Source organism: Xiphophorus hellerii, chromosome 16 (genome assembly GCF_003331165.1).
Source record: "Xiphophorus hellerii strain 12219 chromosome 16, Xiphophorus_hellerii-4.1, whole genome shotgun sequence".
Lineage (NCBI taxonomy): Eukaryota > Metazoa > Chordata > Actinopteri > Cyprinodontiformes > Poeciliidae > Xiphophorus > Xiphophorus hellerii.
Window position 1 is genome coordinate 8,063,699 of NC_045687.1, and position 71,269 is coordinate 8,134,967.

General features: G+C 37.0%; 4 protein-coding genes across 8 annotated transcripts in view; 3 read left to right on the forward strand and 1 right to left on the reverse strand.

Annotated features, from left to right (window-relative positions):
• Positions 1 to 19,510: 19,510 nt before the first annotated feature.
• psmg3 (proteasome (prosome, macropain) assembly chaperone 3) lies at positions 19,511 to 22,198 on the forward strand. 2 transcript variants are annotated; one of them, XM_032587347.1, is made up of 3 exons: positions 19,511 to 19,749; positions 20,888 to 21,110; positions 21,855 to 22,198. In XM_032587347.1, exons 2-3 carry the CDS (start codon positions 20,898 to 20,900, stop codon positions 22,005 to 22,007), a joined length of 366 nt encoding a protein of 121 aa, XP_032443238.1. In that variant the 5' UTR covers positions 19,511 to 19,749; positions 20,888 to 20,897; the 3' UTR covers positions 22,008 to 22,198. The 2 variants fall into 2 exon arrangements, with proteins under 2 accessions (XP_032443238.1, XP_032443237.1); XM_032587346.1 differs by having other exon boundaries at positions 19,511 to 19,654.
• Positions 22,199 to 22,318: 120 nt separating this feature from the next.
• tmem184a (transmembrane protein 184a) lies at positions 22,319 to 44,495 on the forward strand. The gene is made up of 9 exons (XM_032587344.1): positions 22,319 to 24,720; positions 24,868 to 25,071; positions 31,960 to 32,125; positions 32,917 to 33,007; positions 35,315 to 35,390; positions 38,982 to 39,073; positions 39,988 to 40,157; positions 40,275 to 40,472; positions 42,842 to 44,495. Exons 2-9 carry the CDS (start codon positions 24,868 to 24,870, stop codon positions 43,069 to 43,071), a joined length of 1,227 nt encoding a protein of 408 aa, XP_032443235.1. The 5' UTR covers positions 22,319 to 24,720; the 3' UTR covers positions 43,072 to 44,495.
• Positions 44,496 to 44,763: 268 nt separating this feature from the next.
• mafk (v-maf avian musculoaponeurotic fibrosarcoma oncogene homolog K) lies at positions 44,764 to 56,626 on the reverse strand. The gene is made up of 3 exons (XM_032587345.1): positions 56,392 to 56,626; positions 48,364 to 48,442; positions 44,764 to 48,279 (listed from the first exon to the last, which is right to left on the reverse strand). The coding sequence occupies exons 1-3, from the start codon at positions 56,553 to 56,555 to the stop codon at positions 47,845 to 47,847; spliced, it is 678 nt and encodes a 225-aa protein (XP_032443236.1). The 5' UTR covers positions 56,556 to 56,626; the 3' UTR covers positions 44,764 to 47,844.
• A 6,615-nt stretch (positions 56,627 to 63,241) lies between these two features.
• The window catches only part of ints1 (integrator complex subunit 1), an 18,924-nt gene continuing 10,896 nt past the window's right edge, over positions 63,242 to 71,269 (forward strand). For 2 of the 4 annotated variants that reach the window (XM_032587645.1, XM_032587648.1), the window contains exons 1-25: positions 63,242 to 63,328; positions 63,643 to 63,764; positions 63,850 to 64,140; positions 64,232 to 64,428; positions 64,794 to 64,931; positions 65,014 to 65,173; positions 65,261 to 65,366; positions 65,497 to 65,683; positions 66,387 to 66,532; positions 66,644 to 66,785; positions 67,168 to 67,344; positions 67,426 to 67,534; positions 67,610 to 67,730; positions 67,821 to 67,898; positions 67,997 to 68,154; positions 68,365 to 68,461; positions 68,552 to 68,643; positions 68,884 to 68,944; positions 69,024 to 69,221; positions 69,312 to 69,441; positions 69,611 to 69,790; positions 69,895 to 70,044; positions 70,133 to 70,312; positions 70,945 to 71,049; positions 71,162 to 71,269. The exon at positions 71,162 to 71,269 is cut by the window's right edge and continues 60 nt beyond it. In XM_032587645.1, coding sequence (XP_032443536.1) covers positions 63,710 to 63,764; positions 63,850 to 64,140; positions 64,232 to 64,428; positions 64,794 to 64,931; positions 65,014 to 65,173; positions 65,261 to 65,366; positions 65,497 to 65,683; positions 66,387 to 66,532; positions 66,644 to 66,785; positions 67,168 to 67,344; positions 67,426 to 67,534; positions 67,610 to 67,730; positions 67,821 to 67,898; positions 67,997 to 68,154; positions 68,365 to 68,461; positions 68,552 to 68,643; positions 68,884 to 68,944; positions 69,024 to 69,221; positions 69,312 to 69,441; positions 69,611 to 69,790; positions 69,895 to 70,044; positions 70,133 to 70,312; positions 70,945 to 71,049; positions 71,162 to 71,269 — 3,366 coding nt within the window. In that variant the 5' untranslated portion in view covers positions 63,242 to 63,328; positions 63,643 to 63,709. Of the gene's footprint in view, positions 63,329 to 63,405; positions 63,496 to 63,642; positions 63,765 to 63,849; positions 64,141 to 64,231; positions 64,429 to 64,793; positions 64,932 to 65,013; positions 65,174 to 65,260; positions 65,367 to 65,496; positions 65,684 to 66,386; positions 66,533 to 66,643; positions 66,786 to 67,167; positions 67,345 to 67,425; positions 67,535 to 67,609; positions 67,731 to 67,820; positions 67,899 to 67,996; positions 68,155 to 68,364; positions 68,462 to 68,551; positions 68,644 to 68,883; positions 68,945 to 69,023; positions 69,222 to 69,311; positions 69,442 to 69,610; positions 69,791 to 69,894; positions 70,045 to 70,132; positions 70,313 to 70,944; positions 71,050 to 71,161 lie in introns of those variants that run through there. The other 2 variants (XM_032587646.1, XM_032587647.1) reach the window with 2 other exon arrangements.

Sequence of the window (71,269 nt, forward strand, 5' to 3'; positions counted from 1 at the left end):
TTGTTAAACCACATTGCTGGCTAGATTGCAGCAAAGAAAAGTAATCTCCTTTCTCTGCAGTAAGACATTGATTATAAATATTCATTTGTCACATTCAAATAAATTAATGCAATACACTGTGACATTGTATCTTAAAAGAGAATCACTGATTTTGACTCATTTTTGCTCCATCACTGAGGCTCGCTTTTTGCGCTTTATCTCTAGACATTTTATGGAAGATCAAATAAAACAGAGGGAAAAAAGCAGCTTGAGCTGGGAGGTCGGAAGGATGACAACTGCACAGACTTTGCCCACGCAAGTCTGATATCTTGAAACATAAAGAGTACTTTCAAAACCAACACCATAGCAACACTCCTGCTTCTGCTTACCTGTTCTTCCCACACATGCCTCAGTCTCTCTAATCCAAAACATTAATCTTTCATGCAATGTTAATATATAAATGCATTTAAGGAAAACATGGGGACACAACAGAGGAGAGTGTCGAATGGGTTTTTATTTGTGACACGGGTTGTTGATTGATATTTGAACCTAATGCCTTCAATCAGTCCTGACATCACTGTGGCAAACTGATTTTATAAATAAATAAATAAAAAAAATTGTAAACAATACTAACGTAATGATCCTGCTTTCTAACCTCCATTACAGCTATGCACATCTCCTGTGGCTTGAGATATGATTATTCATAGATATTGCCATCACTGGAAAACTCTCATTAATTACTGAGCAGTTCAGGAGCCTGAAGCCACTTTCAGCAGGAGCAACTTAAGCATATTTTCCCGCAGCTCTGTTTGAATGCGAAGTGTTTATATCTGTTGCATAAATATTGCCATTTACCTGCTGGAAATTACATATAGTTGATCTTAAACTTTAACAGTGGTATAAATACTTTTAAATGATAAAACATCAGCAATAACATTGCCAGAACACATTTAAACCCATGGTTTTATTGTAGCAATGGTCATTAGCTCTCTGGGTAAACAAATTAAACAATGACTCATTCAACGCCTTCATTTACATGCTGTTTTTATGTTTTAACCTATCAATCCAAAAGTTTTTGTTTCTCTAAAATCCGAGCTCCATTTATGTACGGTATGAAAAACTAAACTTTTATATTTACATAAAAATTCTCTCAAGAATAAAACAATCATTTTATATCAATATACCACACTTCTTTAAAATGTGGATGTAACTGGTTTTATGATAATGAACAGGTTGGGTCAAAGTAATCTTTTGAAGAGCAGAATAGACTTACAATCATCAGTCGGATCTGCTAACATCCCCATTTTCCCCCCCTTGTCCTTTGATGTCCCAGATGTTGCAATAACCTGTCAAAAGGTCTGCTTTGTTGCTGTGCTTTTATGTTTTTTGAACCTGCAACATCGCATCGCAGAACTTCACAGATCCAAATGACAGCAGGCTCCAATTTATAAAGCTCAACTGTACCTCCACATGATGAGCTGGCCGCTCCTGTCATTTTCCACAAAGGAAATTAAGTTCTCTCGGCTTGTCCTTCCCTTCAGCTTGTATTTGGCAAGCTATGAACTCTGTATATTTGTCTCACTCCAAAATTTGTGATGAAAATGTAGGAACCTAAAACATAATATTAGGTTTGACATTTTATGCTTTTTATGAGACTGTGTCCGAATGTACTCTGGAAAAAGGAAAAAGTGGCTACGGTTGAACAGTTCTTTTCTTGGATTTCCAGCTGTTAATGTGAAAGGTATTAAATACTTAGAAATACTCTAAGCTCTACATCAAATACATCATATACAGTATATACTGTATGTGGATTGTGAATCTGTCCTGCTTGTACCTTGCTTCTCACAAATTGACCACTGGAGATAGATTCCAGCCCCCCTAGTAACTCTGCAAGGATAAAACTGGCACAGAAACAGAACATACATACTCAAAAGCAAGCTTTTTTTTCAAATAAAGCTTTAAATATCTACACAAAACAAGCATTGAAGTGCTTGTCACGTCTATTGTCTCACCCAGATCTACAAAAACCCTTAAAATCCTAAATGTAGTACCTTAATATTTCACAATATATGTTGGAAAAATTCAAGCATTATTCAGGCAGAAGATATTTTCCACTGTAGAAATAATTGCTTTATCCTCAGCAATTTCAATAAATAAATGCTAATCCAGTAATTTTGTTATCTTCGCTTATTATTATTTGATCATTAAGCAAAAACATTATCTAAAAATGATGTATAAATAAAAGAAATAGTTCAACAGACAGAGTATTAACCATCTGTGATGGTCATCTTAGTTTCTGGACTTAAATTTCAAAGACAACTAGTGAGGGGGATCCAATATTGGGAAAGTATATCACAGTGTTAGCAATGTATGTTAGCAAGAAAAGAATTGCACAAAGTACTGAAAGCTTATCTGACTATAGTTTTCAATTTTCCTAAACTGTATCTTTTATAAAGCTGAATGACTGTAAATTTTATACAAATGCTGGTACTGCAATAAAAGTTCACTTCCTTTTTTTTCTAACCAGGGGTGCCAATAACTGTAGATATTCCCAGGAAGTTTTTCTATGTTCTTGGTTAAGTAATTTTTTTCTTATTTGGAAACACACAAGATTGCCATTATAGCCTAATTGGAATATTAAACATAAACCTTTAAGTCTATTCCATATACTGTCACAGCCTATATTGGAATAATGTATTAGTAAAAGTCCCTTTCAGTATGAAGTAAATTAGGATGTGAGAAGGCTACCACCCAGGGGCAGATAAGAACAGCCACAGCCAAACACAATGTTCCTGCTCAGTGAGCACATTAAACTGGCAGATTTTTGCAGTCTGCCTGATGAGCCCTGGACACCGCAAACACTCAAAGAAGCACAGCCTTGAACCTCTGAGCTTTCACTGCAAGTCTCTTCAAAGCAGATTGTAAATGGAAGCAGACACCACAGAGACCCACAGAGGTACACATGAACCTCTTTAACCTCATCAGCCATTATACTCACATTCCTTACACAGACACTGACACAGACACACATTTTCCCACTGATTATCTGTTTAGCAGCGTAACGAGAATCCAGTATTTGTGTTTGCAGTTGGATTTGTGTTTGGATTTATTTTGGCAAAAAGAAAAAGTCTGCAGCATTCAATTCAGCTCTATCTGGTGTGAGAGAAATGACCGAATGGAAGAAAAGGGAAGTTTTAAATAGTTTTAGGATAAGTTATACATAATCAGTTTTGCTTTCTTCATCTCTGATTCAGGGAATTATGTCTGTGTGTTGTCTTACATAAAACCCGTTACAGTTTGCACATAGCTAAATAAAACAATTTGTCTCAGGTGTAGCATTAGTCAACCATTAGATGTGATATTTGTAGTTTCCCTTGTTTGCTGACTGTCAGTTTACAATTACAGCTTGTTATTGCTTTGTTATACTCACACACAGCCTAGCTGTTGAACTGGAAAAAGAGCTGCTAGTCTTTGTTTTCTAAACAGAGAAAATGCTGTGCTCCCTTTCCACCTCTTTGTAACTGAAATATAAATTGTGTTTTCATTAAATGATTAAAGATTAAATGTTTAATAGTGATATTGTTATACTCTCAGTTCTCGTTTCTTCTCAATGTGTTTCTGAGAAGCTTTCCTAAGATTCTTTTGTAAGGAGATGACGTCTTATTCTAAGACTGAATACTGGCTGGGATACATCCAAACATCCAAATATGTCAGGCCAGGCACAACCCAGGCCAGTTGTGCTTCACACACAAGGGTTCGACAAATCAACATTTGGAGTGTCTCCTAACATTCACGACATGAACTATAGATGTAAGTTGTCAGAGAAGGAGAAAGACAATGCATAACTATGAACCAGAAAAAGTGAGTTGTGTGAACTCTGCTCTCTCAGATCAAAACCGGCAGTTTGCCAGCCTGATCAACTGTGCAAGACTGACAGGGAGAGTTCTTTCGCTGTGTTTGTCGTCAACATCACTTGCTGCTTGTCTGCATAATTTCTGAAACTTTATCTGTGCTGCAATCTGGAAAGCCATTGTTTTCCCTCACGCCTTCTGAGAAGATTATTCTGTGCGACTCCTAAAGACTGCGTCCTTTCATGAACTGTGGAGCCTCCTGTCACCACTTCTGGGAAAGTAACATTTTACTTATTAACTCTTATTCTAAGACTGAATACCGGCTGGGATTTGCAATACATGTAAATATCCAAATATGTCAGGCAGACACCTGTCGTCTGCTCTACTCCCTCAGACACAATCCAGGCCAGTTGTGAAGATGACATCTAAAACTCATTTGTCAGAGAGAGAGAAAGTTGGACAGCTATCCTTGCGACTCTGAGACCTGCATAGACAGAGATGATGGTTCTATAGATGTGAGGTGGAAATGTTCTTTGTTACTCTACTTTTTGAGAACTGGACAAAATATATCTGTGAGAGAAAGACTTTCAAACCCTGTCCTTTTCCTTGCTCTAAGAGACGATAGAAATCAGAAAAACTGAGGTACTTTTATGCTAGATGAAAATCAAACAAAATATCATGATAGACAGACAGACAGACAGATAGATAGATACATAGATTTATGTATTTATTTATTTATTTGGATTTGCATAATGGATTTACAGTCAACAAATCTAATGTGACTCTTTGATGCTCTCATGTCCAGTTGGTCCAAAATCTTGTAGGAATGTTTCACAACACCTTGATGAACCTATAGCATATAGAATGAAGGCCCAACCCAGCAAGCTGCGCCCGGTGGTCGGTGGGTGTGCTTAACTCAAATTCAGAAGTACTTAGTTTTTGTTCAGAAGTATTATTGAGAATCACAACACTTGTTAATAAATGAAAGAGAACAAAAGGAAACATAGCCTGTGCAAACACATCAAATAACAGCCTCAAGGCATCTGGAACAAAATGCAGGTCTCTAGACTTCATTTACATTCCTAAATATCCCCCTGAACATTTTAGACCTTGAATCAATGTTCAAGGTCTAAACATTGACCTTGAACAACCTATTGTTTTGGTGACAGCATTATCAAAAATTAAACATCTGGTATAAATGATTTCACCAGCCTCCCACTGTTACTCACAGACTCACGATATGATTTGAAGAGGAGAGCAAATTAAAAATGTCTACAAACTTCAGATCAAACCGGATTCAAACTGCCAAAGTTCGCTTCCAAAGAAAGAGCTCATAGTTCACATGTTGCGACAAAGACCAGTAATGGGGTGCAGAGGTAATGCGCTACTGTTATCCATCTTTCTGCTTGACCTTTTCTCAGGTGTGTGCAATGTATGTATCTGTGAGCCTCATGCTGCTGTAAATAATGCCAATGAGGAATCACAGCCTCTCCACTAAATGCCAGCCAATCACTAAACACAGGGACCCAGGTTGATGAATGAATTTAGGCTGTCCCAACTACAAAGATGATGCCATGTCACTGTAAAATATTGTCCTCGTTATAAAAAAAAAATACCCCGTAGTTTCATGGATCCATCACAAAACAAACTGTAAATGCCAGCCAAACTCGACACTTATCCTGCCAATGAAATAAGAGATGGTAGGTAAAATGTAAAAAAAAAAAAATTATATTAATATTAAATTAGAATAAATGTCATGCTGAAAATGCCCATTTTGTTATTTTTTTGGGGTTTTTTTCTTTCCATCCAAGACACAGCTTACGATACGTTTGAACAGCTAATGGTGATAAATTATACAAAAACATCCCACAGCTCAGCACAGCAGCATAATAGATCTCAAAAGAGGGTGTGTGCTATAATAAATAATGCTTGCTCTGACTCTTAAAAGATAACAGATTTTATTTCCCTGGCTCAGCCCAAAATCTGTCTACTAGGTTTTCCACCTTTACGAATATTAGATGAGGATCTAAGCATTCCCAATGGTACGAACCTGCTTCCATGGCTGCTCTCTGAGAACGGGTTGGTGATTAAAAGGCTTTCTTGTCTGCTAATAAAGCCTCTCTCAGCTGCTCTGCGTACTAACACAAGGACAGGGGACAGACAACAGAGGACCCTGTGATAAGATTCCTTTCAGACAGCAATACAGAGGACTGAAAATTTGAGTGCTGTGCACAGGCTGAAAATTATTAGCACCAAAAGGGCATAGGAGCCACTTGTGTTGCTTTATTCAACAACCGTTTAGAGATTTTGCTCATGCAAGCTGAATGTGATGATGTGCCAGTTCATGCCAGTCACTTTACATGTGAAACATGGATGGAAAATCTCATTTCTTTATTCACAAAACCTTTGTTCTGAAGGAGTTCTACAAGAAACTCCATTATAAAAAATGTACATCATTAACCAGCATAATTTTGCTTGTGTTTATTTGTGTGCTATTAGGCAAATTAATCACAGTAAATTATACATGCAAAGGAAGTTTCACTCCTCTACATTTTAAAGTTCCCTCTTACCTCTCAGGGGATTTGAAAATACTTTAACACAATCAATTCAATAATAAGTCACTAAATACATTGTTACAGACGTTCTGCTTTGCTAAAAGTGGCTAATTTTTTGATGAGTCTAGGCTTTCAATCTAGAAAACAATTTAATAATCTAATAGCATAACACATAAGTATTGTATTTACAGATCTTATATATTTAATAAAAATCATGTGTTAAAATTTATAGCATTACGTAACAAGGCTGATGTATCCATCACAGAACAAGTGTTGATGTACGTATGTTTGGAATCACTGCCTGGTTAGAACAACCAAATGAGTTTCAGCCATCTAGCTGTTGATCTGAACTGAAGTTCAATTGTTTTAGGTAGTCCTCCTTCTTTGTTACTCTATATTCTTTGTGCAATGCACCAGTACCACTGGTAACAGAACAGCTGTCACCATGCATTTTTCTTTAGCTTGAAAGCTTCGCTTCACCTTAACTCTTCCAAATTAACCTCTCCCCATGGCAACCAAGTAGCCCAATCGTTGTCTTGTTATCTTGTGTCTTGTCTTAACAGTTTCTTAGCCAGCACTTAAGCTGTATGTTGTATAATCATTACAACATTTTCAAATTCAAATTCGTCATTAAAAGCCTAAAATTGATGTGACATTTATGCCCATGTTGAACGGATGTAAACTCCTGACCAGAACTGCATAAATCAGCCCCACAAAGACCGAGTGAATTAAATACAATCCAAGAAAGGAGACTGGAATAGCTGCTGCTCAAAGGTTATGTTCTGTGCTGGCAGGTTATGTTTTTATAATTTGATGAATAAAAAAACAGCTATGTAAACTTTAACTATTATTAACTATTTTTAGCTTTCAGAAAAGCTAAAAAAAAACATCAGTGCTACACTTCTAGCAGACGCTAGACATTGTTTTTTAGTTAGTTGTACAGTGTGTGTGTGGGGGGGTGGGCGTGGGTGTGTGGATATTGGAGATTTCTTTCATTAACCTCTCAAAAAAAGAATTGTTTGCAATTTTGTAAAGTTTTCTTTCTTGTTTCTTTTTCTTTGTATTACTTTTTGTAACTTTTTTCAGAAGTATTTCAAATCTATAGGAAATAAATTTTGTCTTTCATAAGGAAAGTGGTTTTCTGCAACATTCAATTCAGCACAATCTGGGGCTTTCTTAGAAAACATATTCACTGTATTGCTTTTTGCTGCTGAAAAGTGGACAGCAGAGAAAAACTCTTGTTGATGTTTTTGTCTGCCGTTTGCTTTTTCCCCCAAAGGTTTTTATAGTTGTATTATTTTAGTTTTGAGGCACAAGCACTAATGTGTCTGTTTTTTATGACAAAATTTTATTTCATGTCTCTGAAGTTGAAATTTCCAATTAATTTTTTACCATTCTGTCTTTAAAAATCAAACTTTGGATGCAGACTTTCAGATTTTTTTTCACCCTCCCTAAAAGTAACCTAGGGGGAACCATAAACTTTGTATTCATTCTTGGAAGCAAATATGTTTTCCCCTCAAACTACACTATCTGTCAGTAATGATAAACTCCTTGTGTATCTACCTACTGTTTTTCCAGGAGGTGGACGGTTTGAAGGTGTGAGGTGATCACTCCATGGGACAGCTGAGCAATAGCATAGAAAACTAATGGATATCATTTGAGATCTGCTCCTGAGGCTCTGAGGAAAAAAATATCTCTTTTCTTTTACCATGTGAAAAAATAGGAATATGTGTTTTTAAACTTTCTCCTCTGTAATAATTTTTATTCCCACCTTAGTAAAAAAAAAAAAAAAAAAAGTCTTATATTATTACTTCAGGTGGGTTGACAGGGTTGCATCAATGTCAGATGTGAAATAACTTTAGAAATGCATAGCAAATTTATAATTGCATATCATGCCTTTGAAAATGATCATTAATTGTTCGGAATATTCTGTTTCTTAGTGAAGCTGTTATGAACGCCTTCTGGCTATTCAAATCTAATGAGGTGCTGCATCAAAGCCTGGGCAGATAATCAGTAGCACAAATTAACACAGTTATTTGAATTAATCAGTTGATGCATTTGAGTGAGAATTTAAACAACACTATAGGGCACTGTACTTATGTTTCATTCTCATACACGTGTCAAAAGCCAATGGAAACTGATTACCAATAATGAACTCATCAACCAAGCGTGCTCAGCTATTTATAAGGCCTTAGTGCGACCCATCAATATCTCTTGACTTCAAGGACGTTAATTCCATCTTCTATTAAGCATTGTGTTTTCTTAATTAGCCACGGCTCGCTCTCATCTGGTACAATCAACATGCATAGACAAAGATAAACTCCATTAAGACCTAATGAAGGTCATTAGCAATAATTAATGATCACAAACAAATGAAATACTGTGAGAATAAAGAAAACATGAAGAGTCTAATATGTCAAGTACCTCAGAGATGAGAGCAATTAGTTGCAGGTAGAGTATCTAAGCAACCAAAAATACTCATAAGTGAGATAGGGTCTTCCTGTTTAAATGTAACGAGACACCTGATAAAACTGAGCATAGATGGTGAAGTGTCCCTAGTTGTGTAACCTTATAGATTTTACAAAAGAATTAGGTTTCATTTTCAAGAAGGGAAACTATATTAGAGGCCTCAGACTTTGCAGCTCCACTTCAATTAATAACCTTCTTTCTTTTTTATATGGATAACATTTGAAGTACAGTGTTGAAAATTAAATTATTTATCGCTTTGCTTCTTTTTCACACTAACATTTCAGATCATCAAACTATTTTTTAAAAGCAGCTATTCAAACCAAAAATATGTCCCCCTAACCCTCCCTGAATCTCTATCAGATTTATAACCAGACTTTGACTTTGTACAATTTTTTGAAACATTCAGAGGTGGATGAGTAACTTGAATCATTGTCCCGCTGTATAACCACATTATACTTGACATTAAGATCCTGAATTCTCCTTTGAGATTTATTTGCCAGACTCAAAATTCATGTTTCCATCAATTACAGCAAGTCATTCAGGTACAGAAAAAGTAGTCTCAGAATGTCACACTATCACCACTATACTTGACATCAGGACAGATGCAACAAAATGCACAACTTCTAAAAGTTGTGCGATGTTTCATTAGTCCAACAGAATATTAGTCTTAGGGATCATCAAGATGTTGTTTGGCAAATGGGAGACAGATGTTTCAAACCTTTTTGTCACCAGTGATTAAAAGTGGCTATCTGAGGTTCATGCAGTCTGTAAGTGCTTTTGATGTTGCTGTGGTTCTTGTGTGACTTCCTGGATGAGCTGCTGATGGCCTCTTGAGAGTAACTTTAGCAAAACGAACACTCCTGGAATGATTCACCACTGTTCCTTGTTTTTTTTTTTCTATTTCCAGATATGTCTCTGAAATTTTTTAGGCCCGAGCAGCAACAGCGCTGTGAAGGCCCATTGTTTTCATACTGTTTATTATTACAATTCTGCCACCCCTAAAGAGGGGGCTTTATCATATTCAAAAACTCACCAAACTTGGTGGACGCATACACCCTATGTAAAATTTACGTATTTTAAGGTCGTCGCAAAAGAATATGTGTAACCTTTGTTCACCACTAAAGACCCAAATAGCGTTAAATTATACTTTGACTCCACTGCGCCCCCTAGGTTAAATCATCAGCTATATCTCCTCGCTACATCAGCCAATCTGCACCAGATTTTTGGTGCGTCATCAGGGAGCACTGCCGAACTCATCGATGTGTACGGCGTGGCGGACGGGTCGGAAACTGCGCGAGAGTATCTGCGGTGACTGGTGGGCGGCGGTGCCGGAACCCCCGCGGTGGCAATTAGGCCGGAGCGTCGCTGAACTGCGAGGGCCGCCCGACGCCGCTTGCGGCTTTAATGGGCGCATGCGGTTGCGCTAAGTCCCAACCGCATGCGCAAATGCGGCTCTCTTTTTTCCGCTTTGAGTTACCATGACAGCTAGAAAAGACAACGTCGTATTTCAGACGCAAATAAAGCAATACTATGCACTTTGTTGTCTTCCTAATATAATGGGCTTTTAAGTTTTCATGGATTTCCAAGCGGTCCTGAATTGCCAGTTAAAGCTAACGCCGCACAGCAAAGTTTACAGCCTTCACTTCACTCCGGATCAACTTCTTCAGCCTAAAGAAGAAGGTAAAGGAGCCTCCTGTGTTATTTCCATGGAATCACTTCTGTATTCAGCCTGAAAGAGCGAGTGTATGGGAACGAGAGAGCAGACCAGAGCCACACAGCCGAGCTACTGATCCGCCTGTACACCTTCTGTAAACACTGTGCTGCTTCACAAGAAGCATGCAAAACTAATAAAGCGAAATAACACAGAGACCTTAAGGAACACGGCCATATTTTTGTAAAAGCAACAACTTGGAACCTGAACCGTCAGTTGAACTAGAACTCTGACACCAGAGCTGCTCTACTGTTAAGCTATGGGCTTGTTGTTCCTCATGCTTCAGAAGCAAAAAGCCTGAACCGTAAAATCCCCCGTTACTTGCTCTCTGACACTAACGACAATAATATACTTGAAAATAAGGTAAAAACACTGTCCGTTAGAATGGATGAAAAATGTTTAGACACTTAAATAGCACATTTTTACAAGAAAAATGTCCTAGAATATTGCCTACTAGCATAAGCTAAAGCTAATGTTAGCTACAAAGTTTAAAGAAAGTAAAACTCACCTTCGTATCTGTGAACGTATAACGAGGCGTACATCTTAAAACCTTTCTCCAGCTTACTTGTTGGGGCTTCGGATCGATATACATCATTAATTGTTACCATGGACAAGCACTGCCCAGTGTAAAGTGCCATTTTCAATAGATCGGAAACGATCAAGCCTCTTTCCCCGCTGATGTGCAAAGAGCCCATTCACTTTCTAATCTTGAATGTCTTAAGCTCAGGGATGTGTTGCTTTTTGAGGCATTTTGACCTATTTCGTTTTGGCCAGTGAAACTGAACCTTAATATTTGGTAAGTTAAAGCTAATTCATCATTCAGTAAGGGAGATAATTATTTATTCAAATATGACCAGGTTGATTGTAACAGCTTTTTTCCATAATGAATTGAATCACTATTTCAAAAGCATGTTTTGTATTTACTCATATTTCTCTCTGTCTTCTTTGAAAATGTGTTGATCTGAAACAATAAGGTATAAAAATCTGAACAAGAAATTAGGCAATTTCTTAATTTTACAGCACTCTACCAATTCTTCTCCAACATATCCTAATTAGTCTCTTGTTTATCTTTGCTAAGACATTGACAGAAGACACTACCGGTATATTATTTTCTGAAGTTTAAACATTGAGGCTATCAGAGATTTTATGCAAACTCCACCTTGAAACTGCTTTTCTTGCAGACATTTCTGCTGTGAAGCAGCTGTGATGACAAACAGTGTCTCGCTTTCTTATAGGTGAGTTGAATACACAAACAAAAAGCCTAAGGACAACATAAGGTTGGAAAGAGATCAAGGTTGTGACAGCTAACAGAAAAGATGAGCTTGGCAAACAAAGTGAAAGAGATAGTCCAGATTAACATCAAAGCAGTAAACATCCAGTAGAAAGACATTGAAAAGTAACCCTAACACTAGGAGGTAGCTTCTTCACAACAATCTCTCAACACGGGGCACCAGCAAAAGTGCAAGTAATAAAATGTGTGCAAAGTAAATTGAAAAACACAAACTAATGATTCTTCTGTCACCACTGAGCTTTCTTTATTCTTCACCTTTCTTGCAAATTACTGAGATTGAAAAAATGTATGTAAATTTTAAATAAATATAAGGCACCATTACCAGTCTAATGAGGAGTAATTTGACAAATACAAACTTTGTTACTCCGAAGAATCGTTACTTCAATGCATTTTACATTTCTTCTAACATCTTTTCCTTTCTGCCAGCATCACTCTAGGAGTTTCCCAGCTCTTTTGAGACTAAACCTGCACAATTACTACTATTTCTTTACTTAGATATTTGCTCCTAAAAATTGTTCTAAGCAGCATTATCAAGTCTGGTTAGTATGGCATCTAAATTTCTAAAACAAATGAAATATGTTTTACAATTTCACTCAGTTTAATTTTATTGCATTCAGTCCCAAATAAATGGTGCTCAAACTTTATCTCAGAAGTAAGTCACAGAAGTTCTGCAAGCTTTTGTGTTTTCTTTCCGATTATGACTCTTGGCTCAAAAATGACATCCAGTTGCAATTCAGTCATTCTGTAATTGTTTACCTCATCCCTTGTGTGCACAGAGTTTTGAGAATTAAATGATTAAATTATTGAAATATTTACTCATGCAGTCTCTCATTCTGAAGTTTTCCATCAATTATATATATTTTTTAATCTAAATCACACTGATGTTTCCCAAGATTTGAATTGTCACAAAATATTTAAAAGTAGAATTTTGAAATTCTGTCTTGTGATCTAAACCAGGAGCTTCTGTGTTGTTGATGAAGGCTTACATTAACCGTCAAATTGTCTGCGGTGCTGTTTTGGGAGATGTGTGTTTCTGTGTCACCTCTGCTGCTGCGCGATATGATTTGATATGCATGTAGTCATTTAAGAGCATTCCAAGTCTGAGCTGAAAACGTTTACTGACTGAAGGATGTTCCAGTCAGAATTTGATGTGTGCATTTCTGGAGCACAGTCAGAAGAAGAGACGGAAATCGAGGTGTGCTCAAAGCCTCTTTGATTTCTGTTCTCCTCTATAAAATATTTGAATCCTCCTTCTGTCGGTGACAAATAGAATCATGGTTGCGCTGACAAGGATTTGCCAAACATGAAATATCAAAACCACTTTTACGCTCTAGTATACTATAATAACTTTTCATATTTTTTTTTTTTTTTGCGTTGCATTGCTGAGCAATTGGTTGTGTTATTGCAGTCTCTAGTCCCATCTAAAAATAGAATGTGGAGAGGAAAGTGGCCAAGCATGGGATTGCTGCTGCAGATTTTTTTTTTTTTAAAAGTGGGGCTTCTGAAAAAAGTGAAAATATCCAGAAACTGTAGCAAATTGATTGGGGACCAATAATTAATCATTAATAAACAGTTTCCACTGTTTTAAAAGGGGCTGTTCCCTGCTACTCTTTCATTTTCATCCCCAGTCAGTTTCACAGTGCTTTCACACAGCGGTTCTTTTTTAAATAAATTCAGAACACAAAAGAGAACTATGACAACATTGACTCTGCAGACAGAACTACCACACTGGCTTTTCACGTCTTGCTAAATCACACTTTTTGTTGTTTCTAACAACTTTTTGTTGTTAGAAACAACAATAGTTGTTACAGTATTCCCAATAGTTTGTCTAATGTGGCATAAGATCAGCCTAAACATCAGGGTAAAGTTGTCTTTGAGCTGTATGTGTAATGCAGCACAGCACTCTAGTGGCCACAAGGGTAATGTCTGTGTCTATTGCATGGCTAGCTTAAGAGGGTGATCCTTCCTTCAAAGTTATAAAACTTTGGAGAAAGGATGTCTTGGGAGATTAATCCCAGAGCTGCTTGATAGTTACAGTTTGTCTTTAGGACGTGCGCTATAAAATACGGGTTAGGGTGAGACTTTATGATAACAGGATCAGCAAAGCAGACAGGTTCCTCTGCAATATATTCCCTGACTTTATTAAGGAGCTGTGAAGAAAATGCTCTCCAGACATTACTGTTAAGTAAAAATATAGCTACCAAGCAAAAAAGTCCACAGATAAAAAAAGAGTCTCTGCTAAAGAGAAACGGGCATATACAAATTGAATGTAACAATATCTAGTGGGGGTGGTAGTGACCAGCAACTTCTTCATCCTGCAAATAAGATATTTATGTGGGAAGATATCTTGACACACAGAATCTTTCTTTGAGACAGGCAGACACAAAGACTCAGCTTTAACGTGGGAAGTGTTTATACTACTCAAAACCCTTAAGAGGCATCAGCTCTGTTTCTTTTCTTTGTGTCACACCAAAGCTAAATGTCTGGGCTTAAGGTTTGTCACGTTTTTATTGCCCCCCTCCACTCTCCACCCTCCACCCCCAAAAAAATCAAAAGTGCATCTTATCTCTGTTCTCTCTATTTATTTTTTTCTGCATTATTTTTTAGGTTATGATGTTGGAACTTAAAGGGCTACATTTATATGTATTTCCTCCAGATAAAAGCAAACTATCAATCTTATGTGAATGTAAAATACTTCAAGGAACAACATGAAGGCAAAATAAGAGCACAAACTTGTGATTTGAAAAAACAGATGAAGTCCATGCCCAGTGCTATCTTCCCTTAAATCACCTCATAATAAATTAAAGTACTCTTCATTTTCTCTGGAAACAGCAAGCAGCCCTTAAGCCCTGCAGCCGCTGCAACCATTAGCAGGAGTCGACAGCAATTCATTATGCAAAGCAAAGCCTAAGTAATTCACAGTGTAACATTACATGGACTAAGTGATTTGAGACAAGAATTATTTTCAAACTCTCTGTGGTATTTTAAGCTAGAGAAACATAAAAAAGATCAAACATCATATGAGCAGCTATAACCGGTGTCAGATGTCGTTGTTAGTTCCCTAAGCAACAGCTAACATTAAAAATTCCATCCATTTTCCTTAGCTGCTACCTGTGCAGGGAGGCAGGTAGATTATCCACTGGATCATCTCCAGCGGTCAATCAATCAATCAATCAAATTTTATTTGTATAGCACATTTCAGCAACAAGGCATTTCAAAGTGCTTTACATCATTACAAACACAGAAACACAATGCAATATAGAATCAATCATTAAGTCAAGTTCCATCAATAAATTTGTAATTGATTACATTTCAAATACAATTCTAAACAGGTGGGTTTTTAGTTGAGATTTAAAAGAAGTCAGGGTTTCAGCTGTTTTACAGTTTTCTGGAAGTTTGTTCCAAATTTGTGGTGCATAGATGCTGAAAGCTGCTTCTCCTCGTTTGGTTCTGGTTCTGGGGATGCAGAGCAGACCAGAACCGGAAGACCTGAGAGGTCTGGAAGGTTCATACAACAACAGCAGATCTTTAATGTATTGTGGTGCTAAGCCATTCAGTGATTTGTAAACTAACAACAGTATTTTAAAGTCTATTCTTTGAGCTACAGGGAGCCAGTGTAGGGACTTTAAAACTGGTGTTATGTGCTCTATCTTCCTGGTTTTAGTGAGAACGCGAGCAGCAGCGTTCTGGTCACTGGATGAGAGGCATAATACACCCTGGACAGGTCACCAGTCCATTACAGGATAACAAAGAGACACACAGGATAAATGACAACACACACACACACACACCCACACACACACACACACCCCAGCCCCCCACCCCCCACCCCACACACATACACACACACACTCAAATATAGTTATAATATAGGGACTTATTTACCTAATAGTGATGTTGTGGACAATCAGAGGAAGCTGGAGTACCTGGAGAGAAACCAGACATGTAAGTAGAGAACATGCGAATTCTAGACACAAGGGGGGAGGCTGGGGTTTACACCTAAGATGTTCTTGCTACAGGTAACAGTAGCAACAGTGGTTATCACTACAAAACTTCATAACCCAAAATCAGTGACATGTTCACCTAAAATATATAAATTAGAAACATTTAATGTAAAAGTTGGAAATTCTTGTCTGTCTTTGGTGAGTAAAGAAGTTAATGGAGCTATACACTTACTATTATTTGAGGATTAGCCAATCAGAATTGAGTAATATATATTAAAGTTTTAGGGCTTTTGAGGAAATTAAAATCTCTGGAAATGGAAATTCTTTTGTTGTGTTTTTTGAATTGTCATTACAGGCAAGGCAAGGGATGGTGAGTTTGTAAAAAAATAAATGTTTCAACTTTAATCAAATCAGATTTTTGAGCCTTTAACAGCAATTTGGACAATTTCTTGGACAACATAAATATACAAACATATCATTTTCATAGTTCTGTTTTATATGAGTACATATATTATTTTAATGGTGAATACATCAGAAAATTAGCTCTTTATGTTTTAGTAAAAGGATGTGATGCTCAAAACATTAACTTCAAGCTTCATCATGTTACAGGAGGCCAAAGCAATCGAGGATACATACTGTAAATAAGTGTATCTACTGTGCTTAGGTTCAATGACAACATGTTTTTTTTCTTAAAAATTAAAAGTAGAAGTCTAAAGTTTTCCTTTACAAACACAGTACCTTGCAAAACTCCAAAACAAACACTTTGAATGTAATCAACGTAAAATGAGAAATATGTGTGGTGCTGCCTAATGTCCCTTATACAAGGGAAAACATTTTGGCTTTGGCACAGGATATAGTGGAACTCCATGATAACCTGTGTAATCAATGTTTTTAAAACATTTGTTTTAAAAATTAAGAAGATTCTTATAGTTAGGGTAATTTTTGTCCATTTCAGTGACAGATTTAAAGCTCTTAATGTGTGTTTTGGTGTCATTGTTAAGATGAGTACAATTCCACGTGCCAAATAGAAAAATTGTGCCTTTTAAGCCACTCTGCAAATTTGCTGATGTTTAATTAATGTTTGTCAGCTCTTCTCAATCTTGAGATTTAACTATAGAATGCATAATACTTAAAAAAGAAGACTAAATAATTTTTTTCATTTATAAATCACATATTTTACATGGAAGTGCTATTCTATGTGAATTAATCATGAATAAAATGACTGGTTATGAGCTTGAACAAACGTATTCCTGAGATTTATCTAAAGTATTATAAAAACAAGTTATTAAAATTAAGACCAAGTCTCTGTTTTATTCCTTTGGATAAAATTTTTCAAGTTAAGATGTAGGTACAGAACCAACAGGCTCTTCAAATATGCTGCACATCATTACTGACTGTTGCTAAAACTAATTCTAAAACACAATTTGAACAAGATGATTTATTCACATCTATTCTGAAATCATAGGAATATTTGGATTACAATTTAAGCTTAAGATGATCATTCAAGGACACATATTGGGTTGTGAGGATGCAAAAGAATTGGTCCAACCAATTTCAAAGCTGCTGCCTGCTCAGAATGAGTAACAACTCAGCAGACCTGGTACTTTGACATTGTGAATGCATCATGTTCACAAGAATGCTTTCCCCCATCCTGTCGAGGAAGTCTGATGCAGCACTCACAGATTTCTGAGGAGCCTTACATCCACCTGAAAAAAATGTAATGCAAGCACTTTTCTATCAGTGAAAAGTCCTCAGCTGTCCATCTCTGCAGTTGCAGGAAAAGTAATTGATCTAGAGTAGTTTCTCAATTCATGTGTGTACTAATTCCTAAGCTATTTGTGTTTCACTTAATTACCTCATTATTGTCTTCTTAAAATATTGAACTGATTTCATGTCTCCTGGGTTTAAAGCACAGAAGCTTTTATTTTGTCTGATCTTCTTAAAATCGGAGGTCTGGTTAATCTGGAATGTACTGAAATTTGTTTTTAATAAAATGAAGACACAAAGATGAAAATCAACAGCCACACATCATCTGCTACTTTGAAAGCTTCATTGACAGCTATAATTAAAACACACCCTGACTGTATAGCTGCTTGCCTTAGAACAGCTGGTTCAGTTGACTTTATTTAAACCCAAATAAATTAAGTTTGCAAGATACTTTATGAAAGCCTTGTTTAATCTCTCCTGCGTTGTCAGTTATTTGTAGGGAAATTACTGCAAAAATTGTTTAATAACAGCCAACTGTGGAGGAGCCTTAAATTCAGTTTATTATGAAACTCAAGGGAAACTTAAAGTGCTTTTTATTTAAAGCATCATTATGTGAGCAGCTTTTGACTAAACAACAAGGGCATTTTCCTCTCTGTGATTACAGTAAATAATTAAGTATCAATTTATGACAAAAAAACAACACAATTTTATAAATACAAACTTGGGAAACTCATGAAACTACTCAGGAATGATGTGTCCTTGTGACAAAATGAAAGGAATAGAGCACTTTATTTAAAATGTATGTATGTATGTATAGTTGATTGAAATGTCAGAACTGGGGTATAAGAAAGAAATCAGCAACCATTTTGCTGGTCAAACTGCTAACAGACCCACACTAAGCCAAAGGAAATATTCTGGAAGACCACTTAAATCACAGAACAGCACAGAAGGGACAAAAAACCCATACATGTACACACTTATATCAAGGGTGATTTTAGACAGACCAATTTACATAAAATGTACATTTTTGGTACCTAAACATATATAGGCTGAGGACATGCATACTACACACTAATGTGCGCACACATTCATACATAAGGGCAACATAAGATTAATTAAAGCAAATCAACGTAAGATTAATTAAAGCAAATCAATTAAGCTAACAGTAATGTTTTTGAACCGTGGGTGGGAGTAAGGCTACCCCACTTTCATGGGAAAACAAAAAAGACCCCAGGACCTTCTTGCTACAAGAAGGTCCTGGTTAGTATGACCAAGAAGGTCATACTAACTGTTATCATACAGTTAGTATGATAACAGTACTAACTGTGACACCATCGAGCTCCATCCAAATAATTTTATCCTAACTAAGTCATTTAAAGGAACAAAAACCGATTAAATTGGAATCACAGCTATTGAAAATAATGAAAATCACACACTACTAAAGTTGAGCTCAAGCGAATGAATGAGAAAAAAATATTTAGTTTACATGATTTCTTCTTTTTTTATGGTTTTTGGCGGCTGGCAAAAAATTATCGTATGCAATTATCGTAAATTATCGTGTGACAGTATCAGAATATGTTAATAGTTCCATCTTCCACAATAATCACATCTACCTATATTTCCCTACGACTAAGGTACTACGACTAAGGTACTATTTAATCCTGTATGTCAGAAACTCAGATGTGATACGACTTTCTTCTCTCCTCATCTCTCACGTCTTCCACTGAATAATATATACTCCTACATTTTCTTTTTCTTCATATTGCTTTTGCTATCGCGCCTTCATTTTCTTCTTTAAGATCTTTTTTACTTCTGTTCGACTGAGTTTTAGATATATTTCAACTAAAATGTGTCTAGTAGCCTTCTTTGCAAGTTATTTACATTTAAAAGAGAAACTTAAACAGTTTCTGTCACTTCTGCCATACGTCTCCAACTTAAAAAAAGAAATTGGACCCACTTTGTCCACGAACCACACGATAGGTGGAGATTTGGTGTGACGTTATCACGCAAAGTACGTACTCTCAACACAGCGGAACACGTTTGTTTCAGTTTGTTGTCATAGTGGTGGAAGATTTAGCAGAGCTGAGCTAAAACTAACAAAAGTCTTCCTATTCCGTACAGATAAACTGGATAGACAGAAATTTATGGTGAGAGTTTTATGCGTTTGTACTTCTTTTTAATAGCGATATTCGTTTTTCTACCGGAGCTCGTCGTAGCTGTGAAGCTAACGTTAGCTTCCAAGGTGAAACATCAGTCATTCTGATGAAGCTTGTCTTGACTCAAAATACCTTAAATGATCCGTTTGGCTTGCTTGTTTGTGGATTTGAGTATGCAGTGCATACTCTCTTCTGCCGTAGTTGTAGTCTATTTAGCCATTTCAGTTGCGCAATCTCCGTAAAGAAAAATACTAATTAATGTGGATGGGTAATCGCCGTTTTGGTCTGTTTCATGCCCCGTTATCTGAAAATATCCAAAGATATCATCTGGTATGATTATACTAGACACATTGGGAAAATGTCTAAAAAAAATGGGTAATAAGCTTTTTTTCTTTACTTACTATGCAGCATGTAGTTTATCCATCCTTGATTAATGATCTGTTCTTTTAGTGGTTAGAATAACATGTCGGTTATTTCACTTGTAATAGTGTTTTTATTCCACCAAAATAAAAATATGGTAATAAATATATTTTCCCCATTAAATACTAGAACAGAGAATAATCTGATTTGAAAAGAAAGTAATTAAAGGTTGTTATTCAAAATAAACATACAATTCTGAATTTAAGCTATACATTGTTGTCATGTGGACTAGATAAAGTCATATACAAGTACAGACAATTTCCCACTTTCATACTAAAGGAAAAGTTAAAGGAGTATTTAATACATGTATTAAATATGCAAGTATACCAAAAAAAAAAAGTCACTCTCTGGCTCAAACTGTTGGCCATCTGAAAGTAAAACTGCTTATCTTCAAAATTATTTTTAGATATTGTGCAGTGTTCAACAACACTTCTGCTTCTGCTCTGCTTTTTTAAGTATTTAAAATTATATATTTGACTGGTGTTTATCCAGCATTTATGTATGAAACATTATAGTTTAGTTCTAAAGCTGAAATAAATTATTTAAATTTCTGTACAAAAACAGAACCTTTAACTGGCCATTCAAATCACTAGGTTTTTGCAATCAAAATACTTTTGGAATCTAGATGCCTGATAACATTAACTAGCAGACTGTTTAATTAGTTTAAAATAAAATAACTCATCGTCAGTAAACTTAAATCTGTTTAAGTTGTTCAATAATGTTCAATAATAAGACAGAGCTACTTTTCAGAAATATATATATATATTAATTTAGCATCTTTTTTTTATTTGCTTCTCTCTCCAGGATTAACAAAATGGCTGAGCCCATCATCAAATCGAGACAAGCACAAAAAGAAGTGAATGGAATCTCAACAGAAGTTGTCTGCACACAGTTCAGTAATTACATATTTGTGGTCCTTACCCAGTACGGCAAAATCGGGACATTGATTTCGGTCACACCTGACTCCCGATCTAATGATATCAGCACCCCCACCTTCTCCACTAAAGTGCTGCTGGGCAAAGATGAGGTACGCTGGGTGAAATTGGTCAGATTAATATTGCATCAGTGTGATTATAGACTTCTTGTCACATGGGGTAACTCATTTTACGTGGCGAAAGGCCAGATGAGATCAGTTCTGAACTACTCTGGCAGATTGTAGAGAAATGAGATGCACGGAGTTCAGTGGTCTTTTAAAATTTACTCAAGAAAACTAATTTCATCTCTGCTTGAGCTTGTCATTTTAATAGGCACACAGTGCATAAGGTGTGTCATCCGTGGAAATATAAATTGTTACAAAGTTTGCGCAAGATGTTGATTAGACTTTTCATTTATTTTAAAAGAATTATTCTGTCTTGAAAAGACAGAAGAAGATAAGGACATTTCACCTTTGTAATATACTAGTTATATGCATTACACAGCATCTTGGAGACACATGAACAATTTAATTAAAACAGAATAAAGATAAATGATTGTTCTATTTGGAGATGTATGAGTTCTAGCTGCATTAAAACAGCTTCAAAAAGCAATTTTCCTTTGACTTGGTTTTTATTGAATGAATTATGCTATATTGTTGAAGACAGAATAATGTAACAAATTTTTAACAGCAGTGACCGGTTATTTGATTAGGCTTTTTCTCAAGTTACAATTGGGAAGTGGTTTTAAGTTAAGTTCTTATTTACCAGGTGTATGGATTTAGAGCTCTTGCATGCTATATTAAGAGTTTTATATCTAATTTGTGTTTTTGTTTTTTTCTTTTCATTTTTTCCAACAGCCTTTGACTCATGTCTGTGCTAAAAACCTGGCCACGTTTGTATCCCTCGAAGCTGGAAACAGGCCTGTCTTACTGGGATTGGCCCTGAAGGATTCCTCCATAGACACAATACAAGAAATCAAAGAGATCATCAAAAGTTGTAAAGTGTGGTAGAAAGTCAGAGCCCCAAAAATAATGTCGGTAACTAAAAAGACCTGGTGAAATAACGGTAGATGCTCCTACCAGTGTCATATTTTGTAAAATGATATAAAATATTACTTTTTTGTATTTTGAAATTCATTAGCAAGGTTTTGTATTACTTGGAATGTTCAGAAATAAAATTCTTTAATGACAAGTTCAAGATACTATTTTAAGTCTAATGACTTTTTTTGTTGCTTCATTTGCCTGTTATAAATGACTAGTTCCTTCCATACACATTGGACTGCTCAATGTGTGGTGACGTCTTTTTATTGCAGCACTCTTATCACAGAAACATGAAGTAAAGGTCAACAGTCATTTCTCATTTTCTCAGAGCTGGATATTGCTTTATTACTGGAAGTGGAGGAGGATTGTTTATTTCTCTAATAATAATGATAGTCTGTGAGAATTGAAGGATTTTAGTGAGCTTGGAAATGACTGACTGGAACCTTTTTGGTGCGAGACAGATGTTGATCCAACATGTGGTCGTCTTGGTTTATGTTTATGTTTCATCATTTCATGAGGATTGAGTTGATTTTTAAAAAATTATGAGATAGTGCAGAAAACTCAGAAATATACAATGCCGAACACATTTATTGATAGTGATATATCTTTAATGGCCGTAGCATAATCTTGCACTGATAAATTTAGAAAGTTCCAACATTGGTAGCCCTGCTGTCCATATTTTTGCACAGCTAACAGAACAGTAGAACAAAACAGAAGTTGAAAAGACCAGTTGATGAACTATCTTCAGTTTATTGGCACTCAGAATTTTATTTAAAATGGTCCTGGCAGTAGTAATATAATATCATGAACCCTAACAAGGTTCCAAAGGTCTTTGGAAGAAAACCACATCACATTTTCTCCACTGTTGGTATACCTTTCTACATATTTACTCTTTGTTTCTTGCCAAGGATACCTAGAGCTTAGGCCAAAAAACTTTGCCACAACTGACCAGAGCACATTGTTCTATTCAAAGTCTTAGCTGGGTTCAGCAAACTCCACAATCTGTGATGATAAGACAGAAAATGTTTTTTTGAGTGGGTGGAGTGGGGTCACTTAAACAAATGGCTGACTCCAACATGTCAGTCTTTGTTATGTTTTTTTTTTTTTTTCTTGCAGTGAGCTTTGAAGATTTTAATTTTACCCCTCCAGACATCCTGACTGTTTGATTACAAGATAACCAGGGGTTGTCATCCAGCCTACTGGCCATTTGGATAAAAAAAATGGGCCTTTTATTTCTGTCATATTTATACCCCATGGAAAAAAAGATGTGTAGATTATTTATTAGACATTCCTAAAAATGGCTGAACTTGAAAAGTAAAACAAAGCACAATTGAATGAAATGCTTCATTTCTTTCAAGAGGACTTTTAGGTACTCAAATTAAAGCTCAGATTTTTCCTAGCTTTTTTAGTGTGAGACTTTGCTACTACAATAAAATCTGAATGTGTTTCAAAGCTGTCAAGTAGTTCCAATAAATTCAATTCAAAATTGAATTGAAATAAAGCTGACCATGCAAACAGTCACAATATAATTTTTTCCCAGTAAATGATACAGCAAAGATGAATGTTGCAAGTTTATACATAAAGTTAATGGTATCCAAGTTATTGATCAAATTAAGGCTGTGTATTTTTGGCAGCTCCAGGTAAGCCACAGATTATTAATAGATCTGGCAGTAATTTTTACACTTTACTTTTGACTGGAACCAATTATTTTTGAGTGGCAGAACAGTCCTGACTTGGAGCTGTGGAAGGAATACTTATATTCTTATATAAGGTGGTGTATATATGCTAGGATAAGGTAAAGTTATTCCTTTTCTATTGTTTTAACCATATATTCACTTAACCTGCACATACAACTATATATACAGAAAATAACAATAGAAGAGTTTGTGTACAAACAAGCCACTTTAACATAATAAACTTTAAGTGTCAGTGATATTTTGCTTAAACCATCCTTGTTCTTCGTTTAATGAGATGTTTAGAGAAGGCAGAAATACTCAAGAGATTACCACTAATAATATTAATTATATATGGCGCAGTGAAGCTACCACATATAAGTATGTTCCTTATAAAGTGTATATATAGTGAATAACTGAGTAAAGCTAAGCAGTTACTATCCACCTCAGCTCAAATGTCACGTTCTGATTCATGTTAACCGGAAATGCTGGCAATGTATAAAATGTAAGGATAAAAACGGTCTCGCACCTGACACGCCAGTAAGGCTACTTGTTGAATAAAACTGATTGCACGTTGTTAGTCAACGTGATGACGACATCCGTTTAGTCGAGACCACGTGATTCCTTTACCTGTGCCCAGCCTATTTACTTCTGCTGAGACGAGCCGCTGCGCACACATAGGTTTCAGTTAAGTGTTTCTTAGAAAACTTTTAGATGTTTATCTTGGTGTTCTGAACAGCATTCTGCTGTAGTTCCCTTTATTGTTGTAGCCTTTGTTTAAGTTTTTCATCTCCTACTGTGTGGACTTCGACCTCCGCTACTGAGGCACCTGTTAAAAACAAGGAAGTCTATTTCTGCTCAACCCGTCTCGTAAATGAAATTAAAACGGGGTTTGTAGATGATCACGGTCGACAAACGGGTGTTTTGTGCTCTATGCTGATCCTTTAACCCTGACCCAGGACGATCACTGTCATCTAAACAGGATAAAGCTGCTTTCCACTCGGAACAAGGTGAGCCGCTTGTTGACAGTGGAGAGAGATCAAATGAGTGACATTTACCGAACACCGTCTGAGATGTTTTTCAAATGTTATCTGTAAAATCTATCGCTGCTAGAATAAATTCACTTCACGGTGACTTTCTTTCCTCTCGTCTTTTAGATGAACGGCTCCTTGGACATGGATTCATTGTCCAAAAATAACTCGATTGTTCACCTGGATGAACCAATCCTTCCGGAAAACATAACTATCATTCGGACAAGGAACGGGTCACTCACGGAGGGTCAGATGTTTCTGAACACGATGACTGCTCAGGCCCTGTCTGGGATATTTGTCTGGTCCGCCTTGCTCATAACATGCCACCAGGTGAGTTTGTGGTGCTCTACTAAATACTTTTTCACACACCCCATAGCCAGAAAAACAAAAATCTCATAATCAAATAACAGCAGAGAGAAATACACCCTTAAAGCTCTGCAGCCACAGTTATGTAAAAATGTAATCAGAGATGCCTGGGGACCCCTCCTTTGCCTTAAGTAAGAAATGTATACTTTGAATTCTGCAATAAAGGGTTGAAGCATTGTTTTTTTATAAGTTTGCACCATGAATCTGAGGTTTAAGGTCACTTCTGCTTTCATACTGCTATTTATTTTACTGGTGGGTGTTTTTGTTATTGCCTTCAAGGGTGTTGCTATACTGAAGGCTGCACCAAGGCACTAACCCCGATGATGAAATGTGATTGAAATGAAATGGAATTGTTTTAGGTGCAAAATTTTAAGAAGAGCACAAGAGTTGTTGTTTGCCAAAACAACCAACTTTATCTGATAGAGCATTACTGAAATCTGTAAGACAATAAGTGAGACTTGGTGTATTTCCATTAGATCATCAATATAATAGTTTCCAAAAACTGCAAATATTTTATTTATTGATTTTTTTGAGGGAATCACATAACTAATAGCATCATTACCAATATAGCGATTGAAGCACAAATTGGAGCTGCAGACTCCCATTTGAATCTCTGATATTAACAGGCCTAATTACAGTTTTCATTGCTTTGCACTTTGCCACTGTATCCATGCTAAAAAAGCACTGGTAAAGGTAAAAAGGCAAAGATAAATCTCACAAATGATCAACAGCTACATTAAAAAAATGGCACTTTGACTTACAATGGTGTACTTGATAAGGACTTGATGGAAATGTTTATTTTATTTTTTTTTTGCATATATTCAAACCTTAACTTTAGCAAGTCTGGCTTTGTTGTCAGTGTGTTCCAAACACATTAACTTGAAGGGAACATCCATTTACTACACCTGCTTAAACCTTGCATTGTTTAAAAATTGCCATGCATGCATACACTTAATTGTACCTAAGGGCAACTTAGAGTGGCCATTTAATCTAAAATGCATGTTTTTTTTTTTGAGTGTGGGAGGAATCCAGAGTATTCTGAGAGATCTCGTGCATGCACAGGAAAACCTGCAACCTGCCACCATCTAGCCCTTGAAGATTATTCTTATTGCAAAATATACTCTTTTATTTTACTAATATACGATATAAAATCATATGCTTTAAGTTTTTTGTACATTATATATTTTTAAAGAAATATTTCCAGTTTTAAGATGGAACACCTTTGATCCCTCTCAGGAACTTGGTTAATTCAAGCGTGTACCTTGACAGGATGCCATCTGTCTACACCATAAAATGTCCTTGCTACTGAATGTTCAACAGTGAACTGTTGGTAATATAATAACAAAGTGGAAATGATTAGAAACGACAGGAAGTCTGCTACAAAGCGGTAGGCCATGTAAAATCCCTGAGTGACTACCCTGGATGCTGAGGCACATAAAGAAAAGAGGTTGCCATATTTCTGCTGAATCAATAGCAACACACTCTATGCTTCTTGTGGCCTTTAGATTAGCTCAGGAACAGTGGAAAGAGAGTGTAATGAATGGAATAGGTTTCCATGGCCGAACAGCTAGATCAAAGCACTTACATCAAAAAGTGCAATGCAAAGCATTGGATTCAGTGGGCTCTTGAGTGACAAATTGTGTTTCTCTTAGTCTGGGGTTATCACTTGCCAGGAGAACAAAACTCTCCTCAATGCATTGTGTAAAGTGCAACATTTATTGAAGAGGCAATTCTAGCATGGGGCTGTTTTTCAGGAGTTTGACATAGACCTTTAGTTCCAATAAAATGGAATTTCTAATTCTTCACCATGGGCTTGTGCTTATATTTTTTTGGAAAAATTATTGCTCGTAATGTTGTGGAAATGGTTTGAGGAAGGCCTCTTCCTGTTTCAGCATGACTTTACACCAGTGCACAAAGTGTTGTCCTAAAACGACACGGATGAGTTGGTTTATAACAAAAGAACTTGATTCTGACCTCAACCACCATTTGGAATGAATTAGACTGAGTCATATCTTCTCGTGCAACTTCAGTGTATGACCTCACAAATGGGCTTTTGAAGGAATGATTAGGAATCCCCCTAAACCTTCTGAAAAATCATGGCAAAACATTGGGATGTCACTCGGACAGCGACTTGGTTTCTGTATTATATTGTGTTGCGTTTTCTAAATATGCTTTACAGTACATTATACATATTAACTTGATCTACACAAACCGTACAGCGCATAATTAGTTAGCTTCTTTTTACTCTCATATGTCTTCAAAGTTTGCTTGTTCTAAACACAAAAGTGACCTTAAGTTAAAAAAATAAAAAAATCCTAACTGATTACAAATAAACGGAAACACAGCAAGCCCTCTCTGCATGGCAGAAGTTGATGGCCAGGAGAAATAAATGGTTTACTGTGGACCACCTTTACCCGCTGCTATCTCATCATTGTTGTAAAATTAGTGTTTCCTCATGTGAGCGAACGTTGCCCACTGTGCAGAGATGATAGCTTATCATTACAATTTTATCATTTGCTGTGAATATAAAGGAGTGCTGTGTTTTGTCAGCAGGGAAATCAGTAGATACTGGGATAATGTTCACAGCTGTTTGAAGCTGTCTGAGCTTGTTGTTTTTCAGGTCACTTTTTTTTTTCGTATTCAGCCAGAATATCCATCTTTTTTAAAAAAAAAACAAAAACATGAAAACATTTAGTAAGCAGCCACACAGAATTTCTTTAATGCTTGTTAACATGTATTTGTATGCTGTGTTGTGGAAATAATTAATGAGTAATCTGCGCATCAGGGAGACTCAACAACGGCAGCAGCAACACCCTCGTTTAGGGATTTGTAACTCAATATCCTGCAAATTGATTTCTATGTTTTTAATATAGTACGTGTTTGGCCAAACACTTGCTAGCAAGACATTTTAATTGAACAAATAAATAGCAAGTTTTCTGCTGGGGGAATAGAGTTTGCAACAGGCATCTCTTGTGTCACACTGGGGGAATAAAACGGTCTGTTGGACCAGCGTTATAATGCTGGCAGTGTTTCATCTGACTTGGCTTCAGAGAATGGCTATAAACTGCTAAATGCTCTTTCTGAATATTAAACACTCTTTGACCTTAAATCTTTTTTCGGTGATGTTGACAATTCAGTTCATACTGATATTTAAGTGTTTGTCCAGGGGGTCTTATTAGCCCCTTTGGAACTTAAAGTGTTGGAAATGAAAAAGAGTAGATATGTTTCAACTGCTCCCTGTTTCCTGTGCGTTGTCTCTCCATTGTCAGGTGGGAAATTGCAGAAATAAGAACTAGCTGGAAACAATTGCGCTGCTGTCGTCAGTGGTCAGTGTTTTCCAGTCAGAAGGAACTCTGGTTCTGTTCTGGATTGTTTGCCAAGTGGAGTCAGTCCACAGGAAAAGATTGATCACATTCCCAGTCTCGCAGTGATCGGGATTTAATGAGCAGCTTTTAATGGAAATTTAATCAAGCAGCTTTTGTTCATGAAAGAAATTTTTTTCATGCATTTAGAGAAAACAATCTGATTAATACAAAGGTTTGCATTAAACTAATACAAAAAAGAAATAACTTGTTTCCTAACTATGTAGTACTCTTCCCAAAAACCCTTTTTTTTCATTAAGTCATTAAGTCAAATACTTAATGACTGCTAATTATTGTAAACAATTACTATCAGTAAATGAATATATACTTTAACTATATACTTTGACTAGGCTGGAATTTGATACAGGACTATTGAACAATATTAATGAAGTTCATTGAGTTTAGAGTCCAATGTGTTCTAAAACAGCTTAAATATGATCATTTTCAGGACTAACAACTGTTGTTTTTTGTAAATGACTTAATGTCAATAGCTTTTAATTGTATGTCTTAAGAGATAAAATCTAAATAAAATTAAGCTTGCATTCAATTTTACCATGACAATTAGTCAACTACATAACCAGACATTTATATGTTGTTTTACTCCAAAGCTTTTTTGTTATTTCTTTCCAATGGTTTTAACCAAACTTCTTTGGTAGTAAGAAAAATGTTCAATAAGAACAGGGACCACAGCAGTTTGTGAGCACATGGACTTTTATTTACAACTTCATTAATCTTCAGATGAAGAAATATTAGTATATTAGTCAGATATGTTGTTTTTTTTTGCTGTTAAATTTAATTAGGCATAATCCGGGTATTTGTAATCTGTTAACATTGTGGCTGTCTTATTCCCATTTGTGATCGTAACTCTTATACAGAGAAGTTTGAACAGCTGTAGTGTCAAAGTGGAATAATTTAGGTAAATCCCTGCGTGTCTGAATAATTTTATAAATTTTCTTTCATACATCCTACTTTATGTTTGCTAGTTGAATACCAGTATTACCATTTTATTAGAATATAACAAACATTTTTTGTTTGTATTTAATTTCTAAAATTCATTTCTTGAGTGTTAGTTATTTTAGATATTTTGTACAACCCAGAGGTTACTGTTAAGATCAATTTCAGCATTGCCGGACATTTGCGGTGTGTATTTCCCAAACTAGTCATATGAGCCCTGTTACATACAGTATATGGAGGCCATAGGGGGCCACATGGGAGACTCGTGTGTTAAAACCTTAATCAGCCCATGGAAACAGCATTGGTATGCTGTATTGGTCTCTACTCCTGTGTGAAAATTCAATTGGAATTACTCTTGGTGTAAACAAGGTGTGCCCTGCAAGTTTAAAGCACGAGTGTCGGGCAGGTTGTTAAAATGCGAGTTGGGTAATCTGTTTAATCAAGACAATGTTAAAGCTTCATTTCATAATAGCAGACAAACAGTGGGTGGAAGTTAATCTGTGGCTATAAATTATACCTTCCTGATAAAATCCAGAGCTTTATAAATCTAAACGTTGGCTATGTCACAATCATGTTTTTAGGGTTAGATCAAGCAAGCTTTTGCCCTTCTGCATTATTATCAGTCTTGATAATGATGTAGCATCATGTTCTTTGTATACAATACTCAAAAAAAACATGACATCTGGCTTCTGAGCGCAGTGAGAAGTTGACATGGAAATGCGGCATATAACTCGCCAGTAGCTGCAGGTATTTATTTGACTCAATTCAACAGAAGAGGCATTGATGTGAACACAACAGAAAGATGTGCAGAGATTTTCAATGAGGGTGCTGCTCACTTTTTTTTCTTTACAGAAATATTGACAGTGAGGACTCGTACAATGGCTTTGAAACTGAGAGCTATAAATCATTTAAAGAATCCCAATAACTGGAATTAACCATTTATGAATGCCGCATATAAACGAGAGGAGTCCATCCTTTAATCTCATGCAAAGTCAGACAAGAACAAAGGAACACATAATTTTTGTGTGCATATAAATGCAATTAGAATTTTAAAATGTGTTCATTTCTTATTTGCAATTGACATAATTTACTGAATAAAAATTACAAGTGATGCAAGATCTAAATTGGGCCTGCAGGCTTTTGAATATTGATGCTTAACTTTGCTGATGTTTAATGATGGCAAATTACACCCATGTCTGATATCCTATAAAGTTACTGCTTTCTGTTCATGTTTTGAATTAGTATAATAAAATGTCTTTTTTTTCTTCAAATTTTGCCATTAGCTATTTTTAAAAGGCCAATTTCCCTTGTCACAAAGTTGTACCCCTATTTGCCATATCATCTCAATCTTATTTCACTTCATACTTGTAAACAAGCTGTTTAGTACCCATGTGCTTAACCATTACTTAACTGTCTCATTTGATAAGATTAACAGATGAATAATTACACAACTAACTATTACTCTATATGGGTTTATGAAGATTTTATATTTCCTTTCATTTTGGTTCAGATTCTTCTTTGGGGCAGTCAATTCTTATTTGGTCCATGATCAGTTCTAATTGTCCAAGCAACTTCCTATTGATCGACCTCATTAGTTTCATAACTACGGTACATCTCCTTATTGTACTATAAAAACTAGCTGAAAAATGTTTTCTCGTTATTTTTTTTGTACACGTCAGGGATGTTTAAGCCTTCTTTGTACAGACTTAGTTGTTTGTAGTGGTGTATTTTTGACACTGGCTTTCAAAAATAGTCTGTAAGGGTTGTTAGTGGTAAGAGTACTTTTCAGCACAGCTTTTATTTAGATCGACGTCTCTTTTTTTTTCTCTCCATGTGACAGAATTTGCTAAATACTTTTTCAATGCAGTGTTTTCTCAAACTGTCTCTTTATTTTTTTCTTAAATCTCCCATTTGTATGCTGTTTGAAAGCAGAAGTTCAATAAAGTAGATAAAGCTTTAACTAATTGGTTGACAAAGCAGGTAGGAAATGCCTCTAAGGTTGGTAGAAATTACAGCTCAGTTGGTATGAAATGTCATTTTGAAGAACCATGGATGTGTAATACCTTATCAGGATGCAAAGAGCTTCACAGCAACTTTTGTTGCTAGTTAAGCAACAAAAGATCTAAATTAAACGTCATTTTATGAATAATCATCAACACTTTTTTGGCACCTAAAACACACCACTTTTTCTTTTTTTTTATTGTCACAGAAAGGATACTGGAGACAAAAGTTTTCAAGCTTGCCTGAAAAGGCAGCTTTGTCAGGTTGTTGGTTGATTTCATTGCAGTATCAGTTAATAATGCCGTGATTACCAAACCCCAACTAAGACAGTCTGACTAAGGCAGCACATTTTCTTATCTGTTGTTTTATCTGTTGTTCTGATTTCAGAAATGCAGTGGTCCGATTTTACTGCGGTGCTTTATTCCATGTTCAGAAGCAAAGTTCACACATTGTAAAATTCCTAAGCAAATTCGATGGTTTTCTAACTATATTCTTGTTTCTAACTGATGCCTTATGTTTTGTGTTTTTATTCTAGATCTACACACACCTTCGGTCCTATACTGTCCCCAATGAGCAGCGCTACATCATCCGCATACTGTTCATTGTGCCAGTTTATGCCTTTGACTCCTGGCTCAGCCTCCTATTCATCAGCAACGACCAGTACTATGTTTATTTCGATTCCGTTCGAGACTGTTATGAAGGTATATATACCACCAAAAGTATGATCTGGTATCTGGTAGATGTCTCCCTTTTTTTTTCTCTTTTTTTTGTGGAGAAGGTGTTTTCCTGCCCTCATTGTCATTGCAGATGTCACAGAGTGACCAAACTAGTTTTTCTTCCTCCAGCCTTTGTTCTCGTAACTAAAGACCTCAGTATAAGACGTGTTGCATTTCTTGGAGGAGTAATTTTAGTAGCATCCCTTTTTTTTGACTGTGAAAGACTTTGCTTTTGTTAGTTTTGATAAAGTGTGACATGTAGCACTGGAGTCTACGATTGTACATCTTAATTATTATTTGTAGACTAAAATATAAAAGTACATTCTAAGTTGCAAAGGTGATTGTCATTCTAATTTAAATAAAAGCTATTTGTAAGATTAGATTGTGAAGATTACAAAAAGCCCCGTATTGTGACTGCACCAGATAGCACTGAAACTATTTGCAGCTAAAGCATAATGAACCTTCTCTACACCAGACCCATCTGCATTTGCTTCATTTAATCCTCCCTTAAATAGCAACAAAGGATTAAGAAGGGATTTTCGAGACGCAGAACCTTTGGAAAAGCCTTAATGTCAGTACTGAAGCATTCATTGTTCTATAAAGTCGAACTAATGATGATTATTATTTTTTTTGTTATGTGGGAGTTTATTTCCATCTCATGTTCTTTGACCTTCACAGAAAAGTAAGACTTGAAGGGGATGGGAAACTGTTCGCCAACTGCAGTGGTGCAAAATATAGTTATTTTATTAAAGGAAAAACATTTCTTTGTGTTTCAGCTTTTGTTATTTACAATTTCCTGAGCCTGTCCTTCGAGTATCTTGGAGGAGAGAGTGCAATCATGTCTGAGATTAGAGGGAAACCTATACAGTAAGTACAGACGGAATCACTTTACCTATTACATGTATTTCCTTTTCATTTTATATTTAAAATGCCAATTCAGGACAAATAAATGCATCAGCTGGGTTAGTGCAAATAATTCTATGGCCATATAAGCTGCAGAATTGTCTTTCTGGCCTTTATATTAACATTTAGTTTGAAGTTCACTCTGAAAGTATTAGTAGTAAACAACTCTCATAGGTGGCAGTTGCTTCATCTTTCAGGGTCTGAAATGCCCTTTATAGTCTGTGTTTGGGGCACAGGCTCTTTGCCAGGTTCTAAAGACAGAGCTATAATGTTGAGATCTTTAGTTTAAGACTTTCTTTGTCAGAAACATTTGTTGTTTCACCTGGTTCATATGAAATGTGTAAAAAAAATGTCAATGTGTCTGAAGTCAACCCTGTCAGGAATTTCCTGCAAATAAATTAATTCATTTATCCCACAGATTTGGAATATGGTGGAATATCCCTGGCTAAGGATAGAAGTGATGATAAACTTTAAGTTTATTAGGATTTTAAAAGCTGTGCTTCAAGTGGAACAACTTTCGTAATGGACTGAAAACCTTTGGAGGCGGGTGGTTGTGACTCAGCGGGAAGAATAGTTGTGTTGCAATTTGGGAGTGTGGATGGGTGAATGTGACTCATAGCACTCAGTGGTCAGCTTGACTAAATCAATACAATAGACAGAGGCTCTACAAACCACTGTTAAAATGCCAGGTTTTTGAAATTTAAACTATTTTAAATCTTTTTGAAAGTTTTTTTTACTCTGGGAAATGTGACAAAATCTTGTATATGTACGGAACATTTCGTACAAGATAATGTTGATCCTTATAACCACTTTGCAAACGATGACTTTACCTAAAATATGCAAGTGGGCTAGTGTCAACCTTCAAGACAATTGAAGGTTTAGTTTAGTTATTATAATTGATTGTAGGTGTGAATTCTTGACACCGAATGCTGTAAATGAATCTGAACATGGTGGACACCTTTATAACGAAGTTATGACAACTTTTTTATCTTGTACGTTGTTTATTGAATTGTTAAAAGATAAATAAATGTCGCACATGTGGAAAAGGTTTAGAAATTATTAATCAGTCTATTTTTTGACATCACAGAAATTAGGCATTTTACCAGCAGTGTCTATATTTTGAGTCCTAAAACATTTACAGTATACTATTAATAATTATATATCATGACAACACCTTTGTCATGATAAAGTTCCATTTAGTACATTAACCTTAGTAAATTTTAGTTTGGCAGTAGCACTGCTAAAGACTTAGCACTTTAAGTGGAAATTTCTTATTTTTTTTATTTTTTATTTTTGTATTATTCTTCACATATAGTTACACAGAGCTGACCTCTGCATGCTATATGCTACCGGTAACACACATTAATACATTCGATTTAATTTAAGCATCAAAACAGAATCAAAATATTATTTTACGATTGTTTATGCAACCCCATTTTTGTTTAAACACAAATAACCTGCATTCCATCTCTAAATAATCCTGCAAGGTGGATGGTATGGTGATTTTAAAAATATATTGACTTGCATTTTTATTTCTGGTAATGCAAAGGACTTTTTCTTACCTTTTTTGCTACTTTTATCATTTTTATGTGCTCAGGCCTACGCGTCAGGCTGATTTGCTGCCTAGATAAAGAAAACCCACAATAAGAGGTTTATTTGCACTTCAGCAGACTAATTTTCTTAATCTTTCCCAGACTTGAGGCCACAATAAAAGCTTAAACAGCTCATCAAGAAATGAAAATAAAAAGACTACATCTGTAAATGAATGAGTAACACTGCCATTTTGGTAGAGACAGGTGTTGTAGCTCAACAGATATTCTGTTGATTTTCTGTAGATTGTTAAATTAGTTTTTGCTACTCAAACTTTTGTTATTCTCTTATATAAATTGTGTTGCAATAAAATGTTTGAAGTTTAATGTGCGCTAGTGAAGGGAAAATTGTCAAATGTGTGGGCGATAAATGATTATTGAAATAATTAGATGACTTGGGGTCATTGTTGACAGTAAATAAGCAAGTAAGCAATACAGTAATCAAAATGAGTGCATGAAACGCAGAACTGCACTTAAAAGTGAATTAAGTGACAATTTTTGCTCCTTGGTACATTGTCAATATATCACGTAGCCTAACGGTATATATTAAAATGCTGATTTAGTCTTTGTTTTCTTACACATGTGCTCTCGTTTATGTGATAATTTACACTTAGAATTTGCATGCTGGTTTGTTTCCTGTTTGGCAATGCAAAATCAGTCCATCTCTGTGCTGTCTACACAGGTCAAGTTGTTTATATGGGACGTGTTGTCTGGTTGGAATGAGCTACTCCATCGGCTTCTTAAGATTCTGCAAACAGGTGAGCCTCAGTCCTCTCCTCTACTCTAGAGATGGTCCGTCTGATCTCTGGAATAAACTTGCTCATGCTGAAAATAAAAATACATTAAATTGTCATTATTAAATAAATAAACAAAAACCCTGAGCTGTTATTTAAAGCCTCCAAACTGCTTACAATTGACAGTTGTGGTAATTGGATGCTCTGTGGGTTTAAAAACATTGGAAAAGGAAAGCAAACGCAGGTGAGGGTGGGTGAAGGCAGCATGATGATGTACACAGAGAGATGATGTGATCTGTCAGCAAAGAGCTCCTTCTGTGTCTTGGGATGCTGCACAGGCTTCCTCTCTAACACTGATGGATATTGAAACTGAGAGATGTCTTCAGAACAAAACGCATGGTGAAAAGGACTATTTTTTTCCCCACAGGCAGATGATAAACTGTGTACTTTGACAGTGTTGTGTACACAGGTTTTAAATTGAAAACCTTTCAAATTCTCTCTAGAGGCATAACTGAGAGAGTGGTAAAGGATATTTCTCTAATAGAGTGGAACGTAGTACTTAATATTTAGGTTTATCACAAATAAATTAATCCATTTATTTCTTGTAATTTGAGAATGAATACGTTGCAGTTTGAAACGTATTATTCTGCATAATTGTCACCGCTGTCGAAGTACTTTAGTGACATTAATAAATGCTGATTTGCCCAGCAGGACCAATGTGAAAGGAGTGCTGAAGAGATTCAGAATAATATAATAATTCTGCCTTGCATATTACAGGTTTGCCTGAATGAAATTAAATAGCATCCAAGTTAACTTATTTCAGTAACTCGGGTCAAAAAGTGAACCTTGTACTGTATAGTTTCATTATACACTGAGCTATGTATTTGAAGCATTTATTTCTTGTCATTTTGATGTCTTTGTTTTATAGGTAATAGAAAACTTGAAATTGTCTGAAACTTGTGACAGTCCATTTGTTTTTTAGCACAAAAAAGTTATGGCCTGCACAGTCATGGCCAAACTGTTGACTTGACAGTTGTCCAGCAGGCAGTCTATTGCTCCTTTCAAAATTAAGGAATACTGCAAAAGGTCATTGCTAAAGAAGCTGGTTGTTCTGAGGACTGTATCAAATTATAATAAGGGGGAGATGGGTGGAAGGAAAAAATGAGATGGAAAAAAATTGCTGAAGGAACAGAAGTAACTGCAGTAAAACCCATTCAAAAGTTTGGAAGCGATTTATAAGGGCTGAACTGCGACCTAAGTCGGTGCTTTATGAGCAACCACACAGACGTATGCAGTAAATCAGTGGTCCCCAACCCCCGGGCTGCGGACCGGTATCGGTCCGTGGACCAATTGGTACCGGGCCGCGCAAGAAATAATTAAATACTTCCGTTTTATGTATTGAGTCTGGAGGATCCTTTAACCGGATTCTGTCGGTTACATCTTGAGCGGCAACATTGAGCCCACAAGCAGCAGAATGATTTAGAAACAGCAGCAACAGCATCGGTGTTGGTGCGCGGGGCAACCCCCCCCCCTCGGTTCGCAGCAAATTTGCGAAGTCTTGACCGGTCCACTGTACTAAAAAAGTTGGGGACCACTGCAGTAAATGGTATACATCCATTGAACTCCTTGTGTTAATCACAAACCAGCGTTCTCAGAAGTGTCTGTCTTTATTCTGAGCTTTTTATGCCCTTATTTTAGAAGTAGTCCTGGAGTTCTGGAGTTTACAGGAACAAAATGGCACAGATGAGAACAAATCTTTTTAAAAGTGCCTTTAAGCTAAACTTTTTAAATCAAACCAATGCAGCAGATCTGATAGACCTTCCCTCCTATTTAAATACGGAGTGGGGAGGTTATTAACATGAGCAGTCTGCACATTTGGAAAACGTTTTAGTGTCATTAGAAGGCAGTTTACCAGTTCAATCACTGATATGGGAAAGCAGCTTGAAGTTACTGTGGGTTTTGATGATAAGGGTGAGGGCAGGCTGCTCTTACATGCTAAACTGCTTTTTGACATTTCAGTGTGTCATTGTTATATGCTTGAGGAAGGTTTTATTTTATTGGGCAGAAAAAAGAACCCTGCAGACCCCTGCAAGGGTCTGCAGGGTTGTTGTACAAGATCCAAATAAATTAGGAATTAAGTGTGAAGTTTTACTGTTTAATAGTTTATATTACACCAGAAAGAGTATTAACTAATGACTGTCTAACCAACACAAAGTAGCAATTTCATGGGATGACAACCATGACAAAATGTAACCTAAATTTTACAGCTCTGAATGTAGAGTAATAAAAATCAACGTTTTGCATCGACTCGGAGATGATCCTAATTAGGCATGCATAAGTGACATTTTATCATTTTTCATGAAGTGTACCAACATGTAAATTTACTATGAAGTTCTGATACATCTCCAAAGAGTGCAAGTTGCAGGATTAAGTTTTGGGAGAAACCAAGAACATACTTTGTATTTTTGAACTCCAGACATGTCAGCGTTTCATGTTGAAATCTTTGCTTTGAGAATTTTCAGAGTGACAGACTGGCACTGCAACAAGTTAAAGGCAAATAATGACTGTCAGCACTGGAAACTTCAAAGAAAATCAGTTTTTCTGCAGTTTGAATACTTGTTCATGGCAATTTGCAAAGCACAGGAAGCTTCCCTCTGACTAATCAGACTGAAAACTGCTGGCCAGTTACTTTCATGTGAGAAGTTCTGTTAGATTTGCTTATTCAGACTACTGTAGATGACACAAAGTACTACTTTCCTGCCATTGGGAATGCTTTGGATCCTATGGCTTGCATTTTTCTCTCTCCAGGAGTCATTGTTCTTCTAAATCAACATCAGACTAAGAAAAAATCATTATTTTAAAGAAAAGACCACCTTAACAATTAATTTACTCACTAATATACTATATGTACAAAGAGGGAGCTTTGCCAACCATAAGTTCATACAAAACTGCAATTGGATGGTTTTGGACAAAAACAATTTCATTCTGTCAGAATGGCTTAGTCAAAGTACAGATCCAAATTAAATTCAGAAACAGGCAAGAGATGAAGGTTGATGTTCAAATGGTTTGTAGCTAATCTGACTGAGCTTGAGCTGTTGTACAAGTAACAATCAGGTTTTAAGTCCTCAAAGCTGGTATAGACTAATTAAAAATGACTTGCTGTTGTAAATAATTCAAAAGAAGATTTTATAAGTATTTACTCAAGTAGACACAGCAAAACCAGCTTCAAATTGTTTAGATGCTTAGTAAGAAAACAGTTACAAAAACAATAGTTTTCTTCCAAGAAGCATGAAATTCTTTGTAATTCCATGCTTCCTTTTGTTAGTCTATAACATAAAACTTGAATACAGGGACATTTTTAATGATATGACAAAATTGGGATCTTTGGTATGAGGCATTACTAACAAATGTATGTCTATTAGTAACCAGCTATATTTGTGTATTTCAGTAAAGTAAAATCAACATGTTTTTGTTTGTGATGATGAGAAAAAACTGCTTGTCATTGAGCAATCCTAAACATTTTCCCAACCTCATTCTGATGCCCCCGTCCTTGTTGGTTTTGCCCTTGCTTGCTGTCTCTTGGTATGCCATTCTGAATTGTCATGTATCCTCCAGGCGACTCTCCAGTTCTGTGCTGTCAAACCCATCATGGCGGTCATCACCATCATCCTACAAGCCTTTGGCAAATATCACGACGGAGATTTTAAGTGAGCAGCACCTCCATTTTTGTTTATTTTTTTTATTGCATTTCATTCTCTTGTGTATCCCACTGATGCATGTAGTTTCCTGAGGGTTTGTTTTGCTGCTTCTGTGAACATGTAAACAATTTGGAAATGGAGATAGGCATATCACCTCTTTGCAGGGAGAATGATAAAAATGGTTGACTTGAGCTCAAAGTTATGGGATCAAACTTTGCAGCTCAAGTCTGTTATATTTGGTCAAATGTGATATTGCAACTTTTGCTCTGGAACGAAGGGTTGTAATTACCTGGTGTACTTTAATTTGAAAAGATGATTCCATTTTACACTTGTATATAATTCATGTAAAATATGGGCATAAATTGCACTCAGAAAGTTTAGTAAAATTTCAAGTCTTCAGATAAAAGCAAAGCTCTTAACATAATAAGAAGGGTATATTAGTATAAATAAATTCTTCATTAGATATCTTCTGATCCTTCTCAGCTCAGTGTCTCTATCTGAAGAGTCAGCTGTATCAACACCTGTTTCAAAATTACATAATGGAAGCAGACCTTAATGAGTGCTTGATACATGAGTTTCCAGTTAGCATTCTTCTTCACCCTCATATCAAACCTAAAGATATTCTTAATTCATTCCTTCTCTTATTCATCCACATACGCCACATCTTCCTCCAAGCTTTTTTGCAAAACCACAATGAATCACTCATTGTTTTCTTATGCTTTCATCCAACCATGCACTCTATTCTGCATTGGTTTATTAAGCGCCGTCACAGCTGAATCATCAGAGCGGCTCTGTTGCAGTGCAACAAGAAACAATCAAATGTGGAAGTCTGCCTGCTTCTCTCATGCACTCATGGAATTACACCTATGCTTAGGTGAATATTTAAATGCTGTTTGACGCTGTTCCGCTTCTTCTCAATGCAGTGTTAATGGAGGCTACCTGTACATCACAATCATCTACAACTTCTCTGTGAGCCTGGCCCTCTATGCACTCTTCCTTTTCTACTTTGCCACAAGTGACCTGCTCAGACCGTATGAACCAGTGCTCAAATTCCTCACAATAAAGTCTGTCATATTTTTATCCTTCTGGCAAGGTAAGTCCATCCCTGGTTTTTTTTGTGTGTGTGTTTTTGTTTTTTATTTAATAGAAATCTGGTCATCACGGTGCATGAAACCACAAATGAACAGGTAAAATGTTGCTTTTTTCATAGGAATGGTCCTTGCTATCCTGGAGCGGTGCAGCGTCATTCCCAACGCACTTTTCATTGAAGGACATGAAGTGGGTGCTGGAACCGTTGCAGCCGGCTGGCAGAACTTCATCATCTGCATCGAAATGTTCTTTGCTGCCATTGCGCTCCGATATGCCTTCCCCTGCACCGTCTACCAAGAGAAGAAAAACGACGTGCCAGGTGAGCTGCGTTAGTTGAAAATAGGCACTGCTGTCGCAACAAATAAACTACATTGAAGTGTTTTCAGGCTAATTGCCCTTCTCGCATTTCCAATGACATTCTTGAAAGTGTTTCTAGCAGCATTTCTTTGGTGATCTCGTTCTGCTGGCCCAGTCACACTGACCTTTAACTCATAGCTTGGCCTTTTAAACAGTGTTGTAAAGCCGACACGTTCTTCAAAGCCTGACAGAATAGTTGACATTAACTGAAGCTTTTATTTCTCCAGCTCTGATGTTGATGAAGGCAAAAGCATTTGAAAGATTATACCTTAGGGTTTTATTGCTTTTTGTTTATTTTTCTCTTTACGGCTGTAAGAAAATACTTCTGATTGCATGCCCTGAGAACACGAAAAGACATCAAAGAATTTGAGATTCTCGCAAACATCCCATCTGTTCCTAAATTATGTCAAGTCTATTTCTACAAAAGTTGAGATGTTATGTTTTTTTTTTTTAAACAAACAGCACTGTTTGGATCCATGTCACATGAATGGTGTGGGTGTCTAGGTTGGATCTTAAAGGAGCTTCAACTACATGAGTTGCATTTATTGAACAGTGAAAGAGAGAAGAACAGAGTCTATGTGAAGTCACAAAGATGGTTCGTTCCTTTAACATCTGGGAGGCACAACAATGAAAAGATTTAAGGATTCTTCAGAAAACTGACTGCAAAGGTTATGACTGTTGGGTGCAAAGGGCTGCAAAGTCTTCAGGCGCTATGAAATGTGTAATGGTAATTCTTTTGCCTGGTCTAGGTTTGTGATTATTTCTGCAGACCTCATTCTGTACAGCTTACAACAATGTGGCTTTATTGATGCTGTGTACCTTGATTTGCTCAATGCAAATTTTTTTTTGTGCAGCCGAGCTGAGGCCGTTGAAGCCGTAGTACATATAATTTATTCTACGCTGTCTTGCAAAAGTATTCTCTCACCATCAAAGATCTGTTATGTTTTTCTGAGACCCCTTCCTTGCACCATAACTCCTCCATAAAATAAAAAGCTTTATGCTAGGATTTTTTTTGTTAACAATCCAAAAACCAAAATAAGTATCTGATTTGTAAACTAGAAGAAAATTAGTTTGTACTAAAAGAAATATGTGCAAAGTGTGATGTTAAGGTCAATGCGTTGTAGAACTGCATTTCGCAGCAATTACAGTTGCAAGTCATTTGGAAAATATCTACACCAGCTGTACACACAAACTGAAAACTAAATTAATTTGCCTTGGAAAATTGCTAAAGTTTGATCAGATTGAATGGATTGTCCTTGATGAGCAATTTTAAGTCTTGCCACACAGTTTGGGCCATTCTAATACAAAAACATTCTTTGCTTAAAACATTCATGTCGTTGCTTTTTTTTCATTGTTGTGTAGTGACAAAATGTAGAAAATCTAAATGGAGTTATGAATATTTCACTTTTGCAATGTGCTGTAACAGAATCATTTAGTGGTAAAAAGAACATAAAGCAATGAAACCCATAAGCGAGCAACATTGGTTTAGATATGCTCTATAGACATTCGTAAGGAAAAGCACCGTTTTTAAATATATTTAACCAGAGTAAACCTTCAGAAGAAACTGGCTCACATACTAGGAGCCTGAGGGGAGCTGGGAGGTGGAAAAGAAAAGAGAGATAAAGCAAATTACCGTCCAAGCCGGGTACAACAAAACGATGCATGGTACGTAGGAGACTGACGGAGGATAAAATAAAGGGAAAAATATCTAGCATTCAAGGTAGTAATTATGGAAACGCTTTTGAAGGTGCACATTGTTCTCATAAGGATTACTGTTTTAATCCTATGAACAAGTCGTTATTACTGTCACTGCTAATTGTCAGTTATATTACAGCTGAGTGGGCTGGCATGATAATGAATATAGGATGTCTCAAAGCAGAGATGAACATTGGGCATGGCAGTTTGGAAAGAATGGGCCGCAGCAAATGCTCTGAAGGCTGGATGGACCATCAGTCACAGATCAGGAACAAGCAGCCCTGGGGCCTGAGATGGCCAGTGACCGCACATTAGGACATCAAGCTTCAGTTTTCAGAGCATTCTTGGTAAAGGACACAGAAGAAATGTGGCGACAGAGAAAAGCACAGATTAAAAGAATAAGGAGGAACAACCCAGATAATAAAACAAAAAAAGGCAAAAAAACAAAAGATTGTAACGAACACATTAAATGTGACATAATGATATAATTACCATAATATTTCTGATTCCAGATAAGTGACAAGCTTCTTGCTTTTTTTCACCTACTTTACCTTCACTGTTATTTATGCCATGCAAAAGTAACAGCACAGTTTTGTACATTAAAAAAATACTTTATTTATTGTTTTGTTTCTGCAGAGAATCTTCCCCCAATGCAGAGCATCTCGAGCGGCTTAAAGGAAACCATAAACCCAGGCGACATGGTTCAGGACGCCATCCACAACTTCTCGCCAGCGTATCAGCAGTACACTCAGCAATCCACACAGGAGGTCAGCCAGCCCAGCACTAATGGAAAAGTGGCCACGGGCAACAAGAGCTCTCGCAAGTCCGACAAAATCATGCTGATTACATCAGATGATGAGTTCTAGGCATTTTTCCAGCAAGAGACCCAGGTGTTGGTGCCCTTTCCACCTTTACCTCTGACCCCCTGGGGAAAAAGCTGTGTTGATTTACTCGCAGAACTGGGTTGAACACAAGCGGTTTATTTTCGCAAGTACTTAGACAGGACTTCCTGCTTTTATAATGATGATTTTAATCAGAGGATGTGCATGAAATTTTAAGTTTTAAATTTCGTCACTGAATGTGTCGAGAACTGATCCGTCTCCATCTTGCTGCGATAATCTAGAAAATGACATGTCATCTTCACTTCATCACACGAGTCAGGAGCCACGCGCTTCCCTTAAATCAAGCTGCCGGATTTTCAGCTGCGTCCCCCGATGCCGACTCCGTCTGCGCCATCTCGCCATTGCAGCCTCTCTGGCTGTCTGAAGTGTGTTCCATCTGAATCATGTCAGTTTCAAAGAGCAGATGATTAATATGTGACTCCAGGTGGGAGGCAGGGGAAGCCGGCAATGACTGAGAATGGCACTTCATGGACCGTTACTCACATCTGCTTGTTTGAAGTATTTGCTGAGCATTCCTCAGCATGGTTTCCTGACGAATGAAAGGCTTTTTTTCAACGACGTATTAGTTTTGGAGCAGGCAATTCGAACTGCACTTCACTATCCTTTGTATCCACCATAGCAGGCACAAATTACATAAACCTGTTGTCTACAAAGAGGGAAGTTGGATCATCTCATTAATTTTCTCAGCATGCTAAAGAGTAGCCCAAATAGATAGCCAGATTAAGTAATTTTTTTTTCTTAAGGAATATTCTCTATTGTGACTATTTTTTGTGTAGCTTTTATGATTTCATTTCGATGCTCATGTTATCCCATCTTGCAAGGGTCATGAAATGTGTTCACAAGCTGATTAGTGTTAATTTTACTGCTCAGTATGGTCTGTGTACAAATATGTAATTGTAAACATTTTATTCTATTTATTGTGAAAAGTTCAGGCCATTTCAGTTATTGAACATTTATACATTTTACTTTTTATTCTCAATTTTTATGGTTAAACCTCTATATGTAAGTATAGCTTTTCAGGGACTTTTTTTGTTAAGTTATTTTTTTAACTTGTGCCAATGTGTAAGTGTTTTTTTTTTTTCTGGGAAGGCATTTATTATTATAAATGTACAAAGTAGTTCTAAATTAGCTTTAAATTAGACTTTTTAAAAACTTTAATGCAACAAAAACTGAACATTTTGATGAGGAAAATTTTATTTTGAGGTATAAAAACACAACAATACTATTAAAATGAATAATTGACCATATTTTCTTTTCTATCAGGGCAGAAAAATTTTTTTTATTTGTACACAAGGGTAGTTCATTGAGAAAACATGTAAATAAATGCAAAATAAAAATAATTTAGCTGTTCTTCTTTTATACAATTACACAAATCAATGAAATAAATACAAAACATATGAGCAGACTGACAAGTTTAAAGGGTAAATAACTGTTATGCTACCATTTACTGTCCTCGTTCAAGGTTAGCATTGATGGCAACTAGTTGGCCTGAAATCTTTGCTGTGAGACTACAAAAAACTCTTATTTTTCAATCTAATTTGGCTAAAAAACAAACTGCAGTTACTAAAACCATATTTGATTTTTGTCATCCTTTCTGTATTCTAGCATATTCTCTACATGGCTGAATTTAAACAGTAGCTTGTAGACTGGCAAAGCTGGTGTTAAAAGCTTATTTAATCAGACATGTTAAAAAAAAATCTATAAAAGTTCTTACATTTTCATCAAAATCCAAGTTTTATTTACATTTCTATATATATGTACAATTCATATAAAAGTACTGGGCGGAAGGTAACTTAACTTCTGGATGTTGCCAAATATATTCACAATCTGTAAGAGGAAAGAAAAATGTCTGGACTAAGTTCAGTAAACATCTATGGCAGGAAGATAGCTGTGCCTCGTCTCACAAATAAATCCTTCTAGATTTTTGTCTTACATCCGTTCAATTTAAATGGAAAAACTTTTTCTACTGATTTGCATAAAAGAAAAGACCATCATGTATCTTGGCCTGGATATAGTGATTGTGTATTTAATTCACAATCACTGTGATTCAGAGAAAGGTTTGTCTGTTATTTGACTAAGGCATTTTTGATGTTACGTGGGAAAATAGGACACAAGACGTATAATATTAAGGTGTGCTCAAAATCAATCACCCCAGTCTCAGATTCAGTGTTCAAGTGTGTATAAATAGTTTTGAAGATTTACCACTAGAGGTCAGCATAATGCTTTGCAATTTACTGTATTTGTCATGAATATGTAAAAATTGACTTATGCAAACAGAACAATATTGGTTTTGGCTTTAGGACTGAAACACACCATCACATTAACAGGTCTGGGTTAACAGTGCTGAATACATAAAGCACTAAAAGCATTACCATCATGGAGTACACTTTAAAACCTGTGGGGTCTGCACCAGGTTTACACATAAAACTTATAAACTCTTAAGAAATGTTAAACCTGAAAGTTTAAAGACTCTGACGATGCAGTTTCATTTTCCAAGTTTTCACAACACTTGTCTCTGGGAACGTAAATGTGTGCTTTAAAATTTGCACTGAAGGATTCTATAATTTGGTTTATTGTTTGATGACATTCTAGTGAGGTCCATTTCACATCTCTCTAACAATAGTACATTACTAATAGTTTTAAATGAGCTTTTATTTGACTTATCTGCAATTTCCACTGTTTGCAAGGCTGCAGAATATGACCCATCTAAATGTAACCTTAAGCAGTTAATTGTCGAGCATAAATACATAAAAGTTTTAAGTTATAAACACAGTTGTCTCGTAAATGTGAGTACAATTTGAAAACGGTCAGCATCAATGTCACTAACTGCAGTGAGTGATTACACAGACACACCACTCCCAGTATAGTGAAAGACAGAAAAATAAGTAATATACATATATATATTTACGTATTTTGTATGTGTATTGTATAAAACTGATATCAGAAAAAGAACAAAGGACATAAAAGAACTGGGTGAAAATTCAAGGAGTAAGAACACAGCAATGCCCCTGCTTAAACAAAATAAAATCACAGCAGGTTGTACAGCAGCATAGTTCCCCATTCTGTTCTTTGCAGCTTTTGAACAGGGGAAGAACAGTCATGTCTTCTTACACAAGAAAAAATCCTGACATGAGCAGTCTCTATTCCATTGACTCCAATTTAGGAATGGATCCTCTGTAGGAACAGCTTGTTTTCAAGTCATCTTTATATTTAAATAATGCAAGATGTTCATAGAGAGAAAGGCATTTACTGCATTTAATATATGTGTTTTATGAAGACAGGCGTCAGGAGTTTCTCTTGTAGAAGAGTGTGTCAAATGCAAAGTAAATAGCTACTGATTGTAAAAAATTTAAAAATACCAACACCGGCGGCAGCAGCACTTCTTGTGACCCAGCGGTAGGAATGATTTTTTTTTTTTTTATATGTCTGGACGGAGTTTATCAACGTAAGTGACAACATAACTAGCAGAGGATTTGTCACCTTTAATCTGTAATATACAGGAAGAAAGTTGATTTTTGTAAGGACTACTTTCATTATCACTATATCCAATATGGATTACCCACCAAACATTGCAAGTGCAGCAAAGTTTACCATCCTTGCTAACTTTAGACTTTCACTAAATATTCCCATCACATCATCATCACACATTAAAGCCCCAGTACATACAAGAATAATTTCTGGTACATTGTTGCATCTTGTAATTTACTTTATACTGTATCGTTACAGTCATAAGTGCTATAATAAAGTAAATTCTATTATTACATGCAAATTTAGCTCAATCTGCTTTCTAAGCACATTCAAATGTAAAAAGTTAGTTGTAAGTTGAGTTGCGAAAAGGCTTAAAACCTGTTAATACTACCAAAAAAAGTCAGGGGGCCATAAAATAGCCATCAGAATTACACCCAACACTTCCCAAACAAACTTTACAATGTCTTTAATACCTTTTAACCTTTTTAACAAAATAATCTAAAATGGCGAACAAATCAGAACCTTTAGGTATGTTTCATAATTGAAGCAAACATGGAGGAGACATCCTCTAGATTTGGCAATGCTTTCCAATTACTGTTACCGACACTAAGGTTTTCGAAACATGAAACACAAATATATGGTTGTCAGTTTTCCCCTTAACAGCTTCTTTTATGGATTAGCATAAGCTAAACAAGCTCAAGAACAAATTAAAATCTGAGAAAACTTCAGTTTCATCCATCTCTTATATCACTGGAAACTCTTGAGAAACTTCTAGACTTTAATCCTGGGAAATTTAACACCTTATTGTGCTGAGCTGCATGTTAGTTGTAGATTACTTATAGATCTTTAAGGCAACAGCTTCAAAATTTACAGTTTTTATGTAAATTTACACAAATAGCAAATAACTATACTCCCATAAAGTCAAATCATTTGTATTTTATGTTCTGCAGCATCAAGTATTACACCAGTAAGACAGACTGTAATAAATCTCTACCATCAGTCACAGAGGTAGGGTCACAGAGGCCCAATACCCTGCCGGTGCTGGGGGTCGGATGGGGTTGTGAACAGTGTGCAGACAGTATAGACTGTGTAAGAGGCAGGCGAATGGAGACAGAACTGTGAATGCAGCATTACGTGACAGAGCTTGGCACCCAATCCTTGAGTCTAACAAACTACTGAGGATCCTCTCAGTACAGGATGACTGGGTACAGGATGCGTCAGAGCCAGCAAAGATCAGGCAAAAGAATGGAAAGTCCAGTCCTGTCAGCACTAAGAGGGAGCTGAGAATGGGGTGGGGCTGGTGTTGTGGTGAGCGGACTTGACAATGGTGATGACGCTGGTGGTGGCCACTTTGCCGGGTGAAATTGGCCCCCGGGTTACAGTCCTGGCGAAACACTGCAAGGCCTCGTACTTAGCTCGCAGTGCATCCAGCTCCAACCTCATGCTGGCATTCTCTCTGGCCAGCTTGTCCACCTCCTGCTGCAACTCTGTCTTTTGTCTCTCCAGCTCTTCCTTCTGGGTGACACGCTTGATGCGACAGCTGGCTGCATAGCCTCGGTTCTTCAGGGTCCGTCGCCGCTGCTTCAGCCGGACGACATCTTCCTTCGTCAGTCCACGCAGATGCTGGTTTAGCTCCCGCACTGACATGGCCACCAACTCATCGTCGCTAAGCGCCGGGGCATTCTCGCCCGTCTCCTTCTTGACCTGTTGGAGGGAGGACGTGAGTAAAGAACAACTCCACATGCAAAAGCAATTTCATAAAAAATTTCTTAAATTCATGAGGCTTACCCTTAAAGCTTTGCTTGTCTTGAAATGAGTCGTCATTCCCTGCATGCAGAAAACTGACCAGAACCTCACAGTAGTTGCACTGAAAATGAAACGGATAAAAACAGACTATTTAACTTCAACTACCTGGAGAGCAACATGTCAAAGGTGATTGGCAACACATTTAGTTAACCCTATCAGTACCAGCTACCCGTTCCACTTTTGTCAAAGAAGGACAATTTTCAGAGTTGTCAAATCTGATTCATTTGGACTGAGAATCTAGATTTTCTTTTCATTTCTCACTCTTCCCAGACACATCTCACTCCCAATAATGAAAGTTGTCAATGAATGGTCATAATCACCATTTTTTGATGCCATTTGTTTTAGAATACTGAGCAAGACTATTGCTAAATATCTGAACAACATACAATTATTTGGATAGATGAGGAAATACTTTTGTAAATAAAGCTTATTCATTTATATATCTGATTTTATATAACTATAAAATTCTAATATAACACCTATACAAGTCTAAAGAGCTTTGATTGTTCATCAGCAAAATCCACCACATTGGCTAAAAGCAACACTTGTTCATGTAAAATCTTGTATGTTTATAAACTGGTTGCCATGTATGCATAGGCTAGGTTAATTAAAGTTTGGTAATTTCACTTTATTGAATAAAGACTGACAAATGCCCCAATCTCACTATAAGCTTTACTGAAGACCAGGTCTCCTTAGTGTATTATATATATTTTTCACGTAATAATTTTGACAGTAGCTTGGCTACACATGCCAGCAGATGGCAGCAAGCCTCCACGTTAAACCTCAGTTTTTGACAGCGTTTTGTCTTTTCTGTTAAGAGTGATGTGAGCCAAACTTGTTCATTAGTACAAGCAGAAATAAAACAGCAGGTTTTTCTTTCACAGAACTCTTTAAAGATTTAAACTTTCAGTGTGTCTGCCAGAGCTGTTTTTTTAAGGCCCCTTGGCACTTATTATACAGCGGAATAGGTTTCTCAGGCTGCTCTTATGACCAAAGAACAAGAAAGAGAAAAGGGGAGAAAAAACTGAGCAAGTGTGGCACACATCCCCCCAAGGCTCCATTTCAGAACCTGCAGACCAGCCTGACTGGGAGTTCACTGTTCCATGCTCCACAGCTACCATGGAAACGCCCTGTGAATGGGCGTGGGAGCATGAGTCACATGGTCAGCAAAAGGGTAAACAACTCTCATTCATAACCACAGTATGGCCCATAGATAGTGTTAACAAAAAATTCAAACTTGCTTAAATTTGGTCATAATACTCTCTCTTAAACTTAGCTTCTGTGATATTTCTCTTAATTTTACCAGTTAGCTTGTATCTCATCTTTTGCAGAGTGTTTAATCTTTTAATATGATGTCTGTGGGTCTACAGTCAAGCTGCAGTGCTCCACTCTTTCATCCCACATCAGTTTAACATTTGCAGGTATGCTGAACTTTACAGAGGAGTACAGCGGTGGAAAATTCCAGGAGGGAGAATGTCACAGGGAAATAGTTTCCTTTACAGTCAGTGATGTATTTTTGTTGCGAGACAATGTAGTCTATCGATTTAAGGCCGTCTCTCTCCAGTTGGATCCTCTTACATTGGGCTTTCCTGAACTGCTCCATGCCCTTATTTAACTCTAGTGGATATTTTTAGCTCACACTGCTGACATAAAATTATGCCAACTAAACAAATCTAGGAGAGTATGTGATAAGTGATACTTCAGAGAGAGAGAACAAATATCGTCTGCAGCACTTTGAAAGGTAGCTTTCACTGGAAAAAGCGCTCCGGGTGCTGGGGGGCTCACTTCATGACATTTATCATGTTTTCACATTTTAGGCCATAAATAGGTCTATGCTAATTCAGGAGTTTATAGAATGCAGTTGAAAACTGCAGAGAAGTGAAACTGAAAAACAACCGCGTTACTCTGAAACATCAAGAACTTCCCTTAGAATAGTTAAAAGGAAAATAAACAGAAGCAAAATACATGAAAAGTGCTAAACTATGTGTGTGTGTACATCTGTTTAGAGTTTTGAGAACTATCTGGTCTAATGTCTCATTTACACAGCATTGCATTATTGATATTTCAGAAGCTTTAAATATTGACGGAGAAATAAAATAAAGTATTTCCTGAAACAAGTTAGTCTATAACAAGACAATTTTGAGTAGTATTGTGTCAAAAGGGATCCCTTGTTACATTTGTTGTCTTGAAAGTCTTGAAAAAGTGGTGTAGGGCCTCCTCTTCTTCAAAAGGGACCTCCAGCCAGAATCCAGAAGCCGAGTTGTTGCCCTGAAATTCTTCAGCCATGTGCTTATTCTTTGTGCAACTTGCACTACGGTATGGTTTTCATAATCAAGTTTCCACAGAGGGAAAGTGGCAATTATGTCACACAACCAAATCCACTCGTAAAGACGAGACACAAACAAAACATGGCTTCTTAGATCAGGTTTTCCATAAGACAGTCTGAGTAAATTCCTCAAAGCAAAGCCGCAGATGGCGGGTAAAAAAAAAATTAAACAACTAAAAACTAAATTGCATTCCTGAGCGAGCACACATGTGCAAACCCTCACATGCATAGGGGTAAATCTTCTCAGAAGAGAGAAAGCATGTATTCTGAAATGTGTTGTACTCGTGTATGGGGTAGGAGTCACAATATCCCCACTCTTAGCATAATGGTTGCAAAAATTCCAAAATGTCTGGAATTCAAAAGGGTCTCACATTCACTGCTTGCCCAAACAAATCATCTGCAGCCTTTGCACATGTGTAAGCACTTCACCATCACTCTTTGAGGAAGGAAACATAAACAATACAGACCACTTTTAACTCTCAGATTCCTTATGTTTCATCTCTGCAGAAGCATGTCTAGTGACTAATAGCTAAGGATAACTTTTACTCAGCAGTACTAGAGAGAGCTGTGCACATTCTTAGTGGATGTCTTTAAACTTTTAAATGTATAACTAAAACTTTGTCCCACAGATGTCTGACAAATAATCAGCCTAACATTTGCTGTCATTGGAATTCTAGCATTTCTGTTTGCTAAAGGCCACAATAAAGGGCACGATTTTCTTAGCAGATTAATTCTTTCTTTTATTTAATTTTGGAAGTTTAGACATATTCAATTTTAATTTCAACAGAGAATCAAAAGGCCATACTTCCTGTATTTGCAACTGAAATCTGTCTTATTTTTTTGTGCCACTTTTGGAGTTATGGCTTCTTCCTCTGAGTGCTCTTTCAGATCATTCAGCACAGGACTTGTTACTCTGTGGATAATGAACTGATCTTGCCAATTTCAGCCAGAATCTTCATTTGCTTTTAATATGAGGTTGACAGAGCTGCATAACATATTGTTTCACAGTCATCGCAATATCAGTTAGTGCAACAGATTGCAGTATTTTAAAGAATGTTACATTCCATGCAAATAATGCTCCCAATAACATGTTTAGCATGTAGGATCAACTTTAACATCCTTTCATGCCGACACTATGTGTTTTTTTGTGACTGAGATGTTAAAGTTCACAAGGGGGTTAGAGATATTGAGATGAAGGATAAGAAAGAAATGTGTCAGGAAAATACAGGGTAAATTCTAACCTGTATCTACTGTCACTGCAGTATTCCATAATAGCACAGCAATATACTGTGCAGGATTAGTTAATATTCAAATTTTTCACATTCATCTCTGAGGTGCAAAACAGAGTTCCTTATAATTTCATATAATTGTTGGAATAGAAAAACGTGGGCCCTTCAAACATCTGGAAATTGTACCAAGGAATGGTCCAGACTTATTAAGGTTCATAATTCTCTTCCTGATATCTTAGTTGACATCTTTTGCCAATTCAATGAACATACAAGGAAACAGTGCATTTGATGGTTTCCATGTAAATACATATACAGACATGTAATCATTTTACATAATTTAAAAAGAAGTTTATAAATCAATAAAATAATCAGCTGGGCTTTTCCAGACTATTTACAGGTATACTAGCAAATCTCAATTCCAAATTTGAAGTAAATAACATAATAATAAAAAAAATCTAAAATAATTCTCATCATTCTGACATTTTTTGAGAAATAAAAACGACCCCATCTAATGTCAGTGAAGACAAAAGGTTATGTGAATTAAAATAACTTGTTTCAAGTATTCAGTTTATTAGAAGGAAGAGACACTAACAGACTTGTGACACCAAAAAGCCTGCACTTAACATTAGCACAAGAAGGCAAATAGAAACAAAACAAATGAATCCAAAACAACTTGATTCAAAAAGAGGTTCTGTAAACTTTTCCACATGATCAGTGACACCAACTATTACCAAATCTTGGTTACAGCATGATACTGTGGGGCCCAGTCACCTCCTAAAATAAACAGCTTATCAAAAGAGTTATGAGCTCATACTCCGGAGCTAAAAAAGAGCTGACTTGTCTTTGTTCTTTTTTAAGTCTGAAGTAAACAGAAAACAGATTTGTCTAGACTCTTCTAAGAAAGCTTTTCCCACACTTAATCAAGAATGCAAGGAGATTTTTACTCCCGACTGACGTGAATGGCACTCTGCTCTTTCTCCAGCACAGCACATTTGGTGGGATGTTATGCAAAGGAAACGGAGAGCATAACTGCATGGTGAGTCATGCTGTTTACGGGTAAAAGCGACGACCAGCGGCAGGGAATCACACCCTCCTGATCTGACATTTCCTGGAAAATCCCGTTGTTTCACAGAGAGGAAGGAAAAGTACAGAGAACTTTGGAAATAGTTGCTACGATCAGCCGGAACCTTTGTGCGGAAAGGGAGGAGGACTCACGGAAAAGATATTCTCCCAGACACTGGGATAGAAATGTCAGGAATGCAGGGAGGAAACACGCACTTCTATTCACTTTTTTTTTTACACTGACATTAAATATGAGTGAGCAAGAAAATGATCATCAGCAGGATTCCATACATTAATTGTAGTGAATAGTTGAGAGGTTTTCCTGCAACTTTTAAAGCAATAAAAAGACCACCACTTTGAATGCTTTGGATTATTTGTTTGCCCTGCTGATCACCTTTTATTCTCCACACAGCGGTAAGAAGCCACTATTTGATGCATTCAAAAAAGAATGCCTCAAAATAGATAAAACCCAGGACCAGCCCGCAGCATAAGCATCACATGCGACTTCTGAGGGTCACCCAGTAGCTGGGGGAAATAATTTAAAATAGCAGTGAATATTTCGCAGGTCAAGTTGGGAAAAAATGCTATTGCCATAAAGAAACAGTGAAACAAGACAGCTGTTTAATGATTGATAAAATAATAGAAATTCTCTGAAACTGCTATGCCATTTTTGAGGTTGCCGTTTTTTTTTTTAAGATGGTGAAAGTTTATTTTACTTTTGGCCCAGCATTGCTAAATAAAATAATTTCCCTGCTGGGATGAATAAAGTAATTCTTCTTCTTCTGCTTAGCTAGACCTTTAAAGAAAATCTGATCAGTTAAGCAAAATAAAAGAGAGTTATGTACTGCTGGTACATAACTCTCTGCTCATGTCTGTTCAATAAAACTCTGTTTAAATATATCTGTACTCTCCTTTTAAGGTATTAGTTCAGGCTCATTAGTTACCTTCAAAGCAAGCTGTGGCAAACTCTGAAAGCAAAACAAAAACAAGCTTGCCATAAATGAGAAATTAGGAAGGTGCAATAAAATCTCTGGCCTGGACATGAAGATGACTGCTTTGAGCGTGACCTAACTGTTTGAAACTGTTTGAAAGTTTTATTTTCAAGTCCACTTGGAGAAAGTGCTTAAATTATTCCTCATTTTTTTGTCTATTAACATGAGTATAAATACTAATGAGGCCTACTTAAACTTTAGATAATTTAAATGGCAATTTTTTGATGCTCTTTGGAAAAAATGAAACCGTAGGAGTGACAACATAGTAACATAGGAACAATTTATAAGTAGTGCAAGAATACTGAGCTGGCCAATAGTTTAGCTATCAGCACTGAAGTTTCCTATCAACACATTGATCACCTCTAGATCAAACCTAAAATAGTCTCATTAAACATAGACTGGAAAATCCAACACCAAACAGATATTCCTTAAAGAAAGGAATCGCAAAATACAAACCAGAGACTCTTTAAATCTATTCTTTTTTTACTCTAATTGAATATTTGTTTGTTAAGGCCCATGATTTTTTTAAACTTTTGTTTATGAAAGCAAAAGAATAATAAAAATAAATAGGATTCATTGATTCTATTCTTGTTCTCACAATAACAATGCTGTGTTTGGTCTTGTGAGCTGGATGTATTACCATACCCTTTGACATTAATGGGGCAGTGGTGGAAATTAGCCCCTGGGCCCCTGAATAACCTGAGACCGGCTTTGTTGAAACATTATGAGCTTGTGAGTTGAAAGGAACCTTTTAAGACTTTAAGAGGAAAAGCAGAGAAAAAAAAAAATCCTATTTTTTTAGGTGGCAGAGAGAACTGTTTCAGGAAGAAAAACACATCTTCATTCAATTATGTCTTATTTTTCCTGTTTATACCCCACTTTGCACATCCAACAGTATTAAAAATATATGATGTGTAAAGGTAATTATCAACAAAACTTCTTTTATTCCAGTAAGAGGAGCAAAACACATTACAGTGAACGTGTTCCATGTGAATCATACCATAAGTGACCACAAATATTTCACTTTCACAACATTTCACCACAATGGCCTGAGCAATTGGCGACACTGATTTCATCAATCACCAGACAAAATGGGGGGACTTCTCCGCGAGTGCTTTGGTGGCACAATGAGTCAGCTGTTGCAAGTTCTCCCTCCAAAAAAACACATCATCACTTTGGTGACTGAGCCACATGTTAACCTTATGACAGCGCAATACACACGCTACGCCCTCCCTCCTCCAGGCTGAAAGGCGCCCACCAGAAACAAGAATGAATCAGAACATCCTCCTGGCTTCGAATCTGTGGCAGATCTCAGTGGAATAAACCATTGAGAGACAAATATTTTCCATTTATTAATCACTGGACCTGGACCACAAGTCCAAAATGTTATGCAGAAGACAATGCAAAAGTAATGAGAATCATGTGCCATTATGTCATTGGCCCATACAGGATGTCTCCCTTATCTTGGCCCAAGAAATGACGATTTCTATCCCCCAGAAATCGTAATAAAACAAGTGATAAGATAACGGCACTTGTTCCATTTAGTGATTTATTGTTTGTGGAAATATGCCTCTTCCTTCCTCTCCTCCCTCCTGCAATGGACTAGTCAGCCCTGGTGGTCTCTGGTGCCCTTTCTCCCACATGTCTACAATGCAGACCACGTGTTGATTCCGATGTTAAAAACCGTAGGCTGGCATTTTGCATCGTAGGCACCTATTATAGAGGGCTGAGTGTTAGAAACAAACTTTAAGGTTGTGAAAAATGTGCGTGGAAATAGTTTCAGCAGAGACGGGTGGAAATTCTAGGATTATTTCACTTCCTTTTTTCTTAAAAACTTGATCCCACTGGCGATCAAGTGCTTTTCAAGTTTTATTGAAAAGCACGACTATTATAAAAAATTAAAAAGTGTGTTTTTAATTTGTAATGATATACGAAGGTCTTGTCATTTTTAAGTGAGTGTTCCGCTTTGACGCAATGCTTTTATAAGCTATTTTAATATTTTCAGAGGTCTCAGACATGCAAATTATTTTACTATAAAAAACTTAAGGATAATAAATTTAAGTATTTTTTATGGCTTTAATTTAGAGGGAAAAGAGGGAAAACATATTCAGCAGTTCTGATAATTTTCTCACTTCAAATGCAATCACTTTCTGTGTACTATTTTTTTTTTTCTTTTTTCTCCAGCACCAACACGTGTCCTCTCGGCTCAAATAATCCACAAAGTCAACATAAACTTCCAGAACCACTTCCAATAAGCTTCCTAACCGCCCAGTGAATCCAACACCAGCGTGTCTGCGCCTATACATCAGCGTGACAAATTTTAGCAATTTTCTGAAGAATGTCAAAACATATTTCAGAAGAGCAAAAAAAAGAAAAAGGAAAAAAAAAACAACAACCATACCTCTGTGAACGCGGATATGTGTAGACTGGGATGCGTAAAGGTGGCGAAGTAAGTTTCCTATCCAAGCGGCGAAGTGAGTTGACCCAGTCGGCGAGACGCGGCAGGAGGGTAGTGGTGTATCCTCGTACTGAATTAACTACAAAACAACAACAATGTACCAACATTCCACGCTCTGCTTCCGCAAGCGCTCACGTCACCTATTCCTCGTGACCGCCCCCTCCATTCATGAAAATAACTTTCTGCTGACGTCAGTCTAGAGAGGGGGGCCCGGGGCGGGGGGAGGCCAGAAATAGAAGACAGATACTGCTGGCAACCGCTTTTGCTTACTTTACAAAACAAATCAAAGTCGGTTTGCCCGGAGACATTCTGGCTGTTTACCTGCTGTACTTGTTGCTCTCTCCGCCAGACGAGCCGCCTGTTCTGTGAGTGGACACTTTCATGGCCAGGTTTTAACTACAAGGTATTCAAAAATGTGCTTTAACGGAGGGAAAACAGCGACGCCCCCCTCCCCATCCCCTCTGTCTGCCTTTTGGGAGCAGCAGCATTCCATTCCTGGGGAAAGTATGCAGAGTAGTAGCCCAGAAGTCACAGGATTTCTCTTATTTTAACTGCAGCATGTGGCGTCACTGCTATTTTTGGGTAATTAACTACTGACCTTAAATATGTTAAGCCATATAAGGTCGAAGCTTTTATTGATTTGCCGGTTCAGCTTTTCAGCTTAAAACAATCGGATTTATTTGACACTGGTAATAAGAAGAATAAAAACACTGTTTACACTTTAAACACCTATATATAGCTCACCCAAATTATAAGCAGACTTTGCGTCTACATGGGGCCTTGCTGGCCAGGGGGTCCAAGACCACTTGAATTTACACAACAGCTCAAGGTTGCAACTTTGAGCTTTCATACTTTTCGACTGTCGATCATTTCATTCCTGACTTTTGTCTCTTTCAAAATGGTTCCTTCATCCATATGAGAATCTACATGAACCAGGTGTCAATTAATTTAAAGTAATTTTCTCTCTATTTGCTTACGACCTGCAGTGAGGAAAGAGGTTATGTGACATTGCTAAGCATATTTTACACATTAGATTTATTTTAGTTTGATCAGGAGACAGATGTTGTATTTAAAAAAATAAAAACTGAAATGGTCCAAACTGCGGTCAAAACAGCAATCAGTGCAAGTAAAGTGAAATGAAGAATATTCAGTAAAATAATACACAATTAAATTAAACTATACATTGCCACGATTTATAGCTACCAGGACAAATTAATTGATTAGCAAAGGTAATGGAGTTGAAAAGTGTATATATTTTTTTTACTGGAATGGCAGCATAAGTGATGAAATGACAATTTCTTGCAATGAATATGCTCAAATGCACCACCAGTGATTTACATCGCACATTAAACCACCTTTAGAATTTGAAAGTTGCAATAACATGTCTACATTTGATGCTAGTTTATTCATTTGTGTTTCATGTGTCTCAGCTGGGGGGCACAGTTCATGAACACACTGTCACTGTTTGTTGGTGTAGATCAGTGAGTAATAGGGTTTGTTTGCCTGTGAACTAAACATTAAAACTTCCTTTGTCCTATGATGAATGTAGTTGGAAGTGGACCCCTAAAAGGAACTCTGCTCTGGGCCCCAAACAACATTTGGCCTGCCTATGGGGGACACAGTCAAAACTAACAAAGGAAAGGATTATCCCCCCTTTATAAACGCTAATAATTGTACATTACTTTGTTTATATAAATATTTATCCTTTAAACTTGTGAAATAATTTATTCACATTGTAAAGCATCACCTCTTTACACCTTACAATTCTGTAGAGTCCTCGTGTGTGTGGGTGTGTGTGTATGTGTTCATTTGTCATTGACCATTTTAGGTCAAACACTGTTTCATTATTGAAACTCGTTTGCTCTGTGATGCTCAATTTTTTTTTACAACACTATGTTTAGCAGCAAATGAGGAAATGCAGAAAAAAAATCCGTCACAGTCACATGCATGATGTTATCCTAACCTTTAGATACTCCTTGACTTATGCCTGATTAGTAATTGCTGAATCAAATTTTGTAATTGCATTTATTCAGACAAATAGAAACAAAATAAGTGTGTCTTGTACTTGTGATTATGTTCTGTTTTATCCAGATTACTTACATTAGAGGAAATTATTCATTAGCAACGAGATTTTGAACTCACAAAGGAATGTTTGTCCAGTATCCAAAGGCACATTCTGGAGAAGCTGACTCAGATTTCTTTTAATTTACTCTGTCTTTGCACCATCCTGACAGAGTGTAGCATTAATGGTTACTGTCCCGATTTATCTTATATGACTCCGAAGAATGGTATCTTTCTCTAAATCACACATGGAATCAGTTGTTTTCTGAAGATGGTGAGTCTGATTATTGCTTGTGTATTGCAACAGTCAAATGGCTCTTGAACCTGATGACTAACAGTCTTTTGTTTTCTCAGGTTGTATCACCGCCTCATTAACCACAAGCAGCACCGCAGCATTTCCTGTATGTAACAGTCAGGCAGATGCATGGGTTGAAGAGCCAATCCACCTCTGCTTTTTTTTTTTTTTTTAAAATAGAGTTAAACGTAAGAACAACAACTCCGAATATTTAGATTTGGAATCTGAATCAACTTCATATATAGGAACTTTATACATGTTTTGATAAACAAACATTTTCTCGCAATTTTTGGAAGTGCTGATAAAGCGATAGATTTTATGTAGATGTTAAAGTTCATAACAATGTGAGCACATCCAATGTAAGATATTATGTTGCATTATTCCATAATTTGAGCTGGGAGAATAATAGATATTGAATGAAAGTGGCCTGATAATGGAGCCTTGGAGAACTTCATAGCTAATTGTTGTGCACTCAGTTTTATGATTGCCAAGTGACAAAAGTAATCATGGGTATACCAAAGCTGCTGCTGCTCCTTTGCATCAAAAGGGGTCATTTTGACACGGCTTAAGTATCAAAGCCTCATGAACTTCTACCTTTGGAGGTTTTCTACCTCTATTCCACAAGGAAGACAGAGTATTGATTGGAGATTAATACATCCCTTATAAAAAGCTTTAACGTGTTGTTAGAGACACTGAGGGATTTGAAATTGCCTTGTTACCTTTACAGCTAGACCTCAGACAAGCAGAACAGAGTGAATATGTGGAGGAATGGAGGAAGGAGATCAAAGAAAATAGCATACGATCTAGATGAAACAAAGAGGAGATAAGATTGCATTATTTTCCACATACTGATTTAACATAGATTAGATGACATAAAATCCAAATAAACAACATGAATTTCAAAGTGTATGGGTCAAATGGCATCTGATGGGATCATAAACAATTATAGGCCATCCAATATGAAATTTTATTGTAAAATACACCAAATTTGCTGAGGAAAAACACTAAACCTGGAACATAAATACTTGAATGAGATTTATTTAAATGAAATTAGCCCAGGCTAAAGATGAGTTCACATAAACTGAAAAGAGGCTTAGACTGATGTGGCCAAGTCATATTTAAATCTAATGTCGATTAAAAAAGCTGAGAAAATTTTGAGAAACATATAGACTGAATCTGAAGAAACACGCAGAGTCAGCGCATCACAGAAAGAGATAAGATCAAGCATCTGTGGGAACATTTCTGAAATTCTGCACCAGTCAGATATCCAGCTGCTCTTTCAATTGAACACTGTCTTGCTGGAGTAAGCACAATAGTGGGACAAAAATAAACAAATATGTTCAACACGTAATGCACATTTAAAAAATCTGCTCCAGAATCTACCTGCTTTTGTTGTTGTTTTTTTCCTGCTGGTTTCTCTATCTGTGGGGTCTGCTTTCCTTTCTGCCAGTTTTGGATTACAGGAAGTAACACTGACTCACAAATCTTTTTTCTCTCTGACTCAGACTGTTGAAGGCAGAAATCTGATCTGGTTGAAAGAGGCCCTCTGTTGTAAAGAACTCTTCTTTTTTGATACTTCTGAGGGTACTAGATTGAAGCAAAAGACCAATGTTTAACTTGCAAGAATTTCTAAGCTGATTAAAGCATTGAAAATGAAATGCGTAATGTAAAAATATTTTTTTAAAGTAAGTTTTGAATAAGTTTTCTCAGACACAGCATGCTTAAAAAAACACTTGGCACGTCAGAAGGCTGCCTCTGGCGCACCATGAGCCGTACGTCATCCAAGTTGAAGAATTGTTTTTTTGCACACTTGTAGACTCCCAGAGTGACACAAGATTTAATTTGGAGCACTTATTAGACATTCCACTGACTTCACCAAAATGTGTTTCATATAAAAACACTTTACGTAACCAGCTGGCAGTACAGAGCTGCATGGAAAGGAACATGGTGGGGTTACAGTAGCAGTGGTGGCAAAAGCAGCAACTGGAGAAGCCTTTGTGGATTGATTTCAGTGCTACAAGGTTCTGCTTCGTCACAAGTATTAAATTAACAAAGTAGAAGGTTATGGTATTGGAATCTTCATTTACGCATTTCAGTGGGAAGATGGGAAAATCTTTCCATACTAAAGCGTCTTGTCACAGCTGAGTAAGCCCCGAGGAATTAACAAATCACTTCCACTGACCAAGGGTGGGAATAAATATGAACATGAAGGAAAAGAAGAGCTCTGATGCTTCGGTTTTGTTTTCCCAGAACAGAGGCTTTTTTGTGAGTAATGCATGAAGGTGAAAGCTCTGTTAAGAATTTGTAAATATTGAGTGTTTTTAAGATGAAAAACTTTTTTTGAAATAATTTTGATCTCTTTTGACATAGTGAAGTATTTTTGCTTAGTTTAGAAACTTTTAGATCTAGTTTGGCTCCTATCTCACTGATGTTAATATAGTGAGATATAGTAATATAGTCATTTCTGTATTGAATATCTGATTCAATTCTCAATATATTGTGATATGCAGTGTAGGACAGTAACATAATTTTAACAGGCTGATATGCTAAGTAAAAATGCTACTCTAGAGCACCTTAAATGATATAACTAAATATGGCTTTGCTTCTTTTTGTAATAATATCTGGTTTTCTTTTGCAACAGAAGTCAATCAGAGATAAATACTCTGCTGCTCCATAATGTTTCTCATTCATAAGGAGGTGCTTTTATAGATGTGAAGATTCAGAGTGTGCTCTTTTGTTCTCCCATAAAATTGTGGATGCTGTTAAAGAAATTCTTAAAACTTGGATCTTTCAAACAGAAATTCTAGTTTTTGTCCATCCACCCGCTTCGGAGCGGGTGGTCCATCAGGCAATGGACCAGTTAGCAGCTTAAATAACTTCTTACTCTGATTTAAGTGTGATTAACTTGAGAGTTAAGTTATATGTAATAGATTCATTCACAGAAAGTGCCATTTGGAGGTGGAAGGAGAAAGATACATGTATTTTTTTTCTTCAGATAATGATCTAATGAGTATGACATTCATTTGAGTTTAGGCCCCTTCAGACAGTTGAGAAGTAACATTGTTTATATTTACAGGTAAAAGCTTTTGTCTCCATCAGGTTTGCTCATCTGGAGAGACTGAAATTAACTGTGACTAGCTTCCATGCATGTTTTCAAAAGAATCATCCCCATGCACAATGCTGCCAACACCCTGTTTGATTGTGGCTATTTTTTTTAACATATGCTAGTTATATGCTAAAATAATACGTTTGATGCGTACATTGTTATCTGTCAGTTATGAGGGAATCAAGTGTGTTTTACATATGTTTAAGAGAGGGATGCAGAAAGCATCAGAGAGAGGGAGAGGGAGGGAGAGAGACAACGGTGACACAAACAAGATTGATTTCAAACTTTAATTGTGACGTATAAGAAGCTTTTCCAAGCTCTGACTCAATCATAAAAGTAATCGCATGATTCATGTTTTGGGGCGATTGATGTAGCTAAAGTGATTAAGGGCACCCCTGCCCACACAAATTATAGGAGGGGCTTCAAGAGGCTCTGAGTTGAACTAGATTACTTTGAATATGATTCTGTACAATATTCTGTACAAAGATATATATATATATATATATATATATATATATATATATATATATATATATATATATATATATATATATATATATATATATATATATATATATATATATATATATATATATATATATATGGTGCACACTACACTGAGGGAACTGATGTTAGCCATTTAGAGATTTCTTAAATGTATCAATATATTATGTTCTGTAGAGAGATGTGCTGGAATTTGAAAATCTTTTCCTTCTTTTCTGCCTTTTGTGTTGTTTGGAATCTATTAAAACCATCAAAATGTAATTGGTGAAAAAAGAGAGGGGAAAAAAAACAACCTTTTCGACAAGTTTTTTTATTCAGCCTTTCTTACATTGTCACAAAAACATACCAATTTAAATTCTAGCTTAAAGGGATTATTCATCCTGCTTTCTATGTTTACTATACACATTTGACCCCAAATATGTTTTAATTATGTGATCATTCAAGATAAAAAAGTTGATTTATGTTTTTTCCATCAACATTTTATGTTTTTACTGCCCTCTTGTGTTCATTATGCATGAGTACATTCATTTTGTGAACATCGTAGTACGTCATTCTGTGAGCGAGTCTCTGGGCATGAGGATGGGTAAGTCTAATACTGCTACCTGGTGGACACATTGAGTAACTACACATTGAGTAACATTATATTTTGAACGGTTAAGCTTAAGGTTATTTGGGGTTTCTTGGAATGTATTTCAATGTAAACGTAAACTGGCTGTAATATTTATCATTATCACATCATTACCAATATTATTAACAGTAAAGATTAGTAGAAGAGAGCAGAAAATCGGTCTGCGCCGCTTTACTGTTATGACACCACTTTACGCAGGATGGCGGTGTTGGTAATTTTCTTAGATAATGAAAAAGTTACAACAGAAGAAGCCACCATAGCTTACTGGGGTATCTTTATTGAGACGGTAATTTTTATTTTGACATGGAATATTATTCCTTGTCAGAGTTAGTCATTTTCGTAAAGCGTTTATCTTTTTTAAATGTCTTTCTGGTTTTAAGATAAATTAAAAATTGCTTTGATTGTCGTTGATGCTAAAACTTTAGCCCGTTAAGTTAGCTTAAATTGCTAAAGGTAACTGGCTCTGCTTGTGTTTTGTTGTTACTTTGCCACTCCTGTGTGTAATGTGGATGTAATAGAAAGTATAAAGGCTTCATATCGAAACTATTTTAAATCTGTAACACAACCGTGTGCTCTTTGTTTTTACTATTTTATCATTAGAAGGCTCATCGAAAGACAATGTTATTAGCTCATCCTGCTGTTTGAGTTCTTGCACCGGTCTATCAACATGAATCGTCCAAAACCTACAACACTGAGGCGCCCAAGTGCTGCAAAACCGTCAGGTAGCACAATTAAAAAAATCCAGCCTCGATCTGAATTTTGTGTTATGTAAATTATACATGATAAATGTGCCATCTTTTTTCTCAGCCCATCCTCCACCAGGGGATTTCATCGCTCTGGGATCAAAGAGCCAGTCAGGAGAACCCAAAGCGCCTCCTGTCCTCCTAAAACCAGCATCAACTGGTTTACCTGCTGACCGTAAGAGAGAGACCTCCTCTGCTCTGCCCTCCTCATCCAGCTTGTCCACTCTTACCAAGAGGCCCAAATTATCTACTACACCTCCTGTCAGTGCTCTGGGACGCCTCGCCGATGTTGCAGCAGTGGACAAGAGGGCTATATCACCCTCGATAAAGGAGCCTTCAGTGGTACCAATTGAAGGTAAACCACTTGTTTTATGTCGGCACATAATCTGACAGATGAACAGCTAAAATTTCTGTAGTTCCTAACAGATTGCTCCTCATTTGTGCAGTATCTCCAGCCGTTCTGCTGGATGAGATCGAAGCTGCAGAGTCAGATGGAAACGACGATCGTGTCGAGGGATTGCTGTGTGGAGCAGTGAGGCAGCTGAAGATGAACAGAGCCAAACCGGATATCACTCTGTACCTCAGCCTAATGTTTCTTGCCAAAATCAAGCCCAATGTTTTTGCTACTCAAGGAATTATTGAGGTGAGACTCTAGGTGTACACTGTCCAGAGGATCTACTGAATGGAAAGATGGTGTAATAGAATCATATGCATTTCTCAAATTCCACACAGATGAAATTATAAAATTTGACAAATTTTGAAATTCTGCAGTCACACAATTCACTTTCATATCTTTGCCAGGGTGCATCATCACCACCATGTCAAATGTATACAATTAAACCAGAAATTGTTGTACAGTTTGTTTTTTTTCCTCTCTAATTTTCTCTTTTAATTCTAATAAATGAACCAATTATTCATTCAGGAAGTAATTTGACTGTAAACAAATAATCTTATAATTGTTACATTTGGACTAAACTTTTTTTTTACCTGTCTCTCCATTATCACCAGGCGTTGTGCAGCCTCCTGCGTCGGGACGCTTCCATCAACTTTAAAGCAAAAGGCAACAGCCTGGTGTCAGTTCTGGCGTGCAATTTACTCATGGCAGCCTACGAGGAGGATGAGAACTGGCCAGAAATCTTTGTCAAAGTGAGAACATTTGGAAATTTAACTAGCAAAATATAAATATTGACTTAAATTCTTATTGCATGTACTTAACTGCATTTTTTAGGTTTATATTGAAGACTCGCTTGGAGAAAGAATATGGGTTGACAGCTCCCACTGTAAGACTTTTGTCGACAACATCCAGACGGCTTTTGGCACTAAGATGCCACCAAAGAGTATGCTGCTGCAGGCTGACAGTGGTCGCACCCCTGGGGATCTTAGTGCAGGTGGCGTAAATACTCTTTGACCTGGCCAGATCTATGGTTTTTTTTTAACTGACTTCTGATGTCATGTTTTGCTTTTTGATCTGCTAGGTAACAGCCCTCATCCATCAACACCAGATGAAGATGACAGTCAGACTGAATTACTAATAGCAGAAGAGAAACTTAGTCCTGAGGATGAAGGCCAAATTATGCCGAGGTATGACTGATGGCTGTTTTTCTTTGTTTTTATTAGTGTTTTGCACTTAAATAAGCTAAAACATTATTTAAAAAATCTCTTAAATTGCTGTGGTTTTGTTGTCTTTTTCTGATCATATCTCATTTTATAGGTATGAGGAGTTGGCAGAGAGTGTGGAAGACTATGTGCTGGACGTCCTGAGGGATCAGCTGAACCGCAGGCAACCGATGGACAACGTGTCCCGGAATCTGTTGCGTCTGCTCACCGCAACTTGCGGCTACAAAGAGGCCCGTCTTCTGGCCGTGCAGAGGCTGGAGATGTGGCTCCAGAACCCGAAGGTAAGAAATACGCATGAATGCTGGGTAATGTCTTTCACAAAATGAGTTATTTAAAAAAAAAAGCCAAAGGACATAGACTCTTCCTGGTTGAATTGTGATCATTATTTGCTTTGAAGATTTCATTTGTGATGCTGTTGATTTTATCACTTTCATCTGTGAGTCTAAAAAATGTCTGGGCCATTTAGCTTTTTCTGAAAGTCAATGTCAACTCAATATCAACTGTGATCTGGTTATAAAGTTTGACATTTTGCTTTGATGTCCTTAAAGCTGCACTATGTAACTTTTATAAACAATGGGTTTTTTCCCCCCATATTTGTTAAAACTGTCACTATGTTGTGATAGTATAATATGTGACAGATAAGTGAAAAAATCAAGAACCTCTGCCTCCTCCCTGTGGCCCTACTGCCATCTACAGAAATACACCGCTCAGTCAAAAACAATCATTCAGAGCCAGGCGGAGGGTCTTAGTGATGTGTGCAGTGGGAGGATGTGCTGCACACATCTTCCCACTTGCTCTTGGCTGGGCTACACAGACTTGTGCCAGCATGTTGTTGACAAAAGTTACATACCACAGATTAAACCATCAAAAGTTATTGAAAATGAACAAACCACTGTTATGAGTACAGTTGTGTCAATATATTAGAGGCACTCTATTGTCGTTATTTGTAGCTGACAGTTGCTTTTTTTCATCTTGTGCACAAAGCTGACTCGACCCGCTCAGGACCTCCTCATGTCGCTGTGCATGAACTGCAGCACACACGGAGCAGACGACATGGAGGTGATCTCCAGCCTCATCAAGATCCGTCTGAAACCTAAAGTTTTACTGAATCACTATATGCTGTGTGTGAGGTGTGTGTAACTACTCGCTGTCATTCTTCTGACTTGTTACAAAAGTGTCAGTGTTTTTATTTATTTATTTTCTTTCATTTCTTAACATGTACTTTTAATGCTCTTCGCCAGAGAGCTGCTAAACGCACATAGAGACAACTTGGGCACGATGGTGAAGCTGGTGATTTTCAACGAACTTTCTAATGCCAGGAATCCCAACAATATGCAGGTTCTGCACACAGTGCTGCAGCACAGCCCAGAACAAGCACCAAAGGTGAGATTAGACTCATTTAGAGTCACATGGAAACAAATTGAGGGTTCCTATGAGGCAAGGAAAACTACATATTTTTATGTAATTATTTTCATATTTCCTTAGAAGATCAAAAAACAGCTATGTGTATACATGTTAAAACATGGACTCCTGTGGCTTATAGACAAATACAGCCAACAACTTTTTGTTGTTTTTGTTAAAGTTAGTTGGTGTGGCTTATAGTCAGATATGCTCAATAGTCCAGAAATTTATGGTACTTTAAAATTCTAAAATGAAAAAAATTAGAATTTTGAACCTTGAAGGTATTTAATGTTTTTATTTATTTGCAATCAGTTAACGTTTTTTACCTCAAAAGAAATTTATTTTCTTGTCTTTGCATGTGCAGTTCCTGGCGATGGTGTTCCAGGATCTGCTCACCAATAAGGACGACTATCTGCGAGCCTCTCGAGCTTTGCTCAGAGAGATCATCAAACAGACCAAGCATGAGATCAATTTCCAGTCGTTTTGTTTCGGTTTGATGCAGGAGAGAAAAGAGACCAGCTATGTGGACATGGAGTTCAAAGTAAGCAGACGTGACGATCGCCCCGCTCTGCTTTACTTCAGCTGTTTTCTTTATTTATTTAACCTCCATCCTTTGCTGTAGGAGCGCTTTGTGATCCAGGTGACGGATTTACTCACAGTCTCCATGATGTTGGGCATCACTGCTCAAGTTAAGGAAGCTGGCATTGCGTGGGACAAAGGAGAGAAAAAAAGTATGGATTGATGTGATCAATGATGTGTGATCAGCTTTTTGTTGACTTGAACGATTTTTTTTTTTTTTTTCTCAGATCTGGAAGTCCTGAGGTCCTTCCAGAATCAGATTGCTTCCATCCAGAGAGACGCTGTGTGGTGGCTCCACACGGTGGTCCCTACAATCAGCAAAGTGGGCGCAAAAGACTATGTCCACTGGTGAGTGTAAACCTGTCTGATATGTTTACTGTCAAACTAGCTTTGCACTTTACTTTTGTTTCTATTACTTTATCTCCTTCTCGTGTGCAGCCTTCACAAAGTGCTTTTCACCGAGCAGCCTGAGACTTATTACAAGTGGGACAACTGGCCTCCAGAAAGTGACAGGAAGTGAGTTTACTTTTCTGAACGTCGTTTCTGAACGTCTTTTTGTTTCCCAACTGTCTTTAATTGATTTAATGTTTTTTTGTTTTTTTTCTGTTCCTCAGTTTCTTCCTCCGCCTTTGTTCTGAGGTGCCGCTGCTCGAGGACACGCTGATGCGCATCCTAGTCATCGGGCTGTCCCGTGATTTGCCTCTCGGCCCGGCCGATGCCATGGAACTCGCAGATCACCTGGTCAAGAGAGCCGCTGCGGTTCAGTCCGATGGTGAGCGAAGATCCGTTCCAGCTGTTTATTTTACTCTCTGTCAAAATGTCTGGACAGTACTTTAAACACTTGTGCCTCAGCGTAATGTGCCACTTGACTTATTCCGAGAGGAAACTCCTTCATTCATGTTTTATCTTTGTGAGTTGGTTAAGTGGTGATTGTGAAGCATGAGCAAAGCTAATTTTGTTTATCTGGTTTCCTGATAAATAGATCTAGAGGTCCTGAGAGTGGAGAGGATCCAGCTCATTGATGCTGTGCTGAATCTGTGTACATACCACCACCCAGAGAACATTCAGCTGCCAGCTGGGTAGGACATTGGTCTTTTATTGGCTTTGAAAGACACACACTGGGTCACTCAAACACAAACTAAAAATAACTCATGGCTTTGTTGTTTAAGGTACCAACCGCCAAATTTGGCAATATCCACTCTCTATTGGAAGGCATGGCTCCTGCTGTTGGTGGTGGCTGCCTTTAATCCTCAAAAAATAGGTAGAGTAATAGCATGTGTGTAGCAAAGTATTCATCCTTGGACTATTTTCTCACAATACAATAGCAATAAATGCAGGCTACATTTTTCAGATTTTTATCTTTCAGAAATTGTAAACTATGTTGTTTTTTTTTAATTTTCAACTATGCACTAGTTTGTGTTGATTTATCACATACATTGAAGTTATACTCTAGTAATGAACTGTAGTTGTTATGCTCCAACATTTCTTTTTTTTTCTTCAGGCTTGGCTGCTTGGGATGGTTATCCTACCCTGAAAATGCTTATGGAGATGGTAATGACAAAGTAAGTAAAACTTGTAATTTGTAGGAAAATCATTTCCAAGTGAACACCAGCTAAGACTTTTTTCTCTTTTATTTCTCAGTAACTACACTTACCCGCCATGCACCATTGCCGATGAAGACACAAAGACAGAAATGATCAACAGGGAGCTGCAGATCTCCCAGCGGGAGAAGCAGGAGATTTTGGCCTTTGAGAGCCATTTGGCGGCCGCCTCTACGAAGCAGACCATCACAGAGAGCAACAGCTTGCTACTGTCTCAGCTCACCAGCCTGGACCCACAGTAAGATGTTAATTGAGAGATCCAGATTTTTAAGCTTACAATTTTTTTTTTCCCCCTTCTAAAATCCATAATATATGTTTTTGTGTTAAGGGGTCCTCCTCGTCGGCCCCCTCCTCAGGTGCAGGAACAGGTGAAAAGTCTCAACCAGTCGCTCCGCCTCGGTCATCTCCTGTGTCGCAGCCGCAGCCCCGACTTTTTGCTCAACATCATCCAGAGACAGGTGATGGAAACATCCGTATGACACTCGCTTCTGAGTTTTCTGCTGTCTTGAGGACAGTCATAGATCTTAATCCGTAGATTTATCCATACAGCAGCTGCTGTATGGATAAACGTAAGAGGAAATGTGAGTTTTATCTGATTGTTGAAGTTTCTGCTTTTTAATCTGAAAGGCGTCCTCTCAGTCCATGCCCTGGTTGGCCGACCTGGTCCAGTCCAGTGAGGGTTCCCTGGATGTGCTTCCAGTTCAGTGTCTGTGTGAGTTCCTTTTACACGACGCTGCGGATGACAGCCTGCCAGTGGAGGACGACGAAGATGGAGAGAGCAAAGAGCAGAAAGCCAAAAAGAGACAAGTACTTATTTTTCTTTCTTGTACTTACCATCCTGGATTTAAAGTTAATGCATGCTGGATTATACTAAACACAGATTCTTAACTGCTCCTTATTTGTTCTTGTAGCGACAACAAAAGCAGAGGCAGCTGCTTGGACGGCTCCAGGATCTTCTCCTGGGTTCTAAAGCCGATGAACAGACAACCTGTGAAGTTCTGGATTACTTCCTTCGCCGTCTTAGCTCTTCCCAAGCTGCTTCCAGAGTCTTAGCCATGAAGGTACCAAACTAAAACCCAAGTAAAAACTCTTTCTAGTCGCGTTGTGTTGGGGGAACAAATTAAGTTCCTATATTTTATGTATACGCAGGGTTTGTCTTTGGTGCTGAGCGAAGGAGGCTTAAAAGATGGAGAGGAGCGAGAGCAGCCCATGGAGGAAGACTCTGCAGATGCCGAGCTTCTGCCTGGTTACCAGTGGCTCCTGCAGGACCTCCCGAAGCTCCCCCTGTTCGACAGCGTCCGTGGCATGACGTCCACCGCCCTGCAGCAGGTCAGTCCGAATCAACGACGAGCTTGTGTCATTTGTGGAGCTTTTTTCCAGATTTTCATGGGTTCTTGAAATTCTTGAGAATGCTTGAGTTTTTATAAGATGCTTTCAAGGTTTGGAAAGCGCTTGATTTCTGTAGATAGTCCTTGAAAGTGCTCGATATTCCATTTGTACCGTTTTGAAAAAGAAAAGACTGTTTAAAGAAAGTCAAGTGATGATTCATATTGTGTTTAAGCATTTAATTTGAGAAGGTAGGTAATTTATCTCAACACAAACAGATTTGTTCAATGTAATGCATATTTATTATTATTCCTAATGGCTCAAGTGATATGCGTATAAGAGAGAGAGACTTTTCAAAACATAACATTTTGTTATATTTTAGTTTACCTTGTCCATACAGTGTGGAATACCATCACAAGACATTATCAGCAGTAATAACTGTTGTCATACAATAATGAATTGAAATTGTCTTCTTTAGATTGTATTGTTTTTATCTCCAAAGTGTGGTTCTTTAAAAGGTTGAAAACATGCCTTGAAAATGCTTAAAAAATGCCTGAATTTTATACTTTTTGGGAAAAGTGTACAAACCAATTGTTTTCTCCTAACAATTGATTATTTTTTTTGCTTTCTTAAAGGCCATTCACATGGAAACAGATCCTCAGACCATCAGCGCATACCTCATCTACCTTTCCCAGCATGCTCCGATAGAGGAGCAGGCAGCTCATAATGACCTCGCGCTGGTAATCAAAGCAAGTTGCTTGCATCTTCTCCTGCCTCCGCTTCTATTTCCCAGAGGAGTGCTGACAGCTTTTTTTTTTTTTTTCCCCTCTCTCGCTGTCTTTCTTCTTCCAGGACATTGCCCGACTCATTGTGGAGCGTTCCACCATCATGAACAATTTGTTTTCCAAACACTCCAGCAGACCTGAGTCCGACGCAGTGCTCTCTGCTTTCCTCACTATA

Bases quoted from the DNA above. Each gene is read 5' to 3' on its own strand.
- psmg3 (XM_032587347.1), top strand. From the start codon at position 20,898: ATGGCTGAGCCCATCATCAAATCGAGACAAGCACAAAAAGAAGTGAAT. The intron at 21,111-21,854 runs GTACGCTGGGTG...TTTTTCCAACAG, and splicing joins TGCTGCTGGGCAAAGATGAG to CCTTTGACTCATGTCTGTGC.
- tmem184a (XM_032587344.1), top strand. From the start codon at position 24,868: ATGAACGGCTCCTTGGACATGGATTCATTGTCCAAAAATAACTCGATT. The intron at 35,391-38,981 runs GTGAGCCTCAGT...TGTATCCTCCAG, and splicing joins TCTTAAGATTCTGCAAACAG to GCGACTCTCCAGTTCTGTGC. The intron at 40,158-40,274 runs GTAAGTCCATCC...CTTTTTTCATAG, and splicing joins ATTTTTATCCTTCTGGCAAG to GAATGGTCCTTGCTATCCTG.
- mafk (XM_032587345.1), bottom strand. From the start codon at position 56,555: ATGTTGGTACATTGTTGTTGTTTTGTAGTTAATTCAGTACGAGGATAC. The intron at 48,443-56,391 runs GTATGGTTGTTG...TTTCATTTTCAG, and splicing joins ACATATCCGCGTTCACAGAG to TGCAACTACTGTGAGGTTCT. The intron at 48,280-48,363 runs GTAAGCCTCATG...TCCCTCCAACAG, and splicing joins AGACAAGCAAAGCTTTAAGG to GTCAAGAAGGAGACGGGCGA.